At 40.1% G+C, this 72,089-nt stretch overlaps 1 protein-coding gene across 6 annotated transcripts; it reads left to right on the top strand.

The window, feature by feature from the left end:
* Positions 1-22,019: 22,019 nt before the first annotated feature.
* Positions 22,020-67,873, top strand: ZNF169 (zinc finger protein 169). 6 transcript variants are annotated; one of them, XM_072841971.1, is made up of 7 exons: positions 22,037-22,143; positions 28,875-28,993; positions 29,899-29,983; positions 34,170-34,240; positions 45,434-45,560; positions 46,025-46,120; positions 63,240-67,873. In XM_072841971.1, the coding sequence occupies exons 4-7, from the start codon at positions 34,208-34,210 to the stop codon at positions 64,751-64,753; spliced, it is 1,770 nt and encodes a 589-aa protein (XP_072698072.1). In that variant the 5' UTR covers positions 22,037-22,143; positions 28,875-28,993; positions 29,899-29,983; positions 34,170-34,207; the 3' UTR covers positions 64,754-67,873. The 6 variants fall into 6 exon arrangements, with proteins under 6 accessions (XP_072698055.1, XP_072698072.1, XP_072698063.1 ...); XM_072841962.1 differs by lacking the exon at positions 29,899-29,983; XM_072841943.1 differs by lacking the exon at positions 29,899-29,983 and having other exon boundaries at positions 63,237-67,873.
* Positions 67,874-72,089: the final 4,216 nt, after the last annotated feature.

Here is a 72,089-nt window from a genome sequence, read left to right as displayed (position 1 = left end):
AGCACTTTGAATTTTCGACCCACTGCCTTCTGCCTTCCAATGTTTCTGATGAAAAATTGGTTGATAATCTTACCAGGAATTTCTCATATGTGATGAGTTGCTTCCCTTTGTTCTTTCATAATTATTTGTCTTTTTCTTTTGACAGTTTAATTATAACGTATCTTATGTGGGTCTTTTTGTGTTTATCCCACTTAGAGTCCATTAAGCTTTATATTTTATCTTTTATTGATATTTTCATTTTGTTCATACCTTGTTTTCCTGTCCTTGTTCATGTATTCCTTTAGCTCTTTGAATATCTATCTTCAAGACAATTTTTAACAAGTATTTGTCTAGTGAGTCTGATGCCTGTGTTTCTTCAGGGCCACTTTCTGTTAATGTTGTTCTCTAAAATGGGCATATTTTCTTTTTCTTTATGTGCCTTGTGATTTGTTGTTGTTGTTGTAGTTGAAAATCAGACATTTGGCTCTTATAATATGGTAACTCTGAAAATCATATCCTCTTTCTTCCCTAGAGTTTGCTCAAGAAAACCCTGTTCTGCTAGTCAAAGGACTGAAAAAATATGGCTTGAGAGGATAGCAAAACAGTTTTAACAATATATACCTTACCCCAGCCAAACACCATTAAGACTCTCCTCCACCATGGACTTAGTGGGCTGAGTAAGAAGTTGATCTTCCATTCCATGTAGCAGGAGGTGGCATTCTTATCTCACTATTTATCCTTTATTTTTGAAGGATAAATTCACAAGGTAAAGAATTATAGTTTAGTATTTTATTTCTATCAACACTTTATATATTTCTTTTTCTTTTTAAGATTTTATTTATTTATTCGTGAGAGACAGAGAGAGGAGAGAGAGAGAGAGGCAGAGACACAGGCAGAGGGAGAAGCAGGCTCCATGCAGGCAGCCTGATGTGGGACTTGATCCCGGGACTCCAGGATCATACCCCAGGCCAAAGTCAGGCTCTAAACCACTGAGCCAACCAGGGATCCCCAACACTTTATATATTTCAAGTCACTTTCTTCTTACTTGCATGGTTCCTTGAAGAGAAGTCATATGTAATTCTTGTCTTTTTCCCTCTGGCCTCTTTCAGAATTTTTTCTTCATCTTTAATTTTCTTTAATTTGAATTACAGTACCTCATGCTTCCACAGGGCAGAGGATGAAATATGGTCAGCCTGACATCACCAACAAGAATTTAAAGCAGCGACATAAAAATGCTTCATCAAGAAATTACAAATTCTCTTAAGGCAAATAAAAAAAAAAAACAAACAGAAAATATCAGCAGAAAAATTCGGAATGCTGAGTGAAGTAAGTCAGTCGGAGAAGGACAAACATTATATGTTCTCATTCATTTGGGGAATATAAATAGTAGTGAAAGGGGATATAAGGGAAGGGAGAAGAAATATGTGGGAAATATCAGAAAGGGAGACAGAACGTAAAGACTGCTAACTCTGGGAAATGAACTAGGGGTGGTAGAAGGGGAGGAGGGCGGGGGGTGGGAGTGAATGGGTGACGGGCACTGGGGGTTATTCTGTATGTTAGTAAATTGAACACCAATAAAAAATAAATTAAAAATAAATAAATAAATAAAGCAGCCATGCAGCAAGGCCACCAGGTGGCAACTGATGCATCAAATGCCCTGTCAATGACAAAAAAAAAAAAAAAAGAAAAAGAAAAAGAAAAATTCGGAATCACAAAAAAAAAAACAAGAAATTATTGAACTGAAATACAATAACTGAAATTAACAACTCATTGATGGGCAGAACAGTCTGCATGTTAGAAGGAAGAATTAATGAAGTCAGTGAAAGATAAATAGGAATTACACAGTCTGAACAACACAGAGAAAATAGAAATGAAATGAAAATATAAATAGAAAAGAATGAGCAAGGTCTCAATTCTTTGGGACAATAACAAAAAACCTTGGTGGTAAGCAATTAAGAGGAAGCGGATAGCCATATAAAAGCAAGAAGCTAATTATAGGCCAGATAGTTTACTAGAGAAAACCAGAGGGAAAACCAGCTCTGAAGAAGCTTCCAGGGGTTAGAGCAAATTGCAAATACTGGCCCCAAAAAATAACTCTTCCTGAATTTAATTATATCTGCTGTGCAGCAGTTTTTCCCACAGGAATTTGTTGAAAACAATAGAGTGACAAATAGCAATTAGTGGAGTTTAATGGATGGGTGTAATGCCAGTCAAGGGGAACAGTATAACAAAGAGATTGGCAAAGCTTTTCCTTTTCAGCAGTTAACTTCCTAAAACTTTTGTTATCCCAGGGTAACTGTGTGAATGCCCAGGACTATACCCTCTGAGGAGTGACATCAGAGTCTTCAAAGTTCAGAGGCAATAGAATAATCTACTCATTAAATTTATCTAGCCAAATCACTAAAAAAATAAACAAGTAAACAACAACAAAAGAAGCCATAGAGAGGAGGTAGGGTAATTAACATTCACTTATTACAATATATTACCTAAAGTGTTCAGTTTTCAACAAAAAAAAATTATAAAACTTGTAAAAAAATATTACTATGACCCATACACAGAAAAAAATAGCAAGGAAAAAAACTGAGAGAAACTAGATGTCAGATTTAGCAAAGACTTCAAAGCAGTCATTATAAATATGTTCAAAGAACTAAAGAAAAAAACTATGCTTAAAGGAAACTATGATGGCAATGTCATCAAATAGAAAATATCTATAAAGAGAAAGAAATGACCACATAGAAATTCTGGAGTTGAAAATTCCAATAGGGAGAATGTAAAATTTATTAGAAGGACTCGACAATACATTTCAACTGGCAGAAGAATCAGCAAACTCAGAAATATATTTATAGGGGTTATGCAATCTGAGTAGCAGAGAGAGAAAAGGATGAAGAAAAGTGAACAAAGCCTTAGAGAAACATTGAACACCATTAAGTGCACAAAAATATGCATAGTACAAGTACCAGAAGAGAAGTGAGACAGAAAGAAGCAGAAAACAATTAGGAGAAATGGCTGAAAACTTTCCAAGTTCGATGAAGAACATGTATTCACATAACCAAGAGGCTTAACGAACTCCTAGTAGGAGATTTATACCAACTGCAAAATAGCTAAAATCTTGAATGACAAAGACAAAAATTAGAAAGCAGCAGCCCCCTACCCCAACTCATTACGTGTAAAGGAACAGCAATAAGATCTAACTAGGGGACTTATCAGTAGTAACACTGGAGGTCAGAGCAAATTAACACATTCAAAGAAAGTGTCAAAGGAAAAAACCTGTGGCCAAGGTGAAAGAGGTTGCTGCCTGGGTTCTCCTCTAGGATTCTGATGGATTCCTGTCTCATATTTAGGTCTGTCATTGATTTTTACTTTTGTGTATGGTATAAGAAAGCAGTCCAGTTTCACTCTTCTACATGTGCCTGTTCAGTTTTCCCAACACTATTTATTGAAGAGACTGCCTTTTTTCCAGTGGATATTCTTCCCTATTTTATTGAAGATGAGTTGACCACATCACTGAGGGGCCGTTTCTGGGTTCCCTATTCTGTTCCATTGATCTATGTGTCTTTGTGGCAGTACCATACTGTCTTGATCACTATAGCTTTGTAATATAACTTAAAATCTGGAATTGTGATACCTCCATATTTGGTTTTCTTTTTTAATATTACTTTGTCTATTTGGGGTCTTTTCTGGTCCCATACAAATTTTAGGATTGTGTATTCCAGCTCTGTGAAAATGTTCATGGTGTTTTGATAGGGATTGCATTGAATGTGTAGATTGCTCTGGGTAGCATAGACATTATAACAATATTTATTTCCCAATCCATGAACATGGAATGTTTTTGTTTTTTTTTTTGAACATGGAATGTTTTTCCATTTCTTTGAAGGCTTACTTTTATATGGAATGTACAGAATTGGTTAATCCATAGATTAGCTAATAGTCTATCCATAAAGATAGAAAGTAGGCTAACATAGGCCCAGCAGCAGTAAATTTTATTTGTGAATCTGAATCAGCCTCAAGGTGCCTGAATGTTTTGTAAAATATTATTTTGAGTGTTTCTGCAAGGGTGTTTTTGAATGAGATTAATGTTTTCCTTGGAAGAGTAGAGAAGATTGCCGTTCATAATGTGGGTGGGCCTCATCCAGTCAGTTGGAGGCTTACACAGAAACAAAATCCTGATCTTCACCAAGTAGGAGGGAATTCTATGGCAGATTGCCTTCACATTCCATCTACATTACCAGCAATTCTGTCTACTGGACTTCAGACTGGAACTATACCACCGACTCTCCTGGGACTTGAGCCTTCTGGTCCCCACTGCATAGTTTGAACTTTCCAGCCTCCATAATTATGTGAATCAATTTCTTCTGTGCAATGTGTGGGTGTGTATACATAAACGTACATATACATACATATCCTATTCTGTTTCTCTAGAGAGCTCTAATAATGATTCCTGTAATGAGAATGGTTCTGGAGGAATAGAATATTTTTTCTTCCTTTTTAAATTGAGTTAAAATATGCATAAAAATTTACCACCTCCACAGTTTTTAAATGTATAGTTCAGTGTATTAAATATACTCACAGTTTTTTTTAAGATTTTATTTATTTATTCATGAGAGACACAGAGAGAGAGAGAGGCAGAGACACAGGCAGAAGGAGAAGCAGGCTTCATGTAGGGAGCCTGACGTGGGACTCGATCCCAGGACTCCAGGATCACGCCCTGGGCTGAAGGCAGGTGCTAAACCGCTAAGCCACCTAGGGATCCCCACTCACATTGTTTTACAGCTGTCACCACCATCCAAACCTATGACTTTTATAAATGAGACTCTGTACGTGTAAAACAATGACCCTCTTCTCCTCTCCCCCTAGCCTTTGAAAACCACCATTACGCCTTCTGTCTTTATGATTTTTGACTATTCTAAGTACCTCATATAGGTAGAATCATATAGTATTTGTCTTTCTGTGAATAGCTTATTTCACTTAGCACAATGTCCTCAAGTTTCATCCCTGTTGCAGCACATTGCAGAAGTTCCTTCCTTTTTAAGGCTGAATAATGTTCCATTGTATGTATGGATCATGTTTTGCTTATCAGTTCATCAGTTGATGGAATCTTGGGTTGCTTCCATGATTTTCCTTCCACAAAAGGCTGTTGTGAATGTTGTTGCTATAAAAATTGGTATGCAAATATCTCTCCAAGACCCTGCTTTCATTTCTTTTGGTTATGTACTTAGAATGGAATTTCTGGGTAATGTGGTAATTCTATTTTTAGTTTCTTGAGGAACTTCCATACCGTTTTCCATAGTGGCTGCACCACATTGCAGTGGGGCGCCAGGGTTTCAATTTACCCATATCCTTGACAATACTTGTCGTTTTCTGTTAGGTTTTTGTTTGTTTGTTCTGTTTTGTTTTTTTTAGTAGGCATCTTAAGGATGTAGGGTGGCATTGCATTGTAGTTTTGATTAGCATTTCCCTAATGATTAGAGATATTGAGTATCTTTTCACGTGCTTATTGGTCATTTGTATATATTCCTTCGAGAAGTGTTTATTCAAGTTCTCCACCAAGTTTTGAGTTGAGATTTGTTGTTGCTGCTGAGTTTTAGGGGTGTATATTATGAATATTAATCTTTAGGCAGATATATGACTTGCAAATATTTCCTCCCACTAGGCAGCATTTTTACTGTGTAGATAGTGTTTCTTGAAGCACACAATTAAAAAATTTTCATGAAGCTCAGTTTGTCTATTTTTTCTTTTATTGCCTACACCAAGAAATCATTGCTAAATCTAATGTGGGTTTTTTTGCTTTATTATTTTAGATTCTTAGGTCCTTTTTGAGCTATTTCCCTGATCTATTTTGATTTACTCTTGTATATGGTGTTAGGTAAATGTGCATATGGAAATCCAGTTTTCGCAGCACTATTTGTTGAAAAGACTGTTCTTTTCCCATTCACTGGTTTTGGCACCCATGTCAAAAATCATCTGATAATATATGAAAGAGTTTATTTCAGGCTTTGACTTTATTTTATTCCAACATAGTTAAAGACAGTGTTAGTTTCAGGTGTAAAATATAGTGATTCAACATTTCCATACAATACCTGGTGCTCATCACAAAAAGTGCATTCCTTAATCCGCATCTTCTATTTTCCCTAGCCCCCCACCCACTTCCCTTCTGCTAACCAACACTGTTCTCTATAGTTAAGAGTCTGTTTCTTGGGCAGCCCTGGGTGGCTTAGCCGTTTAGTGCCACCTTCAGCCCAGGGCCTGATCCTGGAGACCCGAGATTGAGTCCCACGTCGGGCTCCCTTCATGGAGCCTGCTTCTCCCTCTGCCTGTGTCTCTGCCTCTGTTTGTGTGTGTGTGTGTGTGTGTGTGTATCTCATGAATAAATAAATAAAATCTTAAAAAAAAAGAGTGTTTCTTGGTTTATCTCTCTCTTTTTTCCTTGCGTATATGTTTTGTTTATTAAATTCCACATATGAATGAGATCATATCGTATTTGTCTTTCTCTGACTGGCTAATTTCACTTAGCATAATACCCTCTAGCTGAATCCAAGAGGTTGCAAATGGCAAGATTTCATTCTTTTTATGGCTAAATAATATGCCATTATATTCTTTATTCATCTATTGATGGGCACTTGGGCTGTTTCCATAATTTAGCTATTGCAAATAATGCTGCTATAAACATAGTGCATATACTCCTTTGAATTAGCGATTTTTAAAAAATTGGGGGGGGGGGTGGTAAATACCCAGTAGCATGATTACTGGATCATAGAGTAGTTCTCATTTTAACTTTTTGAGGAAACTCCATACTGTTTTCCAGAGTGGCTGCACCAGTTTGCATTCCCACCAACAGTGCAAGAGGGTTGGTTTCTTTTTCTCTACATCCTCACCAACACTTGATGTTTCTTGTGTTTTTGATTTTAGCCATTCTGACAGGTGCAAGGTGATATCTCCTTGCAGTCTTTTTTTTTTAAATATATATTCGATATTTAATAATACACAACTTATTACATATAGCAGAACCCAAGATTTTGGTCCAACTAACAACGTGAAATATTACCACAATATCTTATTCTTTGGTGATATTCAAATGTCGTAAGACACAATTCTGGTTTCTAGGAAAGAAATGAACATACACCTTTCGGGAGAAAATTGTCCATGGGTCTCTCACATGTCTGCGTGCATTATGAACACAGACACTGACACCCTTTGTTTGGGACTGTCCTTTCAGAGAGACATTCTATAGCAAACGGCCTTGGAGGACAGCAACAGTGTCTCCTTCTGGAACAAAAACAAGATTTACTCTCCAGTGTCTCCTTCCAGTGCAAAGGTCAGGCCAGTTTCCCTCCCATTATAAAAGATGCAGGTTCCTTAAGCTCGGGGTTCTTCTCTGGTGCAACCCACTGGATGGACAAGAGTCCCCTGATCTTGATTTGCATTTCCCTGATGCTCAGTGATGTTGAGTAACTTTTCATGTGTCTGTTGGTTATCTGTATATCTTCTTTGAAAAAAAAATGTCTATTCATGACTTCTGCCCATTTTATAACTGGGTTATTTGTTTATTGAGTGTTGAGTTTCTTAAGTTCTTTATATATTTTGGATACTAACCCTTTATCAGATATGTCATTTACAAATATCTTCTCCCATTCAGTACAGATTGTCTTTCAATTTTGTTGATTGTCTCCTTCACTGTGTAGAAGCTTTTTATTCGGATGTGGTCCCATTGGTTTATTTTTGCTTTTATTTCCCTTGCTTCAGGAGACATATCTAGAAAAATGTTGCTGCAGCTCATGTTGGAGACCTTATTACCTGTGCTGTCTTCTAGGATTTTTATAGTTATGGGTCTCATATTTAGGTCTTTCATCCATTTGTGAATTTCTTTATGTGTATATAAGAGAATGGTCCAGTTTCATTCTTTTGCATGTTACTATCTAGTTTTCCGAACACCATTTGTTAAAGGGACAGTCTTTTTCCCACTGCATATTTTTTCTTCCTTTGTTGATGATTAACTGACCACATAATTGTGGGTTTATATCTGGGCTCTCTATTCTGTTTCATTGATTGCTTTGGCTATTTGGGGTCTCCTGTGGTTCCCTATAAGTTTTAGGGTTTTTGTTCCAGCTCTGTGAAAAATTCTGTTGGTATTGTCAATTTTGTTGATCTTTTCAAAGAATGATATATTGGTTTCATTGATTATCTCTATTGTTTTTTCTATTCTCTATTTTATTTTTCTCTGCTCTAATCATTATTATTTCTTCCCTTCTACTAGCTTGGAGTTTGGTTTGTTCTTTTTCTAGTTCCTTAAGTTGTAAGGTTAGGTTGTTGATTTCAGATTTTTCTTTCTTGTTTGTTTGTTTTTAATGGCATGGAAGTGCTTATAGCACTTCTAATCTCTCCTTTAATCCTGCTGTTGCTGTGTCCCATAGATTTTGGTTATGTTGTGTTTTTGTTTTTGTTTTTGTTTATCTCCATGTTCTAATTTCCCTTGTGATTTTTTTTTTAATCCATTGGTTGTTTCAAAGTTTGTGGTTTAGTTTCTACAGTGTCATGAATTTTTCAACTTTCTTTATGTTATTGATTTCTAATTTATCCTCTTGTGGTTAGAGAAGATACTTTATGCAATATGTATCTTTTAAAATATAATAGATTAAATTGTAGCCTAATGTATGCTCTATCCTGGAAAATGTTCCGGGGGCACTTGAGAAGAGTGTGGGCGCTGTTGTTGGTTGAGTGTTCCTTACGTGTCTGTTAGATCTATTTGGTATGATATGTTAAGTCCTCCATTTTCTTATCTTCTAATTTTTGTGCCCATTATGATAATTGGGGGATTGAAGACTCCAATTGTTATTGAAGAACTGTCTATTTCTCCCTTTGATTCTGTCAGTTTTTGCTTCATATATTTTGATGGTCTGTCATTAGGTATGTAAATGTTTATAATTGTTATATTTTCTTACTGTTTTGAGCCTTTTATTAATATATAATGTCCTTCATTGTCTCTTGTAAACTTTTTAAAAATAATTCAGGGTAGTTAACATATGGTGTATTATTAGTTTCAGGGTAGAGTTTAGTGATTCATTAGTTGCATACAACACCCAGTGCTCATTACATCAAGTGCCCTCCTTAATGCCTATCACCTAGTTACCCTATCCCCCTCCATCTCCCATCTAGCAACCCTCAGTTTGTTTCCTATTGTTAAGTGTCTCTTAAGTTAACCCTCTGTCAGGACACTTGGGTGTTTCAGTGGTTGAGCATCTGCTTTTGGCTCAGGTCATGATCCTGGGTCCTGGGGTCGAATCCCATGTTGGGCTCCCTGCAAGGAGTCTGCTTTTCCCTCTGTCTATGTCTCTGCCTCTCTCATGAATAAAATAAATAAAATCTCTTTAAAAAGTTAACCCCCTCTCTGTGTTTCTAACTTTATTTTTTCCTTTCCTTCCCTTATGTTTATTTGTCTTGTTTCTTAAATTCCATGTATGAGTAAAATCATATGGTATTTGTCTTTCTCTGACTGACTTATTTTGCTTAGCATAATATCCTCTAGTTCCATTCACATCATTGTAAATGGCAAGATTTCATTCTTTTTCATGGCTGATGAATACTATATATATATATATATCATACCATATACCTACCATATACACATGTATATATATACCACATACATATGTATATACCATATACCTACCATATACATATGTATATATCATACCATATACCTTACCTATGTGTATATATATATACTCTCTCTCTCTCTCTCTATATATATATATATAATACCATATACCTACCACATACATACGTATATATACCACATCTTCTTTATCCATTCATCCATCATTGGACATCTGGGATCTTTCCATATTTTGGGCTATTGTGGACATTGCTGCTATAAACTTTGGGGCGCAGGTGCCCCTTTGAGTCACTATTTGTGTGTCCTTTGGATAAATACTTAGTAGTGCAATTGTGGTGTCATAAGGTAGTTCTATTTTTAACTTTTTGAGGAACCTCAGTAAATAATCAACAAAACTAAAAGTCAACCTATGGAATGGAAGAAGATATTTGCAAATGACATTTCAGATAAAGGGCTAGTATCAAAAATATATAAAGAACTTATCAAACTCAACACCCAAAACCCCAAAATCCAAAGAAGAAATAAGCAGAAGATATTTCTCCAAGACGACATACAAATAGCTAACAGACACATGAAAAGATGCTCAACATCACTCAGCATCAGGGAAATACAAATCAAAACCACAATGAGATATCAACTCCACTGGTCAAAATGGCTAAAATTAATAACTCAGGAAACAACAGATGTTGGTGAGGATGCAGTGAAAATAGAACCCTCCTACATTGTTGGTGGGAATGTAAACTTTTTTTTTTAATTTAAAATCTATTTTGTCTGATATCAGTATAACCACTTCTTTCTTTTGGGTATTTTTTGCATGAAATATCTTTTCCCACCCTTTCACTTTCAACCTGTTTGTGCTTTTGGATCTCAAGTGAGTTTCTTATAGGCAGTATATGTGTTTTTATCAATTTTGCCAATCTCTGGCTTTTGATTTGAGTTCAATTCATATTTAAAACAATTACTGATAAGGAGGGATTTATTTCTGTTATTGTGTTGTTTTCTATATGCCAGATAGTTTTCTTGTTTCTCATTTCCTACATCCCTGTCTTCTTTGTGTTTAGTTGATTTTTTTTGTTGTCGTGAACTGTTTAAATTCCTTCTTAATTTCCTTTTGTGTATATTCTGTTGCTATTTTATTTGTGGTTACCATGGGGATTACATTTAATATCCTTAAGTTAAAACATTCTAATCTGAATTTATGGCAGCTTAACTCCAATAAGACAAAAAACTCTGTTCTTTTACAATTCTGTCCCCATCCTGATGTCACAAAATTACATCTTTATATACTGTGTGTCTGAAACCCTGAACTAATAATTCCTTTAAGTGTATTAGTCTCCTAAATTATGTAAGAAACAAGATTTGGAGTTATAAATCAAGGTTATAGTAATACCAGCTTTACATTTATAATTGTTTTTTCTTTAAATGCATTAATCTCAAATCATGAAGAAAACAAAAAAATATAGTTACAAGTCATTGTTACAATAACATTAGCTTATATAACCGTATATGTGCTTACCTTTATGGAAATCCTAATTTCTCCATATGCCTTTGAGTGAGTCTAGTACCCTTTTGTTCATCCTCCAGTGCTCCCTTGAGTATTTTTTGCAAGGCAGGTCTAATGTCATAAATTCCCTCAATTTTTTGTTTATCTGGGAATGTCTTGATTTCTCCCTCGTTTTCATGGACATTGGATTCTTAGTTGACAGGTATTCCTTTTAGCACTCTGAATATATTGACCCACTATCTTCTAGCCTCCAAAGCTTCTGATGAGAAATCTGCAAATGTTCTTACAGAGTATTCCTTGTATGTAATGATTCGCTTCCCTTTTACTGTTTCAATATTCATTCTTTGTCTTTGGGGTGCCTGGGTGGTTCAGTCAAGTTAAGCGTCTGACTCTCGGTTTCAGCTCAGGTCATGATCTCAGGATTGTGGGATTGAGCTGGTGTGAGGTGGCATCTCGTTGTGGTTTTGACTTGTGTTTCCATGATGATGACAGATGGTAAGATAAAGAGAACACTGATAGTCAATTATGTGATTTGACAACAGAGCTATATAAAATATTATCACTGGATACTTCTTATTTTATCTTTTAAAATTCCAGCATAGTTAACATACAGTGTTATATTAATTTCAGGTGTACAATATAGTGATTCAATAATTCCATACATTAATCAGTGCTCATCATGATACATGTAGTCTTAATCCCCTTCACCCAGTTCTCTTAGCCCCCTTCACTCGTCCACACGCCCACCTCCCCTCTGGTAACCACTGGTTTGTTCTCTATAATTAAGAGTCTGTTTTTTTTTTGTTTGTTTGTTTGTTTCTTAAATTCACACATGAATGAAATCACATCATCACATCAAATCATTCATCACATCTAATCAAAATTTATAAGAACTAAGAGTCTAAGTGGTAATGTTCATATTTTCAAACATTTTTGTCAAACTAATGAGTATAATGAATTCGGCTGGTTGCTCCTAATGTTACTGAAGGAAATGGAGGGAAAAAAGGATGAGCTCAGGGATTTAAATTTCTAGCTCAATTGCCACACAAATGACTGAAGAGTGTCTATGTCTTCCCTGTAGGAATCTCTTATCTCCTGTAGCCACAGGGTTAGGAATGCTGGAAATTGAGCCCAGAATTGCATTTTGCAATTGGCTGACTTAGAGTGCACATTGAACTTCCAGCTTTTCAGGATGTCTATTGTTAAGGTGGGGGCATTGATTAGGAAGAAATGGGATCCTTAAAGTTGGCATGGGGATGTATGGAAAGACCTTGATGAAGCTGGGGACACTGAGCCCCTAAATTCTTTTTTTTTTTTTTTAGATTTTATTTATTTATTCAAGAGAGACACACACACACAAAGAGAGAGAGAGAGAGAGAGAGAGAGAGAGGCAGAGATACAGGCAAAGGGAGAAGCAGACTCCATGCAGGGAGCCTGATGTGGAACTTGATCCTGGGTCTCCAGGATCACACCCTGGGCTGAAGGCAGCGCTAAACTGCTAAGCCACCAGACTGCCCTTGATGAGTCTATTTGCCAGTAGAAGCAGCCTCTCTACCCAGTCTGAGGGGTTAACTCTGCATTATTTGAGGAAACTGTAATGGTCTCTCTTGGGGCAGTTGCCTTGCAAAACAATGCTGATTCTCTTCAGAATCCACCACCACCACCCTTCTCTGCTTCCAGACCTATGGCTTTGTCTAGTTGATTGCGGTGTCTTTAGAAGTGAAATAGACTGGAAGCCTACTCCATTCTTAGTTGGTCTGTATAAGTGAGAGAAGTTCTAGATCAAGTGAACAAAACTTGAACATGAATCATGAAAACAGAGAATCACAGTCCCTGAATCCACTTCTAGACTGGAGCCAGATCCAGAACTCCTTGAGTGAAGGGGAGGATGGGTTCCTTTGAGGAAGGACATGGATATACTGCCAAATTTTGTTAGTTGTTCTCCCAGCCTTCCCAAAGGAACCTGTAGTGTTTACCAGGGTGACTGCATTGGGGAAAAGGGAATAATAATAATAGGTATTTTGAGGACTACTGGGCACTGGCTCTGAGCTGACACCAATTCTGGGAGACTCCATGTCACTCGTGTCCACCAGTCAAAATAGGGGGCTTATGGAGGTTATATGATAAATGGAGTTTTAGCTCACACCCTTCCTGCAGTGGGCCAGTGGGTCCTCAAAACCATCCTGTGGTTATTTCCCCAGTTCCAGAATGCATAACTGGAATAGATAAACTCAGCAACTGGGGAATTCCCACATTGATTCCCTGACCTGTGGAGTAAGGGCTACTATGGTGGGAAACAAATCAGAAGCCACTAGAACCACCTCTACTTAGAAAAATAATAAAATAAAAGTAGCATTGCATTCCTGGAGGTATTGCAGCGATTAGTGCTAGCATCAAGGATTGGGAAGATGCAGGGATGGTGATTCACACCTCATTTCCACTCAGGTGGCAATACCCTTCAGGAATGAGACAAGATTCTTCCAAAGGTTGAATATACTCTGAATCAGCATTCAGTATATGGTGCTATTACTCCCATAGCCAGGATTCACAGGTCTGGGGATCAAGGGGTAGAATTGGGAGTGATACCACTCACAACTACTCCTAGTAATGTGCTAACAATAGTCTTGCTTCCTGTACCCATAGTCTTGTGCTCTGCTGGCCTAGAGGTCTTAGTTCCAAAGGCAGGAATGCTTCCACTAGGAGACACAGCAATGAGTGTATCGAACTGAGAGTTAAGACTGTCATCTGGCTATTTTGGACTCCTCATGCCTCTGAATCAACAGGCAGAGAAAGGAATTGCTATGCTGGCTGGGCTGATTGATTTTGATGACCTAGAGAAGCTGAACCACTACTCCACCGTGGAGATAAGAAAGAGTATGTCTGAAACAGAGGAGATTCCTTGGGGTGTCTTAGCATTGCTATGCTCTGTGATTAAGGTCAATGGAAAAATACAACAATGCAAGATAGGCAGGACTGCTGCTGGCTCAAGCCCTTCAGGAATGAAGGTTTGGATCACCCCACCGGGCAAAGAACCATGACCAGCTAAGATGTTCGCTGAGGGCAAAGGGAATATGGAATCAGTAGTGGACAGAGGTAGTTAGCAATACCAGCTACAACCATGTGAGCAGTTACGGAAATGAAGACTATAATTACCATGAATATTTCTTCCTTATTTTGTCATGAACACATGTGTGTTCTGTGCATGTATATACATAATACAGCAAACTTTGCTTTATCACTCTCTTACCCTTTTATCATGTAATGTAAGCTGCATTGACTTTACATTATAGCATTTAAATATTGTTTTGTTTACACTATAGTATTTAAGTTATAGGATATAGCATATATATATATATACACATATATATATTTAAGTTAAGGAGAAGAGTGAACATTATTTAAGGTCTTTGCATCATCTTCTTGAAAAAGTGTTAGTGTCCTCATTTGTATGCAGGATAATTGTATATTTGGGGGAAGTATGGCCATATCATTCCATACTTATGCATGCCTGAGATATAAATTTTCTAAATATTGTCATTTTGATAACCCAAAGCTGTTTTGCTACCTCTGGGCTCTTGTCCTCTCCAAGTTATACAGTGAAACCCATGGAAAATAGGAAGAAATTCAGTATTTGTTCCTCCCTCACAATCCTCACTTCCTCCATTCCTCCTGAACTATAGTTCTCTTCACCATATGGTCCGCCTATGTTCCTACTATCACCAAAATGACCACTCTTCCTTGGACCATAGTTATAAGGCTGCTAGTTATAATAACCAAAATCATTGTAATTTCCACTGCATAATTTCTTCCTACATCATCGAAACCACATCCTGGTTCCCACAGCCTATATCTCCACCACCATATCCTCATTTTTCTCCTTCATAACCATGCTGCCTCCAAAAATGCCACCTCCAAATCCTCTTCCATACCCATTATAGCCATCCCCAAGTCCACATCTTCTTCCATGCCCATCAAAACCTCCCCCAAACTTACCTCCTGATCCACTGCTTCTGCATTAATCATTCAAGGCAAAATACCTTCATCTGCCACTCCTAGAACTTTTGACTCCCTGCATTTCTTGTCTACACAAAGCCTTTCTTATTTCTGACTACAGATGGTATGGTATTTTCACAGTACAATTTTATCCATAGGGTCATGATCATCAAAAGTAATAAAACCAATGCCTCTCTTCTTTCCAGACTGCCTACCAGTAATGATCTCAAGTGGTATCAACCTTTCTATACACATTTCATAATCTCTAAGGTGGTGTTCCTTAATATCTTCTTTAATTCCACCACAAGTAGCTTCCTTGTAGTTACATGAGTGCCAGGTCTTCCAGATTCTCTTGCTACAGTACACTTTGACTCAACTGCTCTCCCATCAATTGAATGACATCTTGCAGCCATGACAGCACCAACCTCTGCCGTGTATGAAAGTTACAAAATGCAATACTCTAGCTCTTGCTTGCAGGATTCCTTATTGTCACACAGTCTGTAAATTTTCCCCATGGCTTGTAGTAGTTCTTCAAACTTTCTTCTGTGGTTTCAATACTTAAGTTCCAGAATGTCCCTTCTCTTTCCCCATAACAGACTCAGTCACTTCAGCTGGACTTCAGCCCAGAGCAATGAGAGAGAACTCTGCCCATGAGCATGCTTGTCCTGGTGCTACTGTATTGGCCTCCTTTTCTTGTCTCTACTTTGGTGTAATTCATACAAAAACCTTCCATACTACAAGGTAGTTTTCAAAATCATTTATACTCCATCATATAGTATCTTTGATTTCTCTTTTTACATTTGTTTTGTGATCTAGCTTAACTTCCCACAAACAACTATTTTCTCAAGCATTTCAAACCAATTTGAAATCATTCTCACTTTTCTTCTCTCTTTCTACTTCTCCCTTCCTAATTGCTTTACTGACTTTCCCTTTAGTTCCGTTCAGCAGATTTGCACCATCATCACACTGATTATTATAGTTTTATATTGAAATGCTACTAATACAGGAAGTTAAGCTTTATTGTTTATCACCATTGTATTTGTAAATATAGTAATCCAGATAAATATTAGAATTACTTTGTGGGGTTGAAAAGTATGCAGATGTTATTTTAATTGGATCTTATTAAACGTACAGCTCACTTTGTGGAGACCATGAATTTAGGCTTCTTTAAAATTTTATTTTTATTTATGTGTAATTTTGCATACGTAATTCATGCAAAAATGAAAGCGACTTTTAGGATCCCTGGGTGGCTCAGTTGGTTTAAGCGTCTGCCTTCAGTTCAGGTCATGATCCTGGAGTCCAGGGATCAAGCCCCATGTTGGGCTCCCTGCTCAGTGGGGAGTCTGATTCTCTCTTTCCCTCTGTCCCTCCCCTTGCTTATTCTCTCTCCCTCTCAAATAAATAAAATCTTTTAAAAAATGAAAGCAACTTTTAAGATTTCTAAGACATATGTTTTCTCTCCCCAAATTTAATATAACAATTATGTCTATCAAGCATTCAAGCCTAATTTTGCCCCACTATTGAGGCAAAACCCTTTTGAGTACTTTCCTCCATGCCCATGTGAATTATGAAGGTTTTTCAGTCTGAGGGGAACAGGCACTATTCCTGGACTATGTGAGCTCACAGTATTTCCTCCTAATCCTGTCCAGGGGTTCTTTCCTAAGGGTTGCACAAGTGTGACTTGCTCAGCACTCAGCTGATACTTGAAGAGGGAGAGCCTCCACTTGGGTTTCCCTTCTCTGGCTTATGACCTGAAATTTCTCTCCATCCAGGGAAGTTCAAGTGCTTATGTGATTTATTACTTATTCATTTCTCAAGGTCACTGCTCTTCATTGTCTTATATCAACCATCTTCAAACCTATCTCCTCATATATTTTGTCCTTTTAAAATTTATTATAGGCAGGAGGCTAAATCTGGTTCCTATTACTTCATTTTGATCCAAAGTTAATAGGAAGTAATTTGAAAACATTTGTCAAACTCCTAGAAAAAGAATGTGTGTTTCTTTATAAACACCTTGATATTTCTGAGCTCTCTGTTCTGTTACAACTAATCAATGATTTTTGTATAAAAATAACTTTAAGGGACACCTGGTGGCTTAGCAGTTGAGCATCTGCCTTTGGCTCAGGGCTTGATCCCAGGGTCTGGGGTCAAGTCTCACATCGGACTCCTTGCAGGGAGCCTGCTTCTCCCTCTGCCTGTGTCTCTGCCTCTCTCTCTGTCTCTCTGCTTCTCATGAATAAATAAATAAAATCTTTTAAAAAATAATTTTAATTATTATAGCTTTAAGTGTTTTCACATTTACTTTGTAAATATTGAATAAAAGGAAACCTGGTTTAGAATAGAGTCAGAAGGACAGCAGGGAGCACTCTCACACCCTCCCACATTACCACTCATGGGCGTTGGCAGACCCAACAGGAAGAGATGTATCTTGTAAATGGACTCCTTTACTAATCCAGCAGGAGGAAGGAAGGTTTCTTCTTTCTCTGCCACAGCTCAGCCAATGAGAAGTCACTACACTGCCAGCTCCCTATTTATTCCAATGGACTTTTAGTTTACAACAATCCCTCCCAAATTCTCCTTTCCTCTATAAAAGGACCTTTCTCTCCTTTGATTTCTGGATTCACTGATGGTTTGCCACAGCTTGCGTGTCCTGGGTTGCAATCCTTTGCTATTCCCAAATAAACCTATATTTTGCTGGTAAAATAACTGACAGTTTTATTTCTAAGTTTAGCATTACTTTTGATCAGAGGTGAGATTCAGCAATGACCCTCAATCACTCCAAGGCTAGTGAGCAAACAGGTGCTGGTGCCCACACAGCCAACTGGGCTCACTGGGTCCTGCTGACCATTTAGTTTGAGTTTAAATTTTTTCCTGGGTTTTGAGCTCTGCTCTGTGTTCTAGCTCTCTGGGCTTTATTCAGGCTCAGTTGTAAGGTTTTGTTGTACCTATTAAGCCTCCAGTCTGATCCCTTTTGGGAACTGGGCTGTCCTTACTGGAACCATGCTGGCCTTTGGTCTGATTCCTTTTGGAGCCAGACTGTTCCTGTTGAAACTGTGTTGTTTCAGGATTTTTCTTTATACTCTAGATAAAAACCTCTAAGAAATGGGATCTCAGTACTTTGAGGGTACCCACTCACCCCCACAAACATTGGGACTCCAGCTGCTTTTATTTTTAAAAAGACTATGATCCTTCCTCATGTGCACCGACTTAACCCAAAAGTAATTTATTTTACCTTTTTTATTTGAGGATAGCTGACACACTCTGTTATATTGGTTTCAGGTGTACAACATAGTGATTTGAAAAGTTTATACAAAAAAAAGAAAAAAGTTTACACATTATGCTATATTCACCTTAAGTGTAGCTACCATCTGTCACCATACATCACTATCACAATATTATTGACTATATTCCTTATGCTGTGTCTTTTATTCCCATGATTTATTCATTCCATAAATGGAAGTCTATATGTCCCACTCTCCTTCACCCATTTTGCCCATCACTTCACCTTCTTCCTTTCTGGCAACCAACAATTTCTTCTCTGTATTTATAGTTCTGATCCTGCTTTTTGTTTATTCATTTGTTTTTGTTTTTTTTTTAAAGATTCCACATATGAATGAAATCATATGGCATTTGTCTTTCTCGGTCTAATTTATTTCACTTAGCATAATACTCTTTAGATCCATCCATGTAGTTGTGAATGGCATGATCTTATTTCTGGCTGTGTAATATTCCATTGTATGTATGTATGTATGTACCATATCTTCCTCATCCATTTGTCTATTGATGGACTCTTAGGTTGCTTCCATAACTTGGCTATTGCTGATAATGCTGCAATAAATATAGAGGTGGATGTATCTTTTCAAGTTAGTGTTTTAATTTTCATTGGGTAAATACCCAATAGTGGAATTATTGGATCTTATAGTATTTCTATTTTTATTTTTTTTTTGTGGAACCTCTATACTGTTTTCCACTGTGGCTGTACCAGGTTATACTCCCACCGAGAGTGGATGAGGGCTCCTTTTTCTCCACATCCTCGCCAACGCTTGTTATTTCTTGTCATTTTGGTGTTAGCCATTCTGACAGATGTGAGGTGATATCTCATTATGGTTTTGACTGACATTTCCCTTATGATTAGTGATGTTGAGCATCTTTTTGTGTGTCTTTTGGCTATATTTATATTTCTTTGGAAAAATATCTATTCAGGACATTTATTTGTTTATTAATATTTATTAAATTGGATTGTTTGGTTTTTTGGTGTTGAATCATACAAGCATTTTTTTTTACATATTTTGGATATTAACTCATTATTGGATATATAATTTGCAAATATCTTCTCCCATTCAGTAGGTTACCTTTTTGTTTTGTTAATGGCTTCCATCACTAGACGAAACATTTTTATTTTATATAACCCCAATAGTTTATTTTGGCTTTTGTTTTCCTTGCCTTGGGAGACATGTCTAGAAAGTACAGATTTCCCAGAATGGAAGCAGACGGCACCTGACCACATAGATTTCCCACGATGTCTGGACCAGGCCAGGATACCTTCTCACTGTTGTTTCTTCTCTCTTTTGTAGGAAGACAATGCCCCTTTCTGCTTTATCCAGTCCTTGTGAAAGAGGGAAACCTCTTCTTTGTGTCTTTTTAAAACGGCCTCATTATGATCCCAGGACAAGTTAATTTTCACTTGCTTTCTTCAAAGGGTTAGAAGATTCAGAATTCACAAAAGCCTTCTTTCTCCTGAACTGTTAACTGACTTTGGATTCTTATCCAAATTCATGGTCTCTGAATTGGCAGGCTTATAAGCTGTATCATCAATAGCAGATTTGATTCCAAAAGTTCTTTTGAGATAACAACACTGTTTTAGAATGTCTTTGAGTTGTGCTGGTTTTGCAAAAAGTTCATCAGCTGTTGTTTCATATTTATATCTGCATGGTATCTTCCCAAATGTACTTGGTTAATTCTTTCCGTTTGCTCCTGCGCTATCCATGAATCAACTTTTGTGGTTGCTTCTGGCAGAAACTTCCAGGAGGTATACATGACCCCACATTTGCCTTTGTGAGAACCACTCTTCTCTAAGTTGGAATAAATGCCGATAGATATATCAGTTGGCTACTTTTAGACCTAGATTCCTGGTTTAGAACCATTATGAATTGTTATCTTACTTCTGTTGTGTATAATTAAGTTTCATATCTTGTTGCCTGTGAAACCTAAAACAAACAAACAAATTTGATGTACTCAAAAAAGCAATGCAGGCTCAGCCCTTCAAGGTGAGCTTCAACACTTACGATCTTGAGAAGATATGGACTTCAGGTTAGAGTACCTGAGAGTTCTCCCTCCTAAGCTTTCTTGTTACTCAAATGTGGCCTTAAGTGGTCTCCAACTGCTATGCATTTTCCCTCTGATGTAGGCCATGACGACCAGGAAACATTTTTCCTGGCAGAAAGGGACAAAACCACTAAACACAAAAAACCTGACTCTTGATCAGCAGTGCTTTTGAAGAAAGATCTTGATCAAAAGAGGCAAAGGTGGGGCACCTGGGTGGCTCAGGAGTTGAGAAGCTCCCTTTGGCTCAGGGCGTGATCCTGAGGTTCTGAGATCGAGTCCCGCACCTGGCTTCCAGTAGGGAGCCTGTGGCTCCCTCTGCCTATGTCTCTGCCTCTGTTTCTCGTGGATAAATAATCTTTAAAAGAGGGGGGAACGTGAAAATAAAAGGAAATCTCATTTAGAATAGAGAAAAAAAAAAAAAAAGAATGGAGCCAAGAGCCTGGCAGGGGGAGCTCTCAATTCTTAGCTCTCATGGACAATTGGAGATCCAATATGAAGAGATAAACATTGAGATACTTCTTTACTACTCCAGGAGGAGTTAGTTTTCCTCCCCTCCCCTGCCCCCTGTAGCATCTGTGCCAGTAAGAGATGATCACAGCTCAGCCAATGAGAGAAGGTGACAGCCCAGCCAATGAGAAGCCGCTACACTTCCGGCTCCTGATTTTCTCCAATGGACTTTTACTTTACAACAGCCCCTCCCAGCCTCCTCTCTTCCATAAAAGAACTTCCTCTGCTTTGCTCCTGGACTTAATGGTTTTCCCAAAACCTGCTTGTCTGGGATTGCAATTCTCTATTTCTCAGTGAACCCGTTTTTGCTGGTAAAATAGCAGTTTTATTTATGGGCTTGAGCCCATTGTGGGACTTGAACTCACAAGTCAAGATCAAGATCTGAGCTGAAGTCAAAGAGTCTTACTTAACCGAGACACCCAAATGCCTCTGGCAGTTTTATTCTTTTTTTTTTTTTTTAAGGAATGAATTTATTCATTTGTTTTAATTAATAAATTAATTTAATTAATCAATTAATTAATTAAATTTGAGAGCGCACGCATGGGTGCGCAGGAGCCAGGGGTAGGGGCAGCGGGAGAGGGAGAGGCAGACCCCCTACCCAGCTTGGGGCTCCATCCCAGGACCTCAGGATCATGACCTGAACTGAAGGCAGATGCTTAATCGCCCCTGGCAGTTTTATTTTTAAAGTTAGAATTTTTATTCCATTTTTGTTCTAATTACTATTTTTTATGATCCAGTATCTTCTTTGAAAGAGAACAATGCCAGTAACTTTGGCATTTTTTAGAAGTGCTCTCATTTTTACTGTAATTTAAATGTAAACACAGTGGTGAATCTCTGCAGGATGGACAAGTACACAGTCATGTAACTATTTTATTATTCAGCAAAAAATACAAGGGCCCTAGAAATCAATAAGATTTTCCAGTCACGTGAACCACCCTTCTCTTGTAGGGGAAAGTCAGGTTGACTTGACCTGCCTGACGACTTCCCCACGTCTGCGAAAGCCCAGGAGACTACGCGAGTCCCGGAGTGGAGGGGTCCGGCGAGCGCTGCCCGCAGCCACCGCCTGGGGTCGCCCGCGGCGCGGTGCAGTCGGGAGGCGACGGCGCAGGCGCGCTGCGCACTGAGGCACTGTGGGTAATGACGACCCGCGCCCGGGGCGCTGCGGGTAGCGCCGCCCCCCCGGCCGCCGGCGTCGCTTAGGCGGGGGAGCGCTGGGGCTCTGAGGGTGAGCTCGTCAGCCGCGGCCGCGGCCCGGGGAGGCGGGGGCTCGGGGTTCTCGGCGGGGTCGCAGCGGTCCGCCTGGGAGGGGCGGTGGGCGGCCTCCCCGCGGGCGGGGGTGGGGGCTGCCCGGGCGACCTGCTTGGGGGCGCGGGGCGGTGGAGCCCGTGCGCCCGGACGTGGGGGAAGGTCGGCCCGGGGCAGCCTGGAGACGCTCGGGCCCGCGTGGCCTCGGGCCGGCGGGGTCCCTGGTCGCGGCCCCCCAGGCCCCGCCGCCGGCCGCCCCCGCCGCTGGCCGCCCCCGCCGCTGGCCGCCCCCGCATCGCCCGGCGCGGGGGCCGCGGAGGCTAAGACCCCGCACCGAGGTCACGTTTGAATTTCGTTGTGAAAGTGAAAGGAGGCGTAGGCGCGTGCAGGGTGCCAGGGTGCCCGGGTGCCCGCCGTCCTGGAGCCGGCGTCGCGCGCGTCCTCCGACCGCCAGCGCGTCCCGGGGGAGCTGCGGGCCGGCACCCGGTGCGGCGGCGGTGCTGCGGCGGGCTCGGCGGTGCGTGGGCGCGGAGCCGCATGGGGCAGGCCGGCTTCAGTCGCGAGCTTCCAGCGTCTCGTAGGTGCCCTCCGCCGTGTTCGCAGGGCTTGGGCAGCGAGGGCAGGACCAATACGGGAACAGTGCTGTTTCGGGGACGGTGGTGTGTGTTGGCCGCATTGGGATTTCCGCGGCCGCCCTGGGGACCGCGCGGGGAGCGGGGGTGAATGGCGCGGTAAGGACTGCCGAGGCTCTACCTCACCTCCAGAGTTGATAAAAAAAATTTAAAAGAGGTGCTCTATTTTAAAAGATTATCTCATACATTTAATGCTGATTTAAACATTGATTTTCTCCTGATCCTTGGTCGCCTCCCCTAATGTTACTAACAGGAACCAGGCCGTCCAGTGTTTGCAGTCTGCATATCCCGCCCTTTGTTTATTCATTTTTTTAAAAAAGATATTCCCTTACTTTTTTTTTTTTAAGATTTAATTTATTTATTCATGAGCGACACAGAGAAAGGCAGAGGGAGAAGCAGGCTCCGTGCAGGGAGCCCGACGTGGGACTCCATCCCCGGTCCCCAGGATCGGGCCCCGGGCTGCAGGCGGCGCTAAACCGCTGCGCCACCCGGGGCTGCCCATATCCCCGCCCTTTAAAGTTTCTCCTACTTATTTTGGGGGATGTGGAGGGAGATGGGGTTATTACATTTAAAATTTATTGTGAAAATTTTACAAACACAGCCCAAAGTAGCAAGAATATTGAAAGATCGTGTCTCTACCCCTCACTCAGCTTCAGTATTTGTCAACGTTCTCTTTTTTTCTCCCTTTTGGTTTTCTCTGCTCAAGTGTTTTGCAGCAAATCCCGCACATCATTTTACCTGTGAATACTTCAGTATGCATCTCTTATGAATAAGGAATTTTTTAAAATGTTTATTAAAATTTGTATTAAAGTATAATAAACATAGAATGTTATATTTGTGTACAGCATATTGACTCAGCAATTTTCTACACGACTAGATGCTTACCTTGATAAGTATAGTTACTGTCACTATACAATGTTATTGCAGTATTATTGGCTATATTCCGTATGCTGTACTTTTCATCTCTGTGACTTATTTTATAACTGGAAGTTTGCACCTCTTAATCCCCTTTATCTATTTTGCCTATACCCCCACCCCCACCATTTTGTTCTCTGTATCTTTGAGTCTGTTTTAGGTTTGTTCATTTGTTTTGTTTGTACATTGGTTCATCTATCAGTGGACCCTCAGGTTGCTTCCATATCTTGGCTGCTGTAGATAATGCTGTAATAAACAGGAGTGCGTGTATCTTTTTGAATTAGCATTTTCATTTTCTTTGGGTAAATACCCAGTAGTGAAATTACTGGATCATATGGTAGTTCTATTTTTAAGTTCTCTAGGAAGTTCTTTTTTTCACGTAGACAAGTCTTTTTAACACTAGCCATTCTGACAGGTGTGAGGTGGTATTTCATTGTAGCTTTGATTTGCATTTCCTTGATGAGTGATGTTGAGCATCTTTTCAAGTGTCTGTTGGCCCTCTGGATGTTGTTTTTGGAAAAACGTCTATTCAGATCCTCTGCCAATTGGAAATTTTTTTTTTTTTTTTTTTTGGTGTTGAGTTGTGTAAGTTCTTATGTATTTTGGATTATTAACCACTTATTAGATATATCATTTGCAAATATCATCTCCCATTTAGTAGAGGTTGTCTTTGTTTTGTTGATCGTTTTTTACTATACAAAAGCTTTTTTATGTTGATGTGGTCAGAATAGTTTATCATTACTTTTGTTTTTCTTGCCTGAAGAGGCATATTTAGTAAAATGTTGCAACAGCTGATGTCAGAGAAATTACTGCCTCTGTTTTCTTGTAGGAATTTTATAATTTCAGGTTTCACATTTAGGTATTTATTTATTTTTAAAGATTTTATGTATTTATTCATGAAAGAAACAGAGGCAGAGACATAGAGGGAGAAGCAGGCTCTTCACAGTGAGCCTGATGACATTTAGGTGTTTAATCCATTTTGAGGGTTTTTCTCTTTTTAAAATTCCAAGACAGTTAACATCAGTGTTACATTAGTTTCAGATGTACAATATAGTGATTCAGTAATTCTATACATTACTTAGAGCTCATCAGGATAAGTGTATAATGAATCATTTTCACCTATTTCACCCATCTTCCCCTCCCCTTCTTCTCTAGTAATCATCACTTTGTTCTCTATAGTTGAGTCTGTTTTTTTGTCTTTTTCCTCCCTTTGTTCACTTGTTTCTTAAATTCCACATATGAGTGAAATCATTTTGTATTTGTCTTTTTCTGACTGGCTTATTTCACTTAGCATTATACCCTCTAGATCCATTCATGTTGTTATGAGATTTCATTCTTTTTTTTTTTTAATGTCTGATAATTCCATTTTTTTCTGTGTGTGTGTATCAAATCTTCTTTATCCATTCTTCTGTCATTGGATAATTAGTTTGCTTCCATATTTCTGCTATTGTAAATAATGCTGCAGTAAACAGGGGTACATATATCAGTTCAAATTAATGTTTTCATATTCTTTGGGTAAATACCTAGTAGTGAAATTACTGCATCATGTGGTAGTTCTATTTTTTTTTTTTTTTTGAGGGACCTCCACACTGTTCCACGGTGGCCACACCATTTGCATTCCCACCAACAGTGGAACCCTGCTTGAGGGTTCATTTTTCACCACATCCTTTTTAACACTTGTTTCCTGTATTTTTTATTTTAGCCATTCTGACAGGTGTAAGGTGGTATTTTGTTGTGGTTTTGATTTACATTTCCCTGATGATTAATGATGTTGAACATCTTTTCATGCATCTCTTGGCCATCTGTCTTCTTTGGAGAAATGTGTTCTGCCTATTTGTAATTGGTTTATTTGGGGGCTTTCTGGTGTTGAATTGTACAAGTTCTTCATATATTTTGGATATTAACCCTTTATTGCCTGTATCACTTGCCAATATACCCATCCAGGATGTGTTTTAGGTTTGTTGATTGTTTCCTTTGCTGTGCAGAAGCTTTTTATTTTGATGTAGTCCTAATAGTTTATTTTTGCTTTTGTTTCTCTTGCCTTAAGAGACATATCTAGAAAAACGTTGCTGTAGCTGATATCAGAGAAATTACTACATGTGCTCTTACCGGATTTTTCGGTTTCAAGTCCCACAGTTAGATTCTTAATCAATTTTGAGTTTATTTTTGTGTATGATGTAAGAAAGAGATCCTGTTACATTCTTCCACATGGAGCTGCCCACTTTTCCCAACACCATTTGTTGAAGAGACTTTTTCCCATTGCATATTCTTTCCTGCTTTGTTGAAGATTAATTGACATTCTAATAATGGGTTTATTTCTGGGTGTTCTTTTCTGTTCTACTGACCGATGTATGTGTCTATTTTTTGTGCCAGTACAATGCTGTTTTGATTACTACAGCTTTGTAATATATCTTGAAATCTAGAATTGTGATACCTCCATTTTTGTTCTTTCCTAAGATTGCTTTAGCTATTTGTAGCTTTTTTGTGGTTCCATACAAATTTTAGGATTTCTTGTTCTAGATCTGTGAAAAAGGCTAATGATGTTTTCATAGGGATTGTATTTAATGTGTAGATTGCTTTGGTAGTATGGAGATTTTAACAATAATTATTCTGATCCATGAGCATGGGATATCTTTCCATTTATGTCATTTTCAATTTCTTTCATCAGTGTTTTATAGTTTTCAGAGTATAGGTTTTTTACCTCCTTGGTTTAGTTTTTTCCTGATTTTATTATTTTTCAGGCAATCATAAATAGGATTGTTTTCTTACTTTCTCTTTCTGCTACTTTTAGTGTGTAGAAATGCAACAGATTTCTGTATATTTACTTTATTTCCTGTGACCATACTGGACTCATTTATCAGTACTAGTAGTTTGTGTATGTGTGTGTGTAGTTTGGCTTTTGTTTTGTGGTTTTTTTGTTTGTGTGTGTGTGTGGAGTCTTTAGGGTTTTCTGTATATAAGTTTCATGTCATCTGCAAGCAGTGCAAGTTTTACATCTTTTTTACCAGTTAGGATGCCTGTTATTTCTTGTCTAATTGGATTGCTATGGCTAGGACTTCCAGTATCATATTGAATAAAAGTGGTGAGAATGGATATCCTTGTCTTGTTTTTGATCTTGGGGGAAAAGCTTTTAGTTTTTCACCATAAGTATAATGTTGGCTGTGGCCTTATTATGCTGATGTATGTTCCTTATAAACCTGCATTGGTGAAGGTTTTTATCATGAATGGATGTCGTTCTTTGTCAAATGTTTTTTTCCTTTTTGCATCTGCTGAAATGATTATATGGTTTTTGTGCTTTCTCTCATTGATGTGATATATTACATTGGTTGGTTTGTGGATACTGAACCACCCTTGCAGCCCAGGAATAAATCCCACTTAATTGTTGTAAATGATTTTTGTAATGTATTGTTGGGTTTGGTTCACTAATATTTTTTGAGAATTTTTGCATCTATGTTCATTAGAGATGCTGGTCTGTATTTCTTTTTTCTTTTTTTTTCTCTTTCTTTTTGTGGTGTCTTTATCTGTTTTTGGTATCAGGGTAGTGTTGGCCTCATAAATGAATTTAGAAGTTTCCTTCTTCTATTTTTTGGAATAGTTTGAGAAGAGTATTTATTCTCTTTTAAATGTTTGGTAGAATTCACTTGTGAAGCTGTCTGGTCCTGGACTTTCGTTGGTTGGGAGGTTTACCAGTGATTCAGTTTCACTGCTGGTTAAATGAATAAGATGCTGGTTTCATTGATCTGTTCTATTGGATTTTGTAACTTCTATTCCATTTACTTCTGCTCTAATATTTATTATTTCTTTCCTTCTACTGGCTTTGGGTGTTTTTTTTTTTTTTTTTTTTTTCTTTAGGTGTAAGGTTAGGTTGTTTGAGATTTTTCTTCTTAGAGGTAGGCCTGTATTGCTGTATACTTCTCTTTTGGAAGAGCTTTTGGTGCATCTCAGAGATGTTGGACTGATATGTTTTCATTTTTATTTGTCGCCATGTACTTTATTTTTTTCTTAAAAAATTTTAAAGCCTATTTTTTAAAAAAGATTTTATTTATTTATTCATGAGAGACTCAGAGAGAGAGGCAGATACACAGGCAGAGAGAGAAGCAACCTCCATGCAGGAAGCCCGGTGCAGGATTTGATCCCAGGATTCCGGGATCATGTCCTGAGCCAAAAGCAGACACTCAACTGCTAAGCCACCCAGGCGTCCCATTGCCATGTACTTTTTGATTTCTTCTTTGATTTCTTAGTTCACCCATTCATTAGTAGCATGTTATTTAACTTCCATGTATTTGTGCTCTTTCCAGATTTTTTTCTTGTGGTGATTTCTATTTTCTTAGTGTGTGGTCAGAAAAGATGCATGGTATGATTTTGATCTTATTGAATTTGAGACTTGTTTTGTATCCTAACATGTGATCTCTTCTGGAGACTGTTCCATATGCACTTGAAAAGAATGCATATTTGTTTTAGGATGGAATGTTGTGGATAATTCTGTTAGATCCATCTGGCCCAATATGTCAGTCAAAGCTAATGATTCCTTGTTGACTTTCTGTTTGGGCAATCTATTCATGTAAGTGGGGTGTTAATTAAGTTCCCTTACTATTATTTTATGACTATTAATTTTCTCCTTTATGTTTATTAGTAGCTGTTTTTTGTATTTGGGTCTTCCCATTTTGGGTCACAAATATTTACAATTGTTACATCTTTTGTTGGATTGTTCCCTTTATGATTATGTAGTGTCCTTCTTTGTATCTTGATTTTGTCTGTTTTATAGTCTGTTTTGTCCTAATATATATATATATATATATATATATATATATATATATATGTGTGTGTTTTTATATATATATATATATATTGCCACCTTGGCTCTCTTATCACTTCCATTTGTGTGATAAGTGCTTCTCCATCCCTTTTTTTTTTTTTTAAGATTTTATTTATTTGACAGAAAGAGAAAAGGAGAGGGAAGCAGGGAGGGAGGCAGGCATAAGCAGGGGGAACAGCAGGCAAAGGGAGATGAAGAAGCAGGCTTTCTGCTGAATAGGGAGCCCAAGGCGGGGCTCCATCCTAGGACCCTGAGATCACGATCTGAGTCAAAGGCCAACACTTAACCAACTGAGCCACCCAGGCGCCCCTCCATCCCTTAACTTTCAATCTGTGTGTGTGTCATTAGGTATGAAATGAAGCTCTTGTGGACAACATGTAGATGGGTCTTGTTTTTTATCCATAATGCCATCCTGTGTCTTTTGATTGGTGTATTAGTCGATCTACATTCAAGGTGATCATTGTCAGGTATGTATTTATTGCCATTTTGTTACTTCTTTCATGGTTGTTTTTGTGGTTCTTGTCTGTTCCTTTTTTCTTTTTGTCTCTTAGTTTGCTGGCTTTCTTTAGCAACATACTTCACTTTCTCTTTGTTTTTTGCTTATCTGTTACTGGCTTTTGATTTGTTATTATTAGATTTATAGATCTCATGTATATAGCAGTTTATGTTAAGTTGATGGTCGCTTAAGTTTGAACCTGTTCTTTATTCTTCTCCCTACCATGTTTTAGGAATATATATCATATTTTACACTCCTTTATTTTGTGAATCCTTTGATGTTTTTTAAAGATTATAGTTTTATTTATTTGAAAGTGAGAGTATGCAAGTTGGGAGAGAAGTAGAGGGAGAGGGACAAGCAAACTCTGTACTATGTGCAGAGTCTGACATGGGGCCTGATGTCTTGACCCTGAGATCAGGACCTGAGCTGAAATCAACAGTTGGACACTCAACTGACTGAGCCACCCAGGAGCTCCTCCCTTGACTGATTTTTATAAATATACCTAGTTTTACTGCTTTTGTGCTTCCTACTTTTTTTACTCCTTCTTATGGTCTTTTGTTTCCACTGATAAAGTCCCGTTTAATGTTTCTTGGAGGGCTGGTTTAGTGGTCATGAATTTTCTGTAACTTGTTTGTCTGTTAAACTCTTTATTGGTCTTTCTATTCTGAATGATAGCCTTCCCAGACAGAGTATTCTCCGTTGCAGATTTTTTCCTTTTAGCACTTTGAATATTTTATGCCACATTCTCTGGCCTGCATAGTTTCTGCTGAAAAATCAGCTGATGGCCTTATGGGGTTTCCTTATTTGTAACTGTTTTCTTTTCTCTTGTTGCTTTTAAATTTCTCTCACTGCCTTTTGCCATTTTAATTACTATAGGTCTTGGTGTGGACCTCCTTGGGTTTATTTTGTGGGAGACTCTATGCCTCCTGCATCTGGATTTCTCTTTCCTCCCCTAGATACAGTAAGTTCTCAGCCATTTTTTTCTTCAAATAAATTTTCTGCCTCCTATAATCTCTCTCTCTTCTCTCTCTCTCCTTCTGGGATCCCTATAATACAAATGTTACTACTCTTGATAGTGTCTCTTTGTTTCCTAAGTCTGTTTTCATTTTTTGTTGTTTTTTCTCTTTCTTGTTCAGCTTGATTACTTTCCATTTCTCTGTCCTCCAGGTCACTGATCCATTCTTTTGCTTCCTCTAGTCTACTGTTTATTCCTTCTGATGTATTTTTAATTTCAGTTATTAAGTTTTTCATCTGTGATTAGTTTTCTTTTATGTTTTTTATCTCTTTGTCAGGGGGTCTCATTGAGCTCCTCCACTCTTTTCTCAAGTCCAGTGAGTATCCTTATGACCATTGTTTTAAATTCTCTACCAGGCATATTATCGCCATTTCATTTAGCTCTTTTGCTGTGATTTTGTTCTGCTCTTTCATGTGGGACATATTTCTCTCATTTTGTCTAACTGTTTTTGTGTGTTAGGAAAGTCAGCTATGTCTCCTACTCTTGAAAGTCATGGCCTTTTTTTAAAAAAAAATTTTATTAGAGAGCACAGGATGGTGGGGAAGGGCCAGGAGGAGGAGAACCAGACTGCCCACTGAGCAAGGAGCCTGCTGTGGGACTCGATTCCAGGACCCCAAGATCATGACCTGAGCTGAAGGCAGACGCTTAATGGACTGAGCCACCCAGAGGCCCCTGAAAGTCATGGCCTTATGGAGAATAGGTTTAGTGGTGTCCTGCTGTGTCTCCTGTTCACCAGAACCTGGCACTTCAGGGCTCTCCTGTGTGTTGCATGCACCCTGCTACCGTGGCAGAGCCGCTCTTACCTTTAGATTAGTCATCTGCGGTGGCTCTCTTTGCCTGTTGAAGGCAGGGTTTGGTCCCTGTGTTGTTGGTCAGCCAGTCTGGGCTGCCTTGGGCTTAGTTGAGTCAGACCAGGTGTCTGCCAGAGCTGTGGTAGCACCAAACTGCAGGGTGCCTCTCTGTGTTGTCCCCTGAGAAGCTTTTGTTGGTGGATGGGCCCTGCAATGTGACCAGTTGTCTTACTCCAGCCCTCTGTTGGGGCCGCAGTGGGACTTGTGTGGCTATCTTTCTTTCTCTCTGGGGCAGGAGTCACTGTGGAGGGGAAGCTTGCCCAGTCCCAGGCTTGTGGCACCAGTTTGGATGGGCTCTGCCAAGAGTGTATTGGAGGGGACAAATTCGCAGGGGAATGTGGATATAGGCCCTAAGGTCTCAGCAAGGATTATGCAGGTCCATTGAGGGAAGGGACCTGGAGCTGCTTTAGAAGACTGCTGCCTCACTTCGGGGAGCATGGTGCACAGGGCCAGCAGGAGGGACCAGCATCCCCTGGGCCTGAGGTCAATTGGGTTGGAGGGGATGGATCCTCAGAAGAGTGCAGGGTCAGGCATGGATTGTTAGCAAGGGTTGTGTGGGGCTGTTCTGGGAGAGCTGCAGCAAGGCCCGGCCTGGGGACAGGGGTGGACAGATCTGCAGGAGAACACGGTGGGATGGTGCTTTTAGCACATTAGGTGGCTCGTGTTCATGCTGTGCTGGTTCCTGTAGATGCTCATGTGCCTAGGCTGGGGGGTGAGGAAGGAAATGGTTCTAGCCAGCTCCTTTTTCCTGGAGAAGCCCCCAGAGATCCCTGCCCCTCCAGCACCTGCATGAGATTAGTAAACAGATGTCCCTCCCTTATCTCAGGCATTTCTCATAAAGGTGTTTCCATGCTGTATCTCCGAAGGGCCATTTGTTGTGCTATCTCTTTAAGGACAGGGACTCAGTTTCCTATCACCCTCGGCTCTTCCAGAGCGGAGCCCACGGTTTTTAAAGTTCCAGGTATTAAGCTCCACAGGTTGATTGTAAGAACTTGAGAAATTAGGCTCCTCTGGCTTTCAAAGCCCAATGTTACCGGGACTGGTTTTCCCTAGAGGGTCCCCCATGCTTGGGGTGCAGAGTGTGGGGCTCTGTTTTCCTCTCCTCTCTGTGTATCTCTCTGTGTATATGTGTCCCTCCCTCCCACAGACCATCCCGCTGGTCTGTTTAGCGCCTGTCTGTGCCTCCAGCCTTCCTATGCTGTTGGATGTGGCCCGTTCTCTACATGTATTTGTTCTGCCGGTCCTTGGATCCTTTTCTGGGTTATTTGCACTGATGTAGGTGTTATCTAGTTGTGTCTGTGGTACGAATGGAGCTTAGGACCCTCCTATTCCTCCATCTTCCCCAGAACTCTTGACTATTACATTTCCCTTTTGCCAACACTGTGCTCTTTTTCATCACTGCAGCTTTATAGTTAGTTGTGGAATCTGGTCACGTTAGGCTCCTGACTTTGTTCTTCAGTATTGTGTTGGCTCTTTGGGGTCTTCGGCTTCTCATATAAACTTTAGAACGGGTTTGTTGATACCTCAAGATAATTTGCTAGGATTCTGATGGAGATTTCACTGGATATATGGAGCAAGTTGGCCTGTCAACAACATCCTATCTCCCTATCCATAACACAGACCATCTCTCCATTTATTTAGGTATTCTTTGATTTCTTTCAGAAATTTTGTGGTTTTCCTCATAGAGATTTTGTACAAATTTGTTTTAGATCTAAGTATTTTATTTTCTGGGTGCTAATATAAATGTTGTAGTGTTTTGAATTTAAAATCCCGTTTGTTCTTGGCTGGAACGTAGGAAAGCAATCGATTTTTGTATAATAACCTTGTATCCTGAAGCCTTGCTATGCTCACTTGTTAGTAGTGCCAGAAATTTTGTATTGTTTTGTATTGTATTGCTACACTCACTTGTTAGTAGTGCCAGAAATCTTTGGTATTTTCTAAATAGTCAATCAGGTCATCTGCAGACAAAGATATTATTGTGTTTCTTCTTTCCCATCTGTGAATCTTTTCTTATTTTGTATTGACTCGTACTTGCAGTGTGATGCTCATAGGAGAGGCGAGAGGGAACATCCTTGCTTTGTTCTTGACCTTCAGGGACAGCAGCTACTTTCTCAGCACCCAGCAGGGTATGAGTGGTGGCTTTTCCACTCTTTCTTTAAGCACAACCACAGTTATCTGCAGAGGCTGTCAGCACAGCCTGTTCTTAACTTGAGCCTGACAAAATTAGTATCACTTCTTTACTGTTCTCTAACATCTAGCCAGTGTTCATATTTCCTGGATTGCTCAAAACTGCTAACATGGTCTCCACATGTTGCATTTGGTTGCTGGGTCTCTAAAGTCCCCTTTTATTCCATCAGAGTTCTCTCTTTTCATGTTGTTAACTTGTTGAAAGCTTCACATTTTAAATAGATTACACGTATGTCAATTCGCCCCTCAGTATTTCAGCACCATTTCTTAGTAACAGCTTGTTTTTCCCATGTGCAGAGTATCATGATCACAGCTCCCAGTGTTCACAGTGGTTCTCTAATACCCGGTTCATCCTGAACTATCCTCTGTAACCCCCCAAATGCTTTCTAGTTCATTTGTGCAAACTAGGACCTGGCCAAAGCAAATAATCGTAACCGAAGAATCGTTATCTAATCTTTGCATTCAGGAAAGTCTCTCCTCTTAATAATTTCTTCATGACACTGGCTTGTTGAAGCCCTGGGCCATGTGCTGACTTCTTGTTTCTTAAATTTCAAATCACATTTAAAATCTTGGGAACTCAATCTTGGATATATAAATGGGGGTGGAGGGGCAGCCAGATGTTGGCACCAACCCTTCTTCATGTCCCTGTCCTGGCCCCCCCTCCTTCCCCCCAATCTGCATTCTTTGGAGACCTGTAGCACTCTTTCTGGTTGGGTTTCCTGCAACTTGCCCTTTGGCTTTAGGGCAGATGTGGGTGGGGAATTTCTTTTTTCCCTCTGATGGGTGACTGTCTCTCACCATGAGTGCTCTCCTGTGCCTACTCTGAGGCCCTGTCCTTAATAGAGTCTCCACAGTGAGAAAAGTCTCATCTACCTGCAGGGGTCTGGGCTTTAATTCCTAACTTGAGATTGGAACTGAGTTTACTGCTGATCTGACTCTGGGGGCCCTTTTTAAAAATAGGACACTGGTTACAAATGGGCAGCTCTGATGCCCCCTGCAACCTGCCTGCCTTATCTGTGCTCCCCCGCTGAGCTGGGAGGCTAGTGGAAGGGTACTTCTCCAGAGCGCCCCTTCACCTCTGTTCTTTTCCTCAGCTCTGCCATCTAGGAACGGCACTCAGCTGACCAGGAATATGGCCCCAGGGCTCCTGACAACCAGGGATGAGGTGAGTCCTGAAATTTTTTCTTAGTTCTTGGCAGGATGGACTGATTGCCTTTCTTGGTCCTGGGATTGCCCTGATGGTGTTAGGTCCTATCTAGCCGTGATTTTGGGGGTGTGGCCCATCTTGCCTGGAACCATTTCTCAGATTCCTCTGCCCTATTCATGACTCAGGCATTCACCGAGTAGCAAACCATAATCACAGTTAAGATACAGATACTTACTGGGCACGTAAGCATGGACATACATGCTTACATGCCCAGTGATTCCCAAGGCCTAAAAAAGTGAAGGAAGACTTTTAGGAGACAGCTCTCTTCCGAGCTGTCTGAGCTGCCCCTGATGGACTTGGCAGGTTGAAGAACTTCCAGTGGGAGTATGACAGGAAGTCTACTGTGTCTCAGAAACCGGGTGACTGGCAGGCCGTCCCTCTTCATTTAGAAAGCTTTGAGCAGCCAGTGGCCTTTAGTCACATTAGTTTTCTGTGTGGTGGTGAGGGTGCTGACCTGTTGTCTGTCTGCTTGTGACTCAGGATACATTTAGTTTGGCCAGTCTTGTGTTTTATATATATGTACACACACACACATAAATTGTGTGTGTGTGTGTATTTTTTTAAGATTTTATTTTACTCGAGAGAGAGAACAAGAGAGAACACAGAGGGAAAGGAAGAAGCAAACTCCCCCCTGAGCAGGGAGCCCAATGCAGGGCTCAATCCCAGGACCTAAGATCATGATCTAAGCCAAAGGTGGATGCTTAAGTGACTGAGCAACCGAGGCGCCCCCTGTAGTTTATATTAAATGAGTTTTCCACACTTAAAAATTGGAAGATTATGTCTGAAAGTGTAGATTGCCAACTTCTCTGAGAATAGGTCGTTCATTCACCACTCTCCAGAGTCCACTCTCTTGGCAGATGACAAATAGTTGAAGCCAAACAGTGTCTCCACAGTGTGGTTGTACTCACTTTCACTCCCAGACCCCAAGGCTGAGGAGACTGCTTCACTCATTCCTTTCCTGTCTCCTGAAGGCTTTGCCTTCACCTGCTCTGAGCCTGGACAGCCAAATCACCAGAATCTGGAAAGCTAGGCTGAGGATTGTGGGCCTGAACTTGGAGCAAGCTGGATTTTGAGGATTTTGCCATGTCAAAATCAAGGATTAGGAAATAAATAGTATAGTTGATCCTTGAACAATATGGGTTTGAATTGTGTGGGTCCATTTATATGTGGATTTTTTTCAGTACATACAGGACAGCACTTTAAGTGTATTTTCTCTTATGAATTTCTTAATAATACTTTTTTCTCTAGTTTATTGTAAAAATACAGTATATAATACACGTAACATAAAATATATGTTTATTCATTGTATCAGTGAGGCTTCTGGTTAATCATAGGCTATTGGTTAAGTTTTTGGGGAGTCAAAAATTATACGCAGATTTGTGACTGTATGGTGGATCGGCACCCCTGTAGCCCCGTGTTACGGATCAACTGTAACTGAGTGAATATATATCCTAAAGGAAAGATTTTTATAACCTGTAAGATTAGGCAACAGGTGAACTTGACATAATTGGATAAAATTAACATTTACTAATCACCTAAATAGAGAGCAGGTGGGCTATCTTGTGTTGATTATATCAGTTACACAAAAATAGTGTCAATTGGATTCAGTTTTTCATTGCCTGTCATATCAAATATAGAATTTTTTTGCAAGAAGATCTGAACTTGATCTTAGTACTGGGTTTGTATGGTGGTTATTTGTATGTTACTGTACAAATTAAAATTGATTGGTTATCAGAATCATTAAGAGCTGTATGTCCCTCAGTTGTCAAATATTTTATACCTTTGAGGGAAAATGTTTATGTAGTATATTTAATTCAGCGTGTTACTTAAAGTAAGAGAAAACTTTTGTATGTTTTACTTTACCATTTATGATGTTAATAGAGAAGCATTCCTGGCCAAAATGGAATGTGTCACTGGCTCAATTTTTCTGTCCCTACTGTGCCACTTCCTGTGGGATCCTTAGCACACCCTGAATCTTATCATCCTGTTATCCAAGTGGGGAGGGGTTGAGGAGTGGGCAAATAGGTGAAGGGGATTAAGAGGTACAAATTTCTAGTTATAAAATAAATCATGGGGATGCATTGTATAGCAGGGGAAATATAGTCATAATACTAGAGTATCTTTGGTGACAGATGGTAACTAGATATTGTGGGGATATATTTGTAATGTATAAAAATATTAAATCACTATGAAGTACAATTGAAACTAAGGATATTGTGTGTCAATTATATTTCAATTTAAAAGGAAAAGTTACAAAAGATTAAGAAGGGGGGCAGCTGGGTGGCTCAGTGGTTGAGTGTCTGCCTGTGGCTTTGAGTGATCTCAGCATCCTGGGATCAAGTCCTGCATCAGGCTCCCCACAGGGAGCCTGCTTCTTCTCTGCCTATGTCTCTGCTTCTCTGTGTGTGTCTCTCATGAATAAATAAATAAAATCTTCTTTTAAAAAAACAACAACAAAAACCACGAAAGACTAAGAAGAATATCATATGTTGATAAAAAGTTCACTATGGAGAGAAGATATAACAATTATAAATATGTGCATACCTAGCAGTATAGTCTCAACATATATGGAGTAAAAATGGGCAGAATTAAAGGGAAAAAATGGTTCTACAATAATGGGTGTAGACTTCAATACCCGCCTTTCTATAATGAATAGAACAGCCAGATGGGAGAGCAAAGGAAATACACAATTTGAACTACACTATATATCAGTTGCAACTAATAGGCAAACAACACACACCACCACCACCCAACAACAGCAAAGTAAATATTTCACTCAAGTGCACCTAAAACATTTTCCAGGCTAGACATCTATTAGGCCACAAGGTAGGTGAATTTGAATTTGAAATGATTGAAGTCACACAAAGTAACTTCTGATCGCAGTAGGATGAAACTAGAAATGATCAGAAAGAACTCTGGAGGGCACCCCTGGTGGCGCAGCGGTTTAGCGCCGCTTGCGGCCCGGGGTCTGATTCTGGAGACCCAGGATCGAGTCTCTCGTCAGACTCCCTGCATGGGGCCCGCTTCTCCCTCTGCCTGTGTCTCTGATTCTCAGTCTCTCTCTCTGAATAAATAAATTTAAAAAACCAAATACTTATCTAAAAAAAAAAAAAAAAAAAAGAACTCTGGAAAATTCACAAATATGTGGAAATTAGGTAGTACACTCAAGCAACCATTCTACCCAAGAAGAAAAATCAAGAGAGGGTAGAAAATACACTGAGACAAATAGACATGAAAACTCGACATTCTAAAACTTACGGGATACAGCAAAAATGATGCTTAGAGGGAATTTTATAGCTATAGATGCATAATGTAAAAAGAAGAAAGATCTAAAATCAGCAACCTAATTTTACAATTTAAGAGCAAACTAAACCCAAGCTAGAAACAGGAAGGAAATAATAAAGATGAGATAAAATAGAAAACAGAAACATGATAGAGAAATCAACAAAACTTAAAGCTGGTTCCTTAAAAAGATCAACAAAATTGACAAACCTTTATCTAGATTGACTAACAACAAAATAAGTAAAATAAAAAATGAACTTGGAGACATTACTGTCATTTTTTTTTTTTTTTTAAGTAAGAAGGGTTATAAGGGAATACTTACATAAGAGAATAGCTGTATGGCAACAACTTGGTTACCCAAGGTGAAATGGATAAATTTTTAGAAATGCACAATCTACCCAAACTGACTCAGGAAAGAATAGGAATTCTGAATAGACCTAGAAATAGTGAAGATATTAAATCAATAACCCCCCCCCCCCCCCAACAGAGAAAACCTCACAACCCGGTGGCTTTGTTAATTCTACCAAACATATAAAAAAAGTTAACAAAATCTTTCTCCAACTATTCCAAAAGATTTAAGAAGACACTTCCTAATTCATTCTATGAGGACAGCATTACTTTGATACCAGGTCTCAAACAGAGACACTACAAGAAGACTATAGGCTAATATCCCTTATGAGCACAGATGGAAAAATCTTCACCAAAATATGTCTAAAGCTAATTCAGCAGCATATTAAGAGTTGTACTTCTTGAGCAAATGAGGTTTACTCTCAGAATGCAAGAATGTTTCAACATGTTAAAATTAATTCTATAATATACCACATTAGGAGACAGCAGGGTAAAAATCACTCATCATCTCTTAGTTGAAAAATCATATGACAGGGACACCTGGGTGGCTCAGCTGTTGAACATCTGCCTTCGGCTCAGGGCGTGATTCTGGGGTCCTGGGGATTGAGTCCCACATCAGGCTCCCTGCGAGGAGCCTGCTTCTCCCTCTATTTCTCTGCCTCAGTCTCTGTCTATCATGAATGAATGAATAAAAATTTTTTTTAAAAAAAGAAAAGTCATGTGACACAACTAAACACCTTTCATGAAAAAACATTCAGCAAACTAGGAATAGAAGGGAACTTTCTCAATGTGATCAAGGCCATATATGAAAAATCCACACTAACACTGTTATTGGTGAAACACTGAATGCTTTTTTCTGAAGAACACAAATGAAATAAGGATGCCAGCTTTTGCTACTTCTGTTCAACACAGTACGGCAGTTCTAGCCAGAATAATTGGTGAGAAAAAGAAAACAGGGCAGCCCTGGTGGCACAGTGGTTTAGCGCCACCTGCAGCCCAGGGCGTGATCCTGGAGACCCTGGATCGAGTCCCATGTCGGGCTCTCTGCATGGGGCCTGCTTCTCCCTCTGCCTGTGTCTCTGCCTCTCATTCTCTGTGTTTCTATGAATAAATAAATAAAATCTTAAAAAAAAAAAAAAAAGAAAAACACATCCAAATTAGAAAAGAAGTAAAGTGATCTCTTCACTGAAGACATTCTCATATTCATAAAGCCTTAAAATCCACACAGGTTAAAAAAAAAAGTCAGAGCTAATAAATAGATTTAGTAAAGTGGTGGGATGCAAAATCAACATCGAAAAGCCAGTTTTATTTCTGTATGTTTTCAACAAACTATCCAAATAGAAAATACATATATTTTTAAGTTCCAATAAAATAAATTCCAAAGAATAGATTGCAATAAAGTTTCAAATTACAATAGCATCTAAAAGAATCAAATACTCAACAATAAATTTAACTAAGGAGGCAAAAGACTTGTTTACTGACAACTACAAAATAGCGTGGAAATTAAAGAAGACCTAGGTATATGGAAACACTTCCCTGCTTATGGACTGGAAGACTTAGTATTGCTAAAATGACAGTACTACCCAAAGTAATCCATAGATTCAGAACAATACCCATCAAAATTCTATTCATGATTAAAAAAAAAACATAAATAGAAGAAGCTATCCTAAAATTCATTTGGAATATCACAGGATCTTGAGTCTTGCAGAAACAAGTCTGGAGGAGTCAACTGCCTGATTTCAGTACTTAGTACCAAGAATACAAACAGTGGCAAAATAGGTTCTCACTGACTTAAGGATAAATATATAGAACAATGGAATACAACTGAGAGCCTGAGCGGGGAAAAAAAAACAACCTTCACATATATGGTCAATTGATTTTTGACAAGAGTGCCAAGATCATTCAATTGGAAAGGGATGGTCCATACAAATAGTGCTTAGACAACCGGGGATCCACACTAAAACACATGTGATTAATGAAAAATTAGCCTCTGAAGAAATAGAGATACAATGAATAAACATGGAGATTTCAGAACAAAAAATACATACTTGAAAGATAAAGCTCAATAGATGGGCTTACCAGATTAGAGGTTACAGAGAAATCCGTGAACTAGAAGATAGAACAATGGAAATTACCCAATCTGCACAACAGGGAGAAAATATGCTGGGAAAAAATAATGAACAGAGCCTCAAAAACTGGGAACATAACACAATATCTAATATTTGTGTCATTGTAGTTCTAGAAAAAGGAATGAAAGTAGGCTGGGCTGAAAAAGCATTAGAAGAATTAGTGGCTGAAAACTTCCCAAATTTGGCAAGAGATGTAAACCTACAGATTCAAAAAGTTTGAACATATGCCAAATATGACAAACTCACTGAAATCCATGCCAAGACACCTTATAATGAATCTTCTAAAGCCTAAAAATGAAGAAAACATCTTGAAAGCAGCCAAGGAGAAACAACACATTTCTCATAAAGGAAAAGCTATTGGAATAGTAGTAGATGTCTCATTAGAAACCAAAGAAGTTGGGTGGAAGAGGTGTGATGTTCTTTAGGTGCTGAAAGAAAAGAATTACCAACCCCAAATCCTGTGCCAAATGAAAATACCTTCCAGGAATGAAGGGGAAATTGGATATTCTTGAAAAAGAAAAAACCTGAGAATTTGTCTCCAGGAGTGTGGATAGAGGTGATTTTATAAACAAAAAGGAAACCATAAAAGAGGGAATCTTGGAACATCTGTGTGTGGGAAAGTGTTAACATAACAGGCTATTCTTAGGAAATCCTGCTTGCAAGATTATCCGTTGGCTGGCATTGGGATCTTGCATTTCTGGAGGGTTAGCACCATTCCCAGAACTGATAAGGATGTCTCACCGTGCCTAAAACTATGCAAACTGTAGGGTTTATGCTGAAAGTGCCTGTGTGACCAGACCCCACTAAAAAAGTTGGACACAGCCTCTAATGAGCATCCTTGTTAGACAATATTTAACACGTCACAAGTCCTTGGTGGAGGAGTTAAGTGGGTCATGTGTTATTCTACTGGGAGGGGATTCTTGGAAGTTTGTTCCCGGTTGCCTTTGGACTTTGTCTCTTGTACAATTTCTCTTTGCTGATTTTGCTTTGTATCCCTTTGTTGTAGCCATGGGTAAAACTATGTGGATGAATCTTGCATATCCTAGTAAATATCAAACCAGGGATTGGTCTTGGGGACCCCGACACAATCAGAAAGAAAGAAAACATGGAGAAAATATGGTTATATAGAGGAAACACTCCTTTACACATGAATTTTCTTTTTTTAAGATTTTATTTATTTTTTCATGGGAGACAGAGAGAGAAAGAGAGAGAGGAGAGGAGAGGAGAGACACAGGCAGAGGGAGAAGCAGGCTCCATGCAGGGAGCCCGACGTGAGACTCAATCCTGGACCCCCGGATCATGTCCCAAGCGAAAGGCAGACGCTCAACCACTGAGCCACCCAGGCTTCCCTACACATGAATTTTCTAAACTAATTTTGATGGTTGAAGGAAAAATTATTACAGTCTGATGTGATTCTAAATAAATAAAGAGGAAATACTTAGAATTATTGGAAGGGCAAAGGATGTAATGGGAGGTAAAGTTTCTATATACTTCATTCAAACTGGAAAATGAAGATACCAGTAGACTGATTAGTTATGTGTACATAAGGTAGCTCCTAGAGTAACCACTAAAAGAACCTATACAAACAAATATACAGAAAGCACTGGATAAATAAAAGCAATTCTAAAGAAAAGTCCAAGTAACCCAAAAGAAGTCAATAAATAGAAAACAGACCAAAAAGAACAAAATTATCTAATATACCAACCAAAAGAGACGGGTAGAATAAGAAAAAAAGCCACAACAAACCATATATGCTATCTAATGAAACTTCAAATATAGCATAGGCCAGTTAAAAGGATAAAAAGAAACATCATGCAAATATTAAAGGATAGCAGGAGTAGCTATATTAAATCAGGAGTAGCTATATGAAATCAAGTAAGGTAGATTTCAGCACAAGGAGAGTCATCAGACACAGAAGGTGATAAATGGTCAATTTCCAGGAAGATAGTGACCTAATATGTATGCATCACATAACAATTTCACCGTATGTGAAGAGGAAAATGCAAAGAAGGAATAGACAAATCAACAATTGGAGACGTCGACACCCTTCTCTCAATGATGGAAAAACTAGACTCCAGTAAGAGTTTGTTAGCATCATCAACCAATGAAATCTAATCTTTATAGAATAAGAGCAGGATACATATTCTTTTTAGATACCCACGAAACATACACCAAGATAGATGTATCCTGGGCCATAAAACAACACATAGAACATAAGAATTTGTCTTAACAAATATAAAGAATTGATACCATACAAGGTGTTTCTCAGACCACAATGGAATGAAACCTGAAGTCAGTTGAGAGAGAGTTGACAGAAAGGTCTATAAACACTTAGAAAATAAACTACATGCTTCTAAGTAATCCATGCATCAAAAATGAAGTTTCAAGGGAAATAAAAACATACATGAAAGAATGGAGAAGAAAATACAATATATCAAAGGATGTGGAATACAGCTAAAGCAGTCCTCAGAGGAAAGCCTGTAGCACTGAATATGTATGAAAAAAAGTCTCAAGTCAATAAGTTTGACTCAGGAACCTAGAAAAATAAGAGCAAAATAAACTCAGAGGAAACAAATAGAAGGAAATAATAGTGATAAAAGCAGAAATCAGTGAAATTGAAAATAAAACTAGAGAAAATCAGTTAAAGAGCTGCTCTTCTGAAAATAACATTGAAACAACCTCTAGTAAGACTAAGAAAAAGAGTAGACACAAGTGACCATATCAAGAATGAAACAATATCTCTACGCACTCTGAAGCCATCAAAAGAATATCCACCCATAACTCTCACAGCTTAGATGAAATGACTGCTTCCTTAAAAAGCCCAAACTACCAAAACCTACCCAATATGGAGTAATTTGAACAGCTCTGTAATTCTTCAGTCCAATTTACAATCTAAAAATTCCTGCAGAAGAAATCTATCGGCCCAGACGTTTTTACTGTGGAATTCTCCCAAATCTTTAAAGAAGATGTGACACCAGTGCTATGTGGTTTCTTGCAGAAAATAGGCGAGGAGGAAACACTTCCCAGCTCACTCTGGAGCAGGTGTTGGGTTGATAGGAAATAATCATATGTGGGCAGCCCGGGTGGCTCAGCGGTTTGGCGCCGCCTTTCGCCCAGGGCATGATCCTGGAGACCCAGGATTGAGTCCCACGTCGGGCTCCCTGCTTGGAGCCTGCTTCTGCCTCTGCCTGTGTCTCTGCCTCCCTCTTTCTGTGTCTCTCATGAATAAATAAATAAAATCTTTAAAATACTTCATCTTAAAAAAAGAGAAAGAAAATAATCCTATGCTATTACCAAGTACAGTTTACTTTAGAAACGCAAGATTAGTTCCATACTTGAAATTTAGTGTAATCCACCATATTAACAGACTAAAACACCACATGATTGTATCAGCTGAAGTAGTAAAAGCATTTATTTGACAGAATTCAAGAACCACAGTGGGAACAAAAGGCCTGAGAACAGAAGGAAGGTAGGGGAACTCCTCTACTTGCATACGGATATCTACAAAGATATCTGTATCTTTTTTTTCCCCTCAGCAAGGCCTTTCCTGATTACTTATCTAACATTTCTTTTTTTTTTTCTGACATATACATAACATAAAATTTACTGTTTTTAACTATAAGTGTACAGTTAAATAAGTACATTAGTTCATTAAGTACACTCGCACTGTTGTGAAACCGACCCCATTCTCCATCTCCAGCACTGTTTCATCTTCCTGGACAGAAACTCTGTCCGTTAAACACTGACTCATCATTACCCACTCCTCTCAGCTCTTGGTAGCCTCTATTTTACTTTGTCTCTTAGGTTTGCCCATTCTGCATACCTGCTGTACACTTTTTGGCCTGTTACTGGCATATTTCAGTTAGCGTGTTTTCAAGGCTAATCCTCGATGTCAAATATCAGTTTCCTTGCTTTTTTAAGGCTAAATATATGCCAGTGTATGCATATACCACATATTCTTTATTTATCTATTGATAGGTATTTGAGCTGTTGTTGGATAATGCCATTAGCAACGTTGGCATACAAGTATAGAGAGGTAGATAGATAGGAATGGAATTGCTGGGTCATAGGGTCATTTGTACATTTAATGTTAACGGACTCTTCCACAGAAACCACACCAGTTTACATTTCCCACCAGAAATGCACAGAGGTTCCAGTGTTTTTTCACACTCTGCCAGAATCTCTTCTTTCCTTTTTCTTTGGTAATAGCTATCCCAGTGGGTATGGCATGGCATCTCACCATGGAGTAGTATTCTTAATGCTGTGAGACATAACGCTTTCCTCCTTATGTGAAAAATAAAGCAAAGATGTCTGCTTTTACCACTCATTCTTTATTATGCTAGAAGTTCTGTAATAAAGCAAGAAGAAATAGAATGCATACAGATTGTAAGGGAAGAAGTAAATCTGTCCCTATATGCAGACGCCATGCTTGTCAATGTAGAAAATCTCAAGAAATCTAGGAGGAGGAAAAAAAAACTCCTAGAACTAAGTGAGTTCAGCCAGGCTGCAGGATTTAAAATAAACACAGAAACAACTGTATTTCTGTATCGTAGCAGTGAACATAGTGTCACTGAAATTAAAAATATAATACCATTAAATTCACTTAAAGAAGTTCTTAGGCAGTCACCTGGGTGGCTCAGTGGTTGAGCGTCTGCCTTTGGCCCAGGTTGTGATCTCGGGGTCCTGGGATTGAGTCCTGCATCGGGCTCTTTGCAGGTTGTCTGCTTCTTCCTCTGCCTGTGTCTCTGCCTCTCTATCTCTGTGTCTCTCATGAATATATAAATAAAATCTTAAAAAAAAAGTTCTTAGGCATCAGTCTAATAAAACATGGATTTGTCTGCTATAAACCACAAAATGCTGATGAAAGAAATTAACGTCTCAATAAATGGAGAGGCACATCGTGTTCATGGATTTGAAGAGTCAAAAGTAAAAATGTTAGGTCTCCACAAATATAAAGGTTTAAATACATTGTCAAAATTCCAACAAGGTTTTTGGGTAGATACAAATTAAGATTATAAAATTTATATGGAAAGGACATGTCTTAGACTAGCTAAAATAACCTTTAAAATTAAGAATAAGCAGGAGAAATCAGTCTCCCTGATTTCAAGACTTAGTGATATAGCTAAACAAAACTGCATTTCTGACAGCATCACAGACATCCAAGAGAAGAGAGGAGGGGACCCTTAACTAGACCCATGAGCAATGTGAGAAGGGGATTAACAGTCTTGAACACATGGCACTAGAGTTTGAGTTAAAAGCAGGATCTGTGAATCTCCCCCAGGGTGCCCCACACCAGCATTCTTCCTGCCTTGGCCCTGGGTAGTGGTTTGGGTTTGGCCGACTAGTGCATGTGGCTGGCTTCTGGGTGAGCAGGAATGTGTTTATGTTACAGGCAGTAATGGCCTTCAGGGATGTGGCTGTGGCCTTCACCCAGAAGGAGTGGAAGCTACTGAGTTCTGCTCAGAGGACCCTGTATCGGGACGTAATGCTGGAGAACTACAGCCACTTGGTGTCGCTGGGTAAGGATGGCTTGTCTCAGATCTCAGACTCCCTGTGAGCACCTTAGGGTTTTATGTAGCAGCTGCCATGCTTTTGGCTCAGAAAGAAAAGCAGTATTTTCCCTATACCCCCAGAGAACGTCTGGATTCTGTAGAGTTGAAACAGTAAAGGTGTTTGGGGAGGTGTGGTCTGACCCTGAATTGCCATGCCTCTTCCAAGGCTGGGCCTCTGTCCAAAGTGATCTTTCCTCAAATTTGGGAATACTGGTATTCACTTACCCACAGAGGAGAGTTAGTGTACTGCCTTTAGATCGGGATCCCCACCCCCCCTTAGTCATCCTTTCTCGGCACTCTGGCAAGCCTTTGCACATCGTCCTGCTGCCCGGCCCCCTTCTGAGTTTTTGCCTTCGCCTGCTGACCGAGTTCTGCCATTGCCTCTTAAGCCACTAACCCAGGGTCACCTTGGTTTCTTTCCCTGTGAGCAGGAATTGCCTTTTCCAAACCCAAACTCATCACACAACTGGAGCAAGGCGATGAGCCCTGGAGAGAGGAGAACGAATGTTTTCTGGACCTTTGTCCAGGTGAGTGGGAAGCAGTGGGCAGAGTAGGAGACCGGGCAGTGAGGCACTTAGCAGATGAGGAAGGAGAGCCCATGAGCTCCTGGGGAGGGCTCTTCTGCTAGCCTCCCTTCCATGCCTTCTCCACTCACCCAGAGAGTGCATCCCTGGCAGCCTCCCCTCTCCCAGCAGCCTCATCCCACTCATGTGGTGTCTCTTTTCCAGCACCTTTTCTAGTTCTTTCATCTCCCCATTCTTGGGCTTTTATTGGTTGGCCTGATACTCTGCATAGTGTTTGCCCTCTGAGACCGAGTCTGCTGCCCCTGGGAGACACTGTCCAATTTCTCTTCTTAACCTGGTAACATCTTAGTGCATCAGTTCTACCCCACACATCCCCATAACCTTGTTTCTTTTATGTTGATTATTTAAGATTACAACAGGGTGTGTAGAATTATATGATGCCTGTGTGCCTTCCCTGCGGCCTAGAAACAGACATGAAAGACCTGAAAACAGTCCCTGCACCTTCTTCCAGGTGTGTCCTGCTCCTCTGCACTAGCATTCTCATGTGCCTTTCTTTCCCCACTTGATGAGTCCTTCAGCCAGATAGTGTCATTTTGCATGTTTATAAACTTCTCTGCACATAGTATTGTAATATATACATCCTTCTGGAACACGCTTTTTTTTTTTTTTTTTTACCACCTTAATGTGAGAATCATGAGAAAATGAGTAGATTTATACTTTTAAAAACTGTTATATTGATTTCATTGTGAATATTTCAAATTTTTTTTTTTTTTAATTTTTATTTATTTATGATAGTCACACACAGAGAGAGAGAGAGAGAGAGAGAGAGGCAGAGGGAGAAGCAGGTTCCATGCACCGGGAGCCTGATGTGGGATTCGATCCCGGGTCTCCAGGATCACGCCCTGGGCCAAAGGCAGGCGCCAAACCACTGCGCCACCCAGGGATCCCTCATTGTGAATATTTCAATTCAGTGCAGTTGAATTATCAGTTCCCTTCTTTTGGATATTTCCAATTTTTGGCTTTTAAATAATGCTGCTATATATTCTTGTTATTTCCATGGAAATAAGGGTAAGAGTTTGTCCAGGATGCAGCACAAAATTTGGTAAGTTTTGACATATGAAGCACAGCTGTGAAACCATTGCCACAATCCAAATACCAAGCATATCTATCACCCCAAAGTTTTCTTGTGTGTTATTATAATCCCTATCTCCTGTCCCTCCCTGTCTTACTCCTTCTCCTCCCTCTCCCCAATACCCAGGTAACCACTGATCTACTTTGTGTCATTACAGACCAGTTCACATTTTCCAGAATTAATATCAAATAATACAGAATATATACCAGATTCTTTCACTCAACATAATTATTTTGAATTCCATCCATAATGTGTGTATTATAGTTCACTTCTTTTTACTGCTGAATAGTATTCCATTATATAGATATTGCAACTTATTTAACTATTCACCTATTGAAAGATCTTTAAATAGGCTCCAGTTTTTTTGTTTTTTTATTTTTTTTATTTTTTAATTTATTTATTCATGAGAGACGCAGAGAGAGAGAGGGGCAGAGACGCAGGTGAGAGAGAAGCAGGCTCCACGCAGGGAGCCCGACATGGGACTCGATCCTGAGACTCCAGGATCACGCCCTGGGCTGAAGGCACTTAGGCACTAGGGTTCTAAACCGCTGAGCCACCCAGGAATCCCTCCAGTTTTTTTTTTTTTTTTTAATTGGAGTTCATTTTGCCAACATTTAGCATAACAGCCAGTGCTCATCCCGCCAAGTGCCCCCCTCAGTGAAATAGGCTCCAGTTTTGACGAATACAAGTAAAATAAGTGTGAACCTTCATGACAAGTTTTTTATTTCTTTTGGATAAATATCTGGGACTGGAAAGGCTAGGTTATAAGAGGCTTTTCATGGAACTCAAAAACTGTTTTCCAAAGAAGCTATACCTACCATTCACATTCCCACCAGCAGAGTGTAAGGGTTCAGATGCTCCACATCTTTGTCAAAATTTGGTATTGTTATTTTAATTTTAGGCATTCACATAGCTGTAGAGTGGCATCTGTGTTTTGTTTGACATTTACCTAGTGACTGATGTTGAGAATCTTTTCATGTGCTTATTTGCCTTCTGTATGTCTTTACATCTGTATGTATGTCTTTGGTGAAACGTCTTCTCAAATCTTTTGCCCACTTAAAAAACTGGTTTCTTATATTTTTGCTATTGAGTTCTGAAAATTCTTCATATGTTCTGTATAGTAGGTCATTATCAGACGTTTGATTTACAGATATTTTCCCTATGGCTTTCTTTTCATTCTTTTAATAGTGTCTTTCAAAGAAATTCTCAATTTTGGTGAAGTCTAATATTTAGTTTTTTATCTCATGAATTTCACTTTTGGTAGTGTATTTAAGAAAACTTTGCCTGATCTAAGGTGAAACAAATTTTCATATATTTTTTCTTCTAAAAGTGTTATAATTTTTATTTTATATTTAGCTCCATATTTAGAGTAAATTTTTATACTTAGTACCAGCTCTGGATTTAAGTACATTTGTTTGTTTTGCATACAAATACCCAGATTTTCCAGCGCCATTTACTGTAAAGGCAAGCTGTTCTTTTTTTTTTTTAATTTTTTTTAAAGATTTTATTTATTTATTGAGACAGAGAGGCAGAGGGAGAAGCAGGTCCCCAGGATCACACCCCAGGTTGCAGGCGGCGCCAAACCGCTGCGCCACTGGGGCTGCCCAAGCTGTTCTCTATTGATTTGCTTATTTACCCTTGTGGTAAACTAGTTGACCAAATGTATAAGCGGTCTATATTTGGACTCTCTTTTTTTTTTTTTAAGTTGGCTCCATGCCCAGTGTGGAGCCCGGCACAGGGCTTGAATTCATGACCCTGAGATCAAGACCTGAGCTGATATAAAAAAAATCAGATGCTTAATCGAATGGAATCGGTTAAGACTGAGCCTCCTAGGTCGCCCTGGACTTTTTTTTTCCACTCCTTTTTCTTTTTTTTTTTTTTTTAGATTTATTTATTTGAGAGACAGAATGGGGTGAGGAGCAGAAGGAGAAGTAGACTCCCCGCTGAACAGGGAGGGCCAGTAAGGGGCTCGATCACATAACTCCAAGATCATGATCTGAGCTGAAAGCAGACACTTAACCCACTGAGTCACCAGGCGCCCCTCTTTGTCTTGATGTCTGTACCACATGGTCTTGATTAATGTAGCTTTTTAAGTCTGGAACTCAGTATAAATCTCCAACATTTTTTCCTTTTTAGTTTATTTTAATTATTCTAGATTCTTCATATTTCCATATTGATTTTAGAATCAGCAACTTTACAAAGCCTGCTGGGATTTTGATTTGGATTGAGTTAAATCTACCTCATTTTAAATATCATTAACATTGTATCACCCAATATGTGAACACTGTTTATCTCTCCATTTTAATTTCTGTCAGCCTTGTTTTATAATTTTTTATTATACAAATCTTTACATCTCTGGTCAGATTTATCCCTCTATATTTCATATTTTTGATACTACTTAAATTAAGCTATTTTCAAGTTTAGTTTGTAACTGTTGAAAGTTTAGAGAAATACATTTAACTTATGGTTAAGGATCTTGTATCTGATAAATTTCCAAAACTTACTTTTTAGTCCTAATAGCTTTTTTCAAAAATTCTATAGCATTTTCTACATAGATGATCGTGTTATTTGTGAATAAGTTTTACTTCTTTACATTCAGTATATTTTTCTTTTTTCTTGCCTCATTGCACAGGCGAGAACATCCAGTGCAATGATGAATTTAAATGGTGAGAGTGGACATCCTTTCCTTGTTCCTAATCTTTTGGGGAATGCTTTCTCCTAAGTATAAGTTTTATAGCTGCCCTTTATCAGCACAACAAATTTCTATTCTTTATTTTCTGAGAGTTTATTGGGAATGGATGTTGGATTTTTGCCAGATGTTTTTTGGGCATCTTTTAAGATGATCATATCTGGGGTTTTTTTAGTCTTTGATTTTTTTTTTTAAGTTTTAGTTTTAATTTTATTTAACATACAGTGTTATAGCATACAGATTCAAGTGTACAGGGTAGTGATTAAGCAATTCCATACATCACCCTGTGCTCACCTCAACAAGTGCAGTCATTTTTTTTAATGTTTCAAGTTTAAAATCTAGCTAGTTAACATATAGTGTTAACATATAGTATAGTATTGTTTTCATCACTTACGTATAACATCCGGTGTCATCACAACAAATGCCCTCCTTAATACCCATCACTCATCTAGCCCATCTCCTGCCTACCTCCCCTCCAGCAGCCCTGTTTGTTCTCTGTAGTCAAGCGTGTCTTATGGTTTGCTTCTCTTTTTTTCCCCCCTTCCTCCCCTATGTTCATCTATTTTCATTCTTAAATTCCATATATGAGGTAAATGACATTTCTTTTCTTGTTAAACCAGCCCTGTATTTTTGTTAACACAATGCAGTGATCTTACTCAGATTTCACCAGTTTTCCCTTTGCTCTTTTGTGCATGTGATGGGGTGTGTGTTTATCTAGTTCTATGAAATTTTATCCCATCTAAATTCCTGTAACTGCACTATATTCAAAGATACAGAACAACAGCTGCATCACAGGGATGCCTTGTGCTGCTTTTTTATAGTGACAGCCAACTCCCTCAACCACCCACCCCTTCCCCGCCTCTCCTACCTTCTGGCAACCACTAATCTGTTCTCTGTCTTTATGATTTCTGTCATTTCAAGAATGTTATATAAAAGAAGTCATATAGTATGTTACATTTGGGATTGCCTTTTCAGTGTAGTGCTCTTGAGATCCATCCAAACCTAGCACGTACCAATACTTCATTCCTTATATTGCTGAGTCATATTTGTATTAATGTACTACAGTTTGTTAAACTATTCACCCACTGAAGGACATTTGGATTGTTTGCAGTTTTTGGCTATTATAGATGAAGGTGCCTTACACATTTCTATATAGGTTTTTGTGTGAACATAGGTCTTATTTCTGGGATAAATGCTCAAGAATGCAGTTGCTGAGTCATATGGTAAATAAATGTTTAGTTTTATAAAAAAGTGGAATACTCATGTCTAGAATGGTTATACCATTTAAGTTCCCACTAGCAGTGTTGGTTTTTATTTATTTATTTATTTATTTATTTATTTATTTATTTATTTATGATAGTGTCACACACACACAGAGGCAGAGACACAGGCAGAGGGAGAAGCAGGCCCCATGCACCGGGAGCCTGACGTGGAATTCGATCCCGGGTCTCCAGGATTGCGCCCTGGGCCAAAGGCAGGTGCTAAACCGCTGCGCCACCCAGGGATCCCCCCACTAGCAGTGTTTGAATAATCATTTCTCAATCTTCTTGCCTGCATCTGGTATCAGCACTACTTTTTATTTTGGCCATTCTGACAGTTTTTTAGCAAGATCTCCTTGGTTAGTAAGAGTGATAAGTTTAGTGTAAGCAGTTCCTCTTAGGGAGAGCTGGATAGCTGAGCATATCTGAGTAAGAGCTCTGTGTCAAGACTTTATTCTTCCTGGAAAAGAGACTATTGTTCTTTCTGTGGGTAGGTAAAGAGCTTATGATGTCCTGGTTATGGGTGGCTATTGCTGTCATTTTGTGAGGTCATTTGGGATGTCCTTGTTCATTTCTCCTTAGATGCTCTCTATCCCTCAAGAGTAATTGACAGATATAAGTGTGTCTAAAGATCTGATCTGACCACTGAATGGATCTGGCAAAGACATTCTAACAAGTGAGAGGAAAGAGAGTCTGCTCCTGAGTTGGCTCATATGGGTGGATGGCAAGCAGGGACCTATGGACTCAGGTCTAGTGTGTCCACTTAAGCATCTTCAGACACCACATTTTAAGAGGGCAGTCCCTGGTAGTTCATCTCAGCAAGGGAGTGCCATGAAAGGTGGTGGGTAGATGTGTATAATTACCTAGAGTAGTGTACTTGTTCTTTTTGGGTGGAATTTACTTAGAGAAAATACAAAGTCTTATGTTTGCTGGTGTATGAATCCAAATGATGTATACATCTCTAAAACCCAAACTCTATCAAAAACAGATCATTACCATCCCAGATAGCTCCCTTCTGACCCATTCCAGTAAACCCCCACCCTATTCCTCAGAGGTGCCACTGGTCTTGATTTTATTTCATGGTAGATTAACTTTTCCCACTCTAAAATTTTGTGTGAATATAATCATATGTACTCTTTTGTGTAGATTTCTTTTGTTCAGTACATAGTTTTTGAGCTTCAGCCATGTTGTTGCATCCATCAGTAGTCAGTTCCTTTTTAATGCTGAGTGGCATCCCATCATATAAATATACGACTATTTATCCTTTCTCCTCAGTAGACACCTTGATGGCTTTTAGTCCATAGTTATTGTGAAAAAGCTGTTATTAGTATTCTTATGCTATGTTTTTGTTTTGTTTTCATGAACCTATGTTTTCATTTCCTTTGGATAAATACCTAGAGTAAGTTTGGGTGTTTTAGTTTCTTAGCATTCCTATAACAAATTACCACAAACTGAGAGGCTTAAACAAAAGAAATCTATTCTATCACAGTTCAGAAGCTGGAATTCCTTCTGGGTTGACCAGGGTTGGTTGGTAGGGTTGGTTCCTTCTGGACATTCTGGGGGAGATCTGTTCCTCACCTCTCTCCTGGCTTCTGGCGGTTGCTGGCAATCCTTAGCATTCCTTGGCTTGTTGCTGTGTCATTCCAATCCATGTCTTTGTGATCACATAGCCTTCTTCCTTCTATGTATCTCTGTATCCAAGTCTTTTTCTCCTTGTGAGGATGCCAGTTGTTGAATTAAGGCTCACCCTAGGGCAGCCCTGGTGGCGCAGCGGTTTGGCATCGCCTGCAGCCCGGGGTGTGATCCTGGGGACCTGGGATCGAGTCCCACGTCCGGCTCCCAGCATGGAGCCTGCTTCTCCCTCTGCCTGTGTCTCTGCCTCTCTCTCTGTGTGTCTCTATGAATAAGTAAATAAAATCTTAAAAAAAAAAAAAAGGCTCACCCTAATTTAGTGTGACCTCTTCTTGTGTGACCTCTTCTTAACCTGATCACATCTGCAAAGACTTGATTTCAAAGTAAGTCTACATTCACATGTTCTAGGTAGACATGAATTTTGGTGGATACCATTCAACCTAATACACTGGGTTCTAGGGTTACAATATATGCAGTTTTATGAGAAGTGACCATTGAGAGTTCCTTTGCCTCACATCCTGACAGTTTTCATCGTATCTGTAATGGGTATGTAGTGGTATCTTACAGGGGCTTTAATTTCCATTTCCTTGATGGGTCAGTGTTGAGCACTTTCTATGTATTTTTTAATCATTCATATGTATATATCATATACTTTGTGAAGTATACATTCAAATCTTTCTCCAGTTTCCAGTTTATTGCATATTTAAAATTGTTGAATTTTGGGAGTTCTTTATTAATTCTGGACAGTAGTTCTTGGGCATATGCACATTTTGCAAAAATTTTCTTAGTCTGAAGCTTTTCTGTTCATTTTTTTAACAGTTACCTTTGATGAGCAGATGTTTAATTTTGATGAGGAAGTCTAATTTTTATTTAAAATTTATTGTCATGAAAATACATTTTCTAAATGCTGTAAAGTTTTAGCTTTTACATCTAAGTCTGTGACCCATCTTGAAGTAATTTTTTGTGTATGGTGTGAGGCAGGAATCAAGATTTTTCTCATGCATATGGATACCCAGTGGCTCTAGCATTTTTTGTTGAAATGACCTGATTTCCCCTCCTTAAATTGCTTTGTTGAAAATCCAATGACTGGCTGGCTAAGTGTGGATCTGTTTTACATTTTCAGTTCTGTTTCTTTCATTAATAGGCCTGTCCTTAAACCACAGTCTATATTACTGTAGGACCATTGTCTTGAAGTCAGATAGTGTAAGTCTCTCCCTCTCTGTCAGGTTTTTGGTTTTGGTTTTTTTAAAGATTGCTTTGGGTAGTGTACATCCTTTGCATTTCCACTTATATTTTAGTGTCAGCTTCTCATTAAAAAAAAAAAAAAAAAGAAAGAAAGCAAGGGGAAAGGAGGCAGGGAGGGAGGGATGGAGGAAAGACAAAGAAAACCTAGATAGTGTTTACTATTGATATTTTGGTGTATCTACAGATAACTCACCTTACCAATATCAAGTCTTATAACCCACTCTCTAGGTCTTTTAAAATTCTTTTCAGCAATGCCCCTGTGTGTTTACAGGGACATTGATAGCCTAAAGTGGTTATATTAGAAGAGAAGGAAGGTTTGTGATCAGTGATTTAAACTTTTTACCTTAAGAAGTCATGCTAAGCGAAATAAGAGACAGTTTTCATATGATGTCACTCATGTGGAATTTAAGAAACAAAACAGAGGATCATACAGGAAGACAGGAAAAATAAAACAAGACCAAATCAGAGAGACTCTTAACTCTAGGAAACAAACTGAGGGTCTCTGGAGGGGAAGGAGGTGGGGGATGGGGTAACTGGGTGATGGACATTAAGGAGGGCAGGTGATGTGATGAGCACTGGGTGTTTTATAAGGCTGATACATCATTGACCTCTACCTCTGAAACTAGTAATACATTACATGTTAATTAAATTTAAATAAAAAATAAAACCAAAATAATAAGTCATAGAGATGGTATGTTATGAAAGTTGTCTGATTTCCAGGGATTAATTCTGATTAATGTTGAAAACCTATCCCTTTTACCTGTGGACCAAGGCTCAGAATTCTGAAACTTGTTTAAAAGCAGTGAATGCATGGCATGCCTTCTCTCAGGGGCCAATGTCTAAGACCATTCACTTAACACACAACTACACTTTTCATTCCTCAAATGCAGCTGCAGAAGGAAAATTTTCTTTAAGGAACCATTAGGCATTGATCTTTTCTCTTTGCTTTGTAAAGTTTTGAGTTCATGTACAATTACTGAAGTATTTACTCGTCTAAAAAGTCAATTAGCACAAGAGCAGTTGGAGATTTTAACAGTTTATATGCTGCTTAATTTTCTTTTTCATCCTGAAAAATTTTATGATTAACTATATTTTGTTGGTAAAAATTGTTTTTATTTTTTAAAGAGGGAGGTTGGTGGGAAGAACAGAAGGAGAAGGAGAACCGTAAGCAGGCCAGCTATCATTTCCATAAAGGTGACACTTAACTATATTTAAATCAGCCACCATATGTAATTGGGAAGACACACAAAAGTGCTTCCTCCACTGGAAGGCTTTATGACCCAGTAGGGGTATAAGCAAGCCAAGGCAGACAGAACACTCTGGTTAGTTATTTGATCCCTTTCTTGTAGGAAAAAAAAAATCACTAAAGAAATTTGTAACAAGTCACAGTTACTTAAATTTTATTTAAATTCCATTTAGTTAATGTACAATATTATATATATATATATTTTACAGTATTATATTAATTTCAGGCTTACAATGAAATGATTCAGCAATTCCATATGTTACCCTGTGCTCATTACAAGTGCACTCCTTAATCCCCATCACCCATTTAATGCCATTCCCCTACTCCCCTCCCTTCTGGTAACCATCAGTTCTCTATAGTTAAGAGTATGTTTCTTGGTTTGTCTTTTTTTTCCTTTGAGCATTTGTTAAATTCCACATAGGTGAAATCACATTAATATTTGTCTTTTTCTCACTGATTTATATTTCACTTAGCATTATACCTAGCTCCATCCATGTCATTGCAAATGGCAAGTTTTAATTCTTTTTTTTGCTGAATAATATCCCAATTTTGTGTGTGTGTGTGTGAAAACACAACATCTTTATCCTTTTATTTGTCAATGAACAGGCTGTTTCCATAATTCTGTTGTAAATAATGCTGCAATAAACATTGAGGCACATGTATCCCTTGAATCAGTATTTTTGTATTCTTTGGGTAAATACCTAGTGGTGCAGTTGCTGGATCAGATGGTAGTTCTAGTTTTCAATTTTGAGGAACCTCCATACTGTTTTCTACAGTGGCAGCACCAGTTTGCATTCCCATCAAACAGTGCAAGAGGGGTGGGTGGTTCCTTTTTCTGCACACCCTTGCCAACACCTATTGTTTCTTGGGTTTTTGATTTTAGCCATTCTGACAGGTGTAAGGGGATATCTCATCATAGTTTTGATTTGCATTTCCCTGATGATTAATGATGTTGAGCATCTTTTCATCTGTCTTTAGGCCATCTTCTTTGGAGAAATGTCTGTTCATGTCTTCTGCCCATTTTTAATTGGATTATTCATTTTTTGGGTGCTGAATTTTAGAAGTTCTTTATATATTTTGGATTCTCTCCCTTTATTGCATAGGTCACTTGCCAATATATATCCCCATTCAGTAGACTGCCTTTTAGTTTGATTGTTTCTTTTACTCTGCAGAAGCTTTTTATTTTGATGTTGTCCTAATAGTTTATCGTTGCTTTTATTTTGCCTCAGGAAACATATCTATAAAAATGTTGCTTTGGCTGATGTCAGACATTACTGCCTATGCTGTCTTCTAGGATTTTTTATGGCTTCAGGTCTCACATTTTGGTCTTTAATCCATTTTATTTTTATATATGTTCTAAGAAAGTGGTCTAGTTTCATTCTTTTGCATATAGCTGATCAGTTTTCCCAACACCATTTGTTGAAGAGAACATCCCACTGGATATTCTTTAATCCTTTATCAAAGATTAACTGAGCATTTAATTGTGGGGTTATCTCTAGGTCCTGGATTCTTTTCTGTTGATCTATGTGTCTGTTTCTGTGCCAGTGCCATACTGTATTGATTACTACAACTTTTGTAACATAAGTTGAAGTCTGGAATTATGATACCTCCAACTTTGCTTTTCTTTTTCTTTTTTTAAAGATTTATTTATTTATGATAGAGAGAGAGAGAGAGAGGCAGAGACACAGGAGGAGGGAGAAGCAGGCTCCATGCCGGGAGCCCAACACGGGACTCGATCCCAGGACTCCAGGATCACACCCTGGGCCAAAGGCAGGCACCAAACCGCTGAGCCACCTAGGGATCCCCTGCTTTTCTTTTTCAAAACTGCTTTGTCAGTTTAAAGTCTTCTGTGGTCCCATATAGATTTTAAGATTGTTTGCTCTAGTTCTGTGAAAAATGCTGTTGGTATTTGGTAGGGAGTGCATTAAATGTGTAGGTTGCTTTGGGTAAGTATTGGCATTTTAATATTTGTTCTTCCAATCTATAAGCATGCAGGTCTTTCATATGTCCTTATGTTGTCTTCAGTATCTTTCATTGGTGTTTTATAGTTTTCACACCACAAGTTTTTCACCTCTTTGATTAGGCTTATTCCTAGGTATCTTATTTGGGGGGCAGATGTAAATTGGATTTTCTTAATTTCTCTTGCTTTATTATCAGTGTATAGAAATACAAAAGATTTCTTCACATTGATATTGTATCCTACAACTTTACTGAATTTATCTATCAGTTGTTTTTTTTGTTTTTGTTTTATCAGTTCTTGTAGCTTTCCGGTAGAGTCCTTATGATTTTCTAAATATAGTCTCATGTCACCTGCAAATAGTGAAATTTTTACTTCCTCCTTACCAGTTTGGGTACCTTTTTTTTCTATATATTATCTAATTGTTGTGTCTAGTACATCCAGTATTATGGTGAATAAAAGTGAGAGTGGGGTGGGGGGTGCCTGGATGGTTCAGTCAGTGTCTGCCTTCAGTTCAGGTCATGATCCCAGGATCCTGGAATCAAACCCCATGTTGGGTTCCTTCCTCATGCTCTCTCTTGCCCTTGCTCTCTTCTTCTCAGATAAATAAATCTTAAAAAAAAAAAAAAATGGTTAGAGCAGACAGACATCCTTGTTTTGTTCTTGACCTTAGGGGGGAAAGCAGTCAGGTTTCTCCCCATTGAGGATGAAGTTAGCTGTGGGTTTTTCATGTATGGCCTTTATTATGTTGAAGTATATTCTCTCTAAACCTACTTTGCTGAGGGTTTTTACTATGAATGGATGCTGTACAAATGCTTTTACTGAGTCTATGGAAATGATCATACAGTTTTTCTTTCTCTTATTGATGTGATGTTTCATGTTGATTTCCAGTTATTGAATCACCTTTGCATCCCCAGAAATAAATCCCACTTGATCCTGGGTGAATGATTTTTTTTTTTAAATGTATTGTTGGAATCTCTTTGCTAGTATTTTGTGAAGGATTTTTGCATCTGTGTTCATTAGAGATATCGACCTGTAGTTCTTTGTGGTGGTGTCTTTATCTGGTTTTGGTATCAGGATAATAGTGGTCTCATAGAAGGAATTTAAGAAGAATATTAACTACTCTTTAAATCTTTGGTAGAGGGATGCCTGGGTGGCTGAGCTGGTTAAGCATCTGCCTTCGTCTCAGGTCATGATCTCGGGGTCCTGGGATCAAGCCCTGTATCAGTGGAAGTCTGCTTTTCCCTCTATGTGCTCTCACGTACTCTTTTTTTTTTTTTTTTTTTTTTTTTAATTTTTTATTTATTTATGATAGTCACAGAGAGAGAGAGAGAGAGAGAGGCAGAGACACAGGCAGAGGGAGAAGCAGGCTCCATGCACCGGGAGCCCGATGTGGGATTCGATCCCGGGTCTCCAGGATCGTGCCCTGGGCCAAAGGCAGGCGCTAAACCGCTGCGCCACCCAGGGATCCCTCTCACGTACTCTCTAAAATAAATAAATAGTCTTAAAAAAAAAAAAAATCTTTGGTAGAATTTGCCAGGGAAGCTGTCTGATCCTGGACTTTTGTTTGCTGGAAGTTTTTTTTTTTTTTTTTAAGATTTTATTTATTTATTCATGAGACACAGATTAAGAGAGAGGGGCAGAGACATAGGCAGAGGGCGATGTGGGACTTGATCCCAGGACTCCAGGTTACGCCCTGAGCCCAAGGCAGACCCTCAACTGCTGAGCCACCTAGGCATCCCTGTTGGAAATTTTTTGATTGCTGATTCGATCTCCTTGCTGCTAATTGGTTTCTTCAAGTTTTATATTTCTTCTTGCTTCAGTTTTGGTAGGTTATATGTTCCTAGGAATTTATCCATTTCTTCTAGATTGTATAACTGGTTAGTATATAGTTTTTTGTAATTTCTTAACTGTATTTCTGTGATGTTGGTTGTTATTTCTCTTTCATTTCTGAGTTGGTTTATTTGAACCTGAATAAGAGTTTGTCAATTTTATGTTTTCAAAGAACCAGATCCTGGTTTCATTGTTTTATTGTTTTGGGGATTTGGGAGTTTTTAGGGGGGAGGGGTCTCTATATCATTTATTTCTGCTCTAAGCTTTATTATTTCTTTCCCTCTGCTGGTTTTGGGTGTCTTTTTTTTTTTTTTTTTTTTTTTTTTTTTTTTTTTTTTTAGCTCCTTTAAGTATATAGGTTAGGTATAAGGTTTAAGGTATAAGGTTAGGTTGTTTGAGAGTTTTCCTGCTTCTTGAGATAGGCCTGTATTGTATATACTTCTCTCTTAAAACGGCTTTTGCTGCATTCCCAAAGGTTTTGGACCATTGTTTTCACTTGTTTCCATGTACTTTTAAATGTATTCTTTGGTTTCTCAGCTGACCAACTCCTTGTTTAGTGGCATGTTATTTAACCTCATATATCTGTAGTCTTTCCAGATTTTTTCTTGTGGTTGATTTCTAGTTTCAAGGTGTTTTGGTCTGAGATGCACAGTATGACTTCAGTCTTTAATTTGTTGAGGCTTGTTTTGTGGCCTAATATGTGATCTGTTCTGGAGAATGTTTCCTGAGCCCTTAAAAAGAATGTGTGTATTGTGCTGTTTTAGGATGGAATGTTCTGACTATATCTGTTCCCCGTGCCATTCAAAGCCATTGGTTTCCTTGTTTTTGTTTGATCTATCCATTAATGTGTTAAAGCCCTCTATTATTTTTTTATTTCTACCAAATAGTTCCTTCGTGTTTGTTCTTAACTGTTTTAAATATTTGGGTGCTGCCATGTTGGGTACACAACTATTTACAATTGTTATATCTTCTCGATTCTATAGTATCCTTCTTTGACTCTTTTTACAGACTTTTATAGTCTGCTTTGTCTGATAGAAGTACTGCTACTCCAGCTTCTTTTGACGTCTATTTGTACGATGTTCTCCATCCCCTCACTTTCAATCTTCATGTGTCTTTAGGTCTGAGAGGAGTCTCTGCAAGGCAGCATATAAATGGGTCTTGGTTTATTTACTGTGTCATGCTATGTCTTGTGAGTGGAGCATGTAGTCCATTTTACATTGAAAGTAATTACTGGGGATCCCTGGGTGGCGCAGCGGTTTAGCGCCTGCCTTTGGCCCAGGGCGCGATCCTGGAGATCCGGGATCGAATCCCACGTCGGGCTCCCGGTGCATGGAGCCTGCTTCTTCCTCTGCCTGTGTCTCTGCCTCTCTCTCTCTCTCTCTGTGACTATCATAAATAAAAATTAAAAAAAAAAGGAAAGAGAGTAATTACTGATACATACGTATTGCCATTTTGTTACTTGTTTTGTGGTTGTATTTATAGCTTTTTTTCTGATTCTTCTCTTTCACAGCTTGTTGGTTTTCTTTAGTGATATACCTGGGTTCTTTACTCTTTATGTATTGCTTATCTGTTTCTTGATTTGTGGTTACCACTTGATTATATAGAACATCTTCTGCATATGGCAGTCTGTTTTAAGCTAATGGTCACTCAGTGTTGAACTCATTCCTTACTCCTCCCCTCCCTTCCATGTTTTAGGTGTATGGTATCTTAATTTACATCCATTATTTTTTTTGTACTTTTTCATACTCTCCCTTATCTTTCCATTGAAAAGTGTTCCCTTTCATCTTTCTTCTACAGTTAGTTTGGTGGTCACAGACTCCTGTAGATTTGATCTGGGAAACTCTTTCTTCCTCCTATCCTGAATGATGGTTTTGCTGGATATAAAGTATTCTTGGCTGCAGAGGTTTCCCTTTCAGCACTTTGAATATATAATGCCACTCCCATCTGGCTTACAAAATCTAATAGCCTTAATGGGGTTTCTCTGTGTATGCACATTTTCTTGCACCCTTTAAATTGTCAGTTTGATTCCTATGTGTCTTGGAGTTAATCTCCGTGGGTTGATCTTGTTGGGGGTTCTCTGTGCCTCCTGAATCTGAATGTTTCCCTTCCTAGATTTGGGAAACTTGGAGCTATTATTTCTTCAAATACATTTTCTTCCCTGCCTCTTCTGAGATCCCTATGTAGATGCAAATAGTTACTATGTTTGAGGGAGTCATGGAGGTCCCTAAGTCTGTTCTCTTATGTAGTGTTTTTCTCTCATCTGCTCAGCTTGACTGCTTTATATTCCTCTATCTTCCAGATCACTAATACATTACTCTCTGTCCTGTAGCCTATTTATTCCATCCATTGTATTCTTAGTTTCATTTGAGTTCTCATCTCTGATATGTCATCTCTGTGTTAAGGGTCTCACTAATAACCAGTTTTTTTCCATCCAGTAGTGTCCTTATGGTCATTACTTTAAATTCTCTATTAGGCTACTCTCCTGCTGTGGTTTTATTATGGTCTTTCACTTGGGACATACTCCTTGGTCTCCTCATTTTGTTTCTGTTTCTACGTGTTAGGAAACTCAGCTGCATCTCCTCTTGAAAGTAGTGCTTCTATGAAGAAAAGGTCCTGCAGTGTTCCCTGTTCACCAGGACCTGGCGCTTCAGAGGTGTCTGTGTGTGTTACCTGCACCCTGCTATTAGCGTCTGAATAGCTTTTCCTTTCAGTCCAGACTTCTGCACTGACTCTGCCTGCTGTAGGATGTGCTTGCTGTCTGTGGTGTTAGGGAGACCCAGGCAGGCTGGCTTTGAAAGGGAATGACCATAGGAGGGCTCAGGGGTGGGATGGTGGCAACCTAATTTGCATGGAGTCACTAGTCCTAGGGCAGATTTCCCCACAGTGTGGTAGTGGCCAGGGGTGTGGCGTACATTAGCGGCAGTGGCCTGGGGGAAGCTCAAGCAGCTGAGGTACCAACAGAGGGCACCTGGGGAACCTGTGGTGGCTGGACATAGGATGCACAAGGTCAGCACAACTTGCACTGGGCCACTAGTTGTAGGTTGATTCCCCCAAAGCAAGGCGACAGCCAGGGGTCCAGTGCCTGGGGTGTGCAGCAACTGGGCAAGGCCTATGCAGGAGCTGCCAGTACAAAACCAGACCCCCTGAAGAAGCGCAGTGGCCACAGAAGTTCTGCTCAGCCCAGGCCTGGGGCTAGTGAACTTGGTGTGGCAGGAAAAGCAGCAAATGTCTGTGCTCCCATTCCCAAAAGGTGGCTGTGTTTCTGCCACGGGGGCCGGAGCAGGAGCAGCGCACCTGCCCACTCCCTTGTTCCCAGAGTCCCCCAATATGCTCCAGGATCAGTAGAAGCCGATCTCCCTCCCCTCGTGCAGGCTGTCGCTTCTATGCTGCTTCTCAGGCTGCTGTCATGTTAGGGCAGGCCCTGGCTTACTCACCACCCAGCGCTGAGTGGCTGACATTTAGAGCTCTAAATCCCACTGGTTACACAAACTCATGGAACTCAGCCCCTCTGGTTTTCAAGGCCCAACATGCTGGGGATTTGTTTGCTCTGTGTGGGCTCCATGGTGCTTTCTCCTCTGTGACCACAGCTCCCCGCTTCGAGCACCTTCCAACTGTGGTTTCCGCTTTCCATAACCTCTCTGATGCAGCTTCTCTGCATTCAGTGCTGGAGTCTGTTCTGCCAGTCTTTAGCTCACTCCCTGGGTTACAGACTAAGTAAGACGTGAGTGGTACCTAGTTGTAAACCTAGGCCTGGGTGTGATTCAGGTCCTCTTACTCCACTGTCTTGCTCTGCCTCCCCCATGAGTCATGTAGTTTTTCAGCAGAAGCACCTAGCTGTGGAGAACACTTGCATCACTTTGCTGACTCTGGCTTGCACAGCTGTACTAGGGGACGTGTGTAACCAACAGCAGTGATTCATAGGGCCAGGCTGCTCTTGATGCTTTCTTGCTGGGCTGGTGTTTGTTTGGAACTGGCTCATCACATGTGTCTTCTGTGCTAAGATATGCATGAGTGTCAGCGAGGGAGGAAAGGTGGGACTGTAAAGGAAGTCTGGGTTGCGGGAACAGCTAAGGAATGACCACTGGGCAGGTGGAACCAACCATTCTGACCAACATCTTCTTTCTAGCAGAACCAGGGCCAGAATTCCAGCCACGTGGCCACTCATGCCCAGTGACCTTTCCTGGTCCACGGTTCCTCCAACAGTATGTGCTGTGTGGTCACCTTCCTCGGATCTTCCCAAGCTCCTACACAGAAAGCCCCATCCCAAGCTGCTCAAGTGAACAAGCAGATGATGGAGAGAGGGAAGGGAGACTCCAGCTGAGTGGGGTTTCCAGGGTGCTCTTCAGACCTGCTCAGGGTCGGCCAGTAGACTGGGTGGAAATTGAGAGAGTTAGGTGTCCTGAGGAGGCATCTGAAGCAGCCATGTGTGGAAAATACCGACTGGCACTTGGTCCCAAATCTAGCCTCTTGAACCTCCAGAAGCATCACGTGTGCCCTGAGTGTGGCAAAGGCTTCTGTCAGAAGTCAGACCTCACCAAGCACCAAAGGACACACTCAGGGGAGAAACCTTACAGCTGTAGGGAATGTGGGCGAGGCTTTGGCCGAAAGTCCTCCCTCGCCATCCACCAGAGGAAACACTCAGGGGAGAAGCCTTACATGTGCGGGGAGTGTGGGCGCCACTTCAGGTACACGTCCTCACTCACCAACCACAAGAGGATACATTCCGGGGAGAGGCCCTTTGAATGTCAGGAATGTGGGCGAGGCTTTCGCCAAAAGATCGCCCTCATCCTGCACCAGAGGACACACTTGCAGGAGAAGCCCTTTGTGTGTCCTGAGTGCGGGAGAGGCTTTTGCCAGAAGGCATCACTCCTTCAACACCGCAGCTCACATTCGGGGGAAAAGCCCTTTTTGTGCCTTGAGTGTGGACGTGGCTTCAGGCAGCAGGCGCTGCTCCTCAGTCATCAAGTCACACACTCCGGGGAGAAGCCTTACGTCTGTGCTGAGTGTGGGCACAGCTTTCGCCAGAAGGTCACCCTCGTCAGACACCAGAGGACACACACGGGGGAGAAGCCTTACCTCTGTCCAGAGTGTGGGCGTGGCTTTAGCCAGAAGGTCTCCCTCATGGGACACCAGAGAACACACACAGGGGAGAGGCCTTACCTGTGCCCGGAGTGTGGGCGTGGCTTTGGTCAGAAGGTTACCCTCATCAGACACCAAAGGACGCACACAGGGGAGAGGCCTTACCTGTGTCCAGAGTGTGGGCGCACCTTTGGCTTCAAGTCCCTCCTCACCAGACACCAGAGGACACACTTAGAGGAAGGGGCTGATGTGTACGGAGTGTGTGAGCAAGGACTCAGCCAGAAGTCTCACATCACCTCTGACCAGAGATCACACTCAGGGGGCAAGCCATGTGTATGCGGTGAGTGCGGGCGAGGCTTCGGCTTCAGGTCGGCCCTTATCAGACACCAGCGCACCCACTCAGGAGAGAAGCCGTATGTGTGCAGGGAGTGCGGCCGGGGCTTTAGCCAGAAGTCTCACCTTCACAGACACAGGAGGACCAAGTCCAGCCATCGCTTCCCACCTCAAAGCTGTTCTCCTAATCTTTCCTTTCCTCATGAGTGTGAAGGTGGCAGGAAGCACTAGGAAATGTTTCACTTCCCTCAAATGCAGTAGAGGGAAAAAATGTATTCTTTCAGTGCTTGAAAGACAGTCGATTCATGGTTTATGTTCTGTGCTAGCAATGTGTCTTAATTTGCCAGGGCTGCCATAATGAAACACCACAAATTTGATGGCTGAAGAACAATTTCTCACAGTTCTTGGCACTAGAAGTCCAAGTCAATTTATGCATGTTGGTTTCTACTGAAGCCTCTGTCCTCGGCTGGCAGATGCCTGCACCCATACTGTGTCCTCACATGGCCTCCGTATATGCACTTTCCTGGTGTCTCCCCCTCCTCCTCCAAGGACACCAGCCTTACTGGATTAGGACCCCACTCTGTCACCAAATGAGGTCATATGTGGGTTGACTTCAACATATGAATTTGGAAAACTCAACCCCTGGGGCCCCAAATTCATTCTTCTTCAGGGTATGTTCTTAACAGCTCCCAAAGTGTTGACCTATCCCAGCACTGACTCTGTCCAAAATGTTATGTAAATCAAGTGTGGGTGAGGCTAGGAATAGGTTTCATCCTGAGACACAGTTCTCTCTAGCTGTGAACTAGACAAGTTACCACAGATGTAGAATTTGCATTCCCTTTCCACAAGGGGGAAGAAGAAAAGATGGGTCCCCTGAACATGTCTATGGCCTAGGAGGCAAATTCTATTAGATTTTAGGGCTTGATAATAATGTCTCGTTGGATGCTTTGCCCTATGGTCCTGCTGGGCAGCAGCAGTGTACAGCCCCCTGAGACCATGGACGCATTCACCCCCCGGGCCCACCATGGGAATGGCAGACCTACTGCTCTATTTCCTGTTGGACTCACAACTCTTCTGTGGTGCTACTCACTAAGAGGTCTTACAGCCAGCCTATGCTGTGTCCTATCTGTACCATCCTTAGTTCAGGCTTGTAGTTTCCACTGAGCATTAACTGGTTCCAAACTAATCTATCAAACGAGTGTCCAGCAACACCACTGGTGTTCTCTCCAGAACATACCTTCTCATTGTCGCAATAGGAATGAGCTAAGAATTCCCCAAATCTTCAAGCTCTGGCTCCTTTTTGCTCAACAGTTCCTTCGATTTACCTCCCTCCTCACATATTTCTATGAGAAGCAATAAGACACAGGTATACCTTTCAACCCCTTGCTTAGACATCTCAGCTAAGAAGTGGTCACTTGTCACCTCAGACTTCTACCCTCTACTAAACAATGGAGCACAACCCGGCCACGTTTTCACTGCCTCATAATCAGGACAGCCTTTCCTTCAATTTCCAGTAACCTTCCACATTTCTGTCTGAGGTCACAGCAGAATTTCTAATCTTCCTGTTCCTACCATGGCCTCTTTGAGGCAACCTTGGCTTTCTCCAGCAAGTACCTCAAGACTCTTCCCACCCTCTACCCATCACCCAGGTCTAAAACCATCTCCACAGTTTGTCATACTTAGTATGTGTTCTTTTGCCAGGGCTGCCATAACAAAACCTGGGACTGCAAGCCCACGATCACCCTGATCTACTGACCCCTGCCTGGCAGGTGGCACATTCTCCTTGCGTAGCTGTTCCCTTGCATGTGTGCTAGAGAGCAAGTGAACTCTGGTGTCCTTACTCTTGTAAGATCAGGGCTCCACTTTTCCAACATCCTTTATCTTTCAGTACTGCCTTAGGTCCTGTACCCAAATACTGTCACATCAGGAAAGGGCTTCATTATCAACTTTTGTTAGAAAATTTAGTTCATAACACTTGGCCCTATGGACCAGCCCCTCCCCCCCAAATTCCTACTTGCCCTGAACCCCCACCATAAAAGGTCATGACCTTTATGTGAAGCCAGCAGGAAGCACTGGGCAGTGCTATGCTTTCCTGAAGCAGAAAGCAGGAAGAACACTGTTCCTCTTGGCGGCCTGGGGGGGGGGGGGGGGGCGGGGGCGGTGGTTGTCAGGGAGTGAGTTGGACACACCTGATTTCCAAGCCTTCCTCCACACCCAGGTCTGTTTAATAAACTGCTCCTTTATAAAGATGAACACCAACCATACACCCTCATTTATTCAGCTGTCAAGAATCCTGTGGTCCTAACCCTCAGGATACATAGAGGGTCATGGTCTATTTGTTCTGGACTCTGGCCCTGTGTGGGGGGAGGGCCTTCATCATCACCCTTTCTTAGGTCCTCCAGTAATGCTAGTGAGGGCATCTTTCTGAACCACCAACCCTGCATCCTATTAGCCACACACCAGTGATTCCACCTGAGGACTCCGGGCCTTTCTTCCACAACCCTCCCTAGTCCACCAGACAGGGGCTAAGGAGCTAGAGCACCTGTCTTTCCACCCAGCCCAAGGTACTGTCCCTTTAGCTTGCTTTGTGCCCAGCCCAGGGCTGGCCTTGTCCCTTTGCCTGGGGCACAGAATGGTCCCCACAGTCATTTTCCCCGGGCCCTGAGGCAATAAAAAATTAATACCCCCCAAATAAAATAACCAAAATTTTACATGGCAAAAAATATATATATCAAAAAACAAATGTCAACGTATTTCACAAATAAAAGGTCATTTAACAGACTTTCAAAAAATCAAAAGACCAGAAATGCCAAAGAAAGTGGACAAAAGACCTGATCAGTTTACCAAAAGAGGTATATTGAGAAGCTGCTGAGCTTCACTCATGATAAGATAAATGCAAACTACAACTACACTCAAATTATTTCACTCAGCTTGATGAAAACTCAAAAGCTGGACAGTACTCTGCCTGGTAGGGCTGCAGGAAAATGCATTTTCATACACTGTTGGCAGGAATGCAAAATGGCATAAGCCTTATATAGGTGAACCTGGCAATATTTAGGGTAACAAGACTATATGTACACCTGCCCATTGCCACAACAAGCACATTTCTGAAAATGTGTCCTGGAGAGTCACTGACAAGTGTATGAATGAATACACACATGCATAGTTATTTTTATAGCATGCTTTCTAGTTCCAAATTCTGAAAACTGCTTGACTAAGCACAGGAAATTGAATAAACAGGTACATACGATGGAGTAAAATGCGAGAAAAAAAAATGAAGATACCAACGAAATGTCATGGAATTATTTTTAAGAAATGTTTTAAGTAAAAAGAGCAAAGTGCCAAACCATATATAGTTTGTTGCCTTTCGTGTAAGAAGGGGAATAATGCACAGAGGATTTGGGCAGGGTTTACTATCCTAGTTTTCTTAGGATGACAAAAAACAAACATCCCTCACCCTTCAGTGTATTTTCTGTAGCATGATGGTGAAGCAGTTCTGGAGCAATCTCCTGCATCAGAGGAATGAGCACAGGCATACATGGGGCTATGCTGTAGTGAGACAGGGTTCTCACCAAGGAAGCAAAGTCATACAAATATACATTGGGGCAAAGCAAGAAAATAATCCTGTGAGCCATTGTGATGAAGTACGTATGTGAACATGAGATTCCTAAGTGCATATGTGCTCACGTGTGTGCGTGGACCTGTATGGGCAGATGTATTTGTGTGTATTTTCTAACCTCTGCTACAAGACCAAGAAGCAAGGGCGGCCCCATGGGCATCCACACATCCAGTGTGCAGATCTGAGTCTAGCACTGTTTTCTTTTGTGGAAATCCTGGCTTCCTGGGTTAATGGCAGCTTCAAGGTTAAGGCAGGGTAGGTATGAGGGGATCCTGAATGTCTGGTAATACCAGAAAGTGAGGAAGTGTTGAGAAACATGATGGAACATGACACTGGGGCCACAGGAGCCGGTCTGAAGGGTTTCCTACCCACTGTCCAAGTCTGGGGCAGTTTAAGCACCAAACTAATTCCATACACTCATGACTTAGAAACTGGGGGAAAATACCATGTCCAGGACAGTAGTAAGTATACAGGTTAGTAGTCTGCTGCTTACGGGAGAATGTCAAGGGCCGACTGGGAACTACATTTTTTCTCCTAATATTAATATCTTATCATAGTGTTATCAGAGCTAAGACATTAACTTTAGGACACTATTAGGAACTGTTCAGATTTTCCATAATTGTCCTTTTTGTGATCTAGGATCCAGGCTAGGATCCTATATTGCATTTGTCCTCATGTGTCTTTAGTCTCCTCCAATCTGTAACAGTTCCTCTGTCAGTCTTTGTCATCTATAACCTTGACAGAGAGCTCAAGTATTTTATAGAACCTCATAATTTGGGATTATCTATTTTCTCATTATTAGATTTGCATTACCAACTTTGTAGAATACCACAGAAGTGAAGTATCCTTACTATATTGTCAAATGGTACATACTAACCAGATTTATTCATGGTAATGTAACCTTGATCACTTGGTAAAACTGGTATCTGCCAGGACTTTCCACTGTAAACTTCCCATTTTCACTCTTTCCATACCCTATTCGTTAGAAGTAATCAGTGGGTCCAGTTCATACTCCAGGAGAAGGGAATTAGCTGTATCTCCTGGAGAATGTTCTATGGGGTTGGGGGGGGGGGGAGGTGTAAGAATCACAAGGTGCAAAGTGGCCCAGCATTTTCTGGCTCCCAAACTAGCAAAAGACAGCCCAGGTAGGTCCATTCCTCCCCAGATGGAACAAAAGTCCTGCTGACAACACTGTGAGTCCAGCAGCACCAGCAGGTGGGAATGATTAAGGGAAGTGCTTTTTAGTCTCACAGGGCTGAGACTCCCCACCCTCACCAGACCCAACACAGACTGGGAGGGTCCTGCCACAGACACACCTGTTCTAGGAACTGTTCTTTATCCCCAGAGACCTGAGACTTTCTATCTAGATGAAAAACACTTAGCAGATGGGTCACACCAGGAAGGCCATCCCTGCTACACTGCCCAGCCCAAGGAGAGACCCATCTCCCTTCTCGCAGACAACAGGTTGCCAGGAGGCACTGGAATATTAGCAGCTCCACCTGCGAAACCTTTGCTCCCCCTTTTGAGCCAGAGCATCCTTTCCCCTATCTAGAGACACCAAGCAGCCTGTTTTAGGGAAACCCCTTCCACGCTCCCAATCCCAGCATGAAAAGGTGGAAAGAACAATGGTACCAAATAAGCCAAGTAAACCTAAATAGCATTGCAAGAGCTCTGAAAGCTACACTGTCATTGGGTTAAGAACCACCTGCAAAATATAGGTTGCAATCTGGGAACTAACCTAAAAACAGGGTGACTGCCTGCTAAAGTCAGTTTTAAGTATGATCCAGAGTCTTAACAGCTAAAGGTGCAGAATGCAATAGAAAATTACTAATCATACCAAGAACCAGGATATCAAAACTTAAATGAGAAAAGACAATCGATACCAACAGTGAGATGAGTAGGATATTGGAACTGACAGGGATATTAAAGCAGCCATTAAAGAAATGCCTCAAGCAATCACAAGTTCTCTTGAAACAAATGAAAAAAGTTACAAGATCTCAAGAATTAAAAAAAAAAAAAAACAACACAGAAGTTACACCAAAGTTCAAGGGGGAAGTTACAGAACTAAAAAAATAGATTCAAGAAGCCAAATGAACACCAAATAAAATAAATCCTAAGAAATCCACATTAAAACATCATTAAAATTCTGAAATCTAAAGAAAAAAACTTAAAAGCAACCCCAGAGAAATGACTCATTACCCCTAGGGAGTGACCAATTCAAATAACAGATTTCTCAAGAAATTATTGAGTTCATCACAAGGAGGTGGCACAACATTTTTCTTCCAATTTGTAAAAGAAGACTTAACTGCAAACTGAGTATCTGCCAAAACTATCCTTCAAAAATGAAGGCAGAATTAACACATTACCAGATGAAAGAAAACTTTAAGACTTTGTTGCTTGCTGACCTGACCTTAAAAAATGGCTAAACTGAGAAAGTTATTCAGACAGAGAAAATAATAAAAGAAATACTGAGCATCAGGAAGGGAAAAAAAAAAAAAAACATGAAAAGAGCACAAATATGACATAAAGCAGGCCATCCTTCTACCTATCATTCAGTTTTTAAAATTACATAAGCAAAAGTTATATCATCTTATACTCTAGACAATGATGTTTAAAAGTGGGAAAAGTAATGGGACCTAAACAAAAACAGCATTTTCACACTTCATTCCAAATGGTAATATACTGACACACTATGATAAAGACATGTGTGTATTATAATACCCAGAGCAACCACTAAGAAAACTATACAAAGAGGAGGCAAGATGGCAGAAGGGTAGGGGTCCTTGATTCATCTGGTCCCCCAAACTTACCTAATTTTCAAAACATCCTGAACACCTATGAATCCAACCTGATATGTAAAGAGAACAGCTGGAATGCTACAGAGGGAAAAATTATCACTTCTGACAAGGAAGAATGGTGGCAAAGAGGAAGGTGAGGGAGGGGAGGGGCGGGAAGCCAGGGCAGGAAGGCAGCAGAGCTGATAATCAGGAACTTTAGAATCCCTGACTGAAGAGTGTTCAGTGGGGAAACAGCGCAGAATCGCAGGAAGGGCAGCAAAGTTTCAATATTCCCAGTGACACAATAAGAATAGAGGTGCCAGGGAAAAAGCTCACTGCAAACTACAGTCGGATAACAGTAAAGGGCTGGAACACAGCAACCCTGCTAGAGCATCCGGGAGAAGCCTGCCAGTTACTCATGCCAGCACCTGAGCTCTCTTTACCCTACAGCCTGGCGATGGACAGAGGTAAGATGTCCTCTGCTCCCTTTGGGAGAGGCAGACCCCAGGAGTGCAGGTCCAGGGGCACAAGGCCCTCCCTCTAAGGGTCCATTCCCTCCAGGACAGGCAGAACTGGGGAGGGCACATGATGGCAAGAACTCTACTGCTGCTGGGCACCCTTCAGTTGGTGCAGATCAGTGCCCCGGTGCCTGCCTCCAGGAGGATCTAGGCCAGTGGGCACAGAGAGACTGTAATTCGGTACATGCAGGGAGCTTTTGGCTCCCAGGCTGGAGATCTGACTGCCACCATTTTTTAGTTTTTTCGTTTTTGAGCTGGAAGAAGGTTAGCCTCTAGGGAACAAAGGAATCACAGGACAGACAGCTTTGCACTTAGCCGACCACCTGGCCAGGAGTAGGGCATCTCTGCCCAGGCACAGACCCTTGAGAATCAGTGCAGCAGGTTCTCCTCCAGAAGAGCTGCTGGAAGAACAAAGGAAGACCAAGTTTATTGACCAAGCAGCACTGGAAAGCTCCAGGGATAAGAGAAAATAGTATATAGATCTCGAAGGTTTTTCCTTATGATTTGTTTATCTCTCAGGTTAAAAATTTCCAGTATTTTTTCTCTTTTCTTGCCTTAACTACAATATTTTACCAACTCTTTGTTTTTAAGCTTTTTCCTTTTTGACTTTAATATTTCTACAGTTACATGTCTTAGATATATTCTTCATTTTT

This window comes from Canis lupus, chromosome 1 (genome assembly GCF_048164855.1).
Source record: "Canis lupus baileyi chromosome 1, mCanLup2.hap1, whole genome shotgun sequence".
Classification (NCBI taxonomy): Eukaryota; Metazoa; Chordata; class Mammalia; order Carnivora; family Canidae; genus Canis; species Canis lupus.
This window is presented reverse-complemented; position numbering and strand designations above follow the sequence as displayed.

Coding starts and splice junctions, on each gene's coding strand:
- ZNF169 (XM_072841954.1), top strand. CDS start 34,208: ATGGCCCCAGGGCTCCTGACAACCAGGGATGAG. Junction 34,241..45,433: donor TCCTGACAACCAGGGATGAG/GTGAGTCCTGAA, acceptor TTTATGTTACAG/GCAGTAATGGCCTTCAGGGA. Junction 45,561..46,024: donor CAGCCACTTGGTGTCGCTGG/GTAAGGATGGCT, acceptor CCCTGTGAGCAG/GAATTGCCTTTTCCAAACCC.